This window comes from Hyla sarda, chromosome 4 (genome assembly GCF_029499605.1).
Source record: "Hyla sarda isolate aHylSar1 chromosome 4, aHylSar1.hap1, whole genome shotgun sequence".
NCBI lineage: Eukaryota > Metazoa > Chordata > Amphibia > Anura > Hylidae > Hyla > Hyla sarda.
In genome coordinates this window covers 297,969,090-298,041,178 of record NC_079192.1, presented here as the reverse complement: position 1 = coordinate 298,041,178, position 72,089 = coordinate 297,969,090, and the positions used below count along the sequence as shown (strand labels likewise).

Here is a 72,089-nt window from a genome sequence, read left to right as displayed (position 1 = left end):
CTAGCTCGGCACCCAGCTACTTAGTTCCAGCGTATTCACCTAGCTTGCCGGACTTCTCACAGCAGCTGACCTGTTTGGGACATAGACTTGGGTGAGACCGTTTCTTTTTAGTATGTCCGAGCCCAGACCTGTTCCTCCCTCTAAACCGATAACTGGAACCCTGGTCACTTATTACACCTGTAAGGGCTGTAACACTAAAATGTCTGGTTCCGCTGAACCCACTTGCTCTGCCTGCACCACTGCTCCCCCAGACCCCCCTGCCATTTCTGCTCAGGATGTCTCCCCAGACCCTGTGGGTTCGGCTGTCCCTCCAGTCTGGGTTTCCTTCCTCTCCCAGTCTATAGCCGACTTGGCTCAGGTCTCCCGCTCTGTGGTGACAGCCTTGGAGAGGTCCTCCCTATACCCGCCCTCCAGAGGGACCCGTTCTCCTTCCCCCTATACTGACCGCTCTCGCAAGCGTAATAGGGGTGTTTCATCAGAGTCATCCCCCGGGTCTTCTGACAGGCACGGGTGCTCCCCTCGCAGGTATTGCCCCGCTGCTCCAGCAGCTAGCAGGCATCCCTCTTTTAGAGGACGCTCCCATGGTCGCTGCTCTGGCTCCCCTGAACCGCGTACCACGTCAGCTTCTCCCTCATCCAGGGCCGCCTCAACACGTTCCCATTCTCCTGGAGAACTTGCGGATGAAGTTTCCGATTCTGCATCTGACTCGGAGGACCAATCGGATATGGCTGACACGGTGAACTCCTTGGTTTCAGCCATAAGAGACACCTTTCATCTAGAGGACCCAGGAACTTCGGACGTAGCTCCAGAAGTATCCTTTCATCGTGCCCGTCCGGCACCCAAGGTGTTCAGCTCTCATGCTGAATTCGACGCCCCTCTGGAATCCGCCTGGCGGCATCCTGACGAAATGTTTCAGGAAGCAAAGAAGGTTCAAGTGCGGTACCCTTTTGCCAAGGACTTCATGTCAAAGCGGTTCCCATCTCTTTGGCAAGCGCCTGGATGAGATCAGCTCAGGCGATGGGCGGCAAGAGTTCCTTATTACCTCAGAATAAGGCTCGCGCTACTTCCTGTAGGAATTCCTCTTCCTTCCGGTCCTTTCGGACTTTTGGTCCCAATAAAGGGTCTGGGCAGACGCCTTCGAGGGACAAAAAGGTTCCCTCCTTCCGGGCGCGACCCTCTTGGAAGACGGACAATCGTTCCGGCCGTTTTGCGGCCAAATCAGGCACCTGCAAACCTACTTCTGCATGAAGGGACGCCACCACCCGCAGATTTTTCTCGGATGGGAGGTCGTCTCTTATTCTTCCGGGACTCCTGGGTCAGGGACATGGTGTCCAATGGATACCGGATCGAATTTGCCTCTCTACCGAGGGATCGTTTTTTTTCTGTCTGGGGCCCCCCGATCCCCTTCGCTAGCAAGGGAGTTCCGGGGGGCACTTCAGTCCCTTCTTATCCAGGGAGCCATTGTCCCGGTCCCTTCCAGGGAGCGCTTTCGGGGCTTTTATTCCAACCTTTTCGTGGTTCCCAAGAAAGGCGGCTCTGTGCGGCCAATCTTGGATCTCAAGCGTCTCAACCAACATCTTCTAATCCGCAATTTCCGAATGGAATCTCTCCGTTCAGTGGTGGCGTCCATGGATTAAGGGGAGTTTCTTTCCTCGGTGGACATCAAGGATGCCTACCTCCACATCCCAATATTTCCCGGCCACCAGCGGTACCTCCGCGTTGCGGTTCCGCAAGGTAATTTTCAATTTGTGGCACTCCCCTTTGGTCTGGCCACTGCTCCATGGGTCTTTACCAAGATCCTGGCACCTGTGATAGCCCTGCTTCGGTCGAGGGGTGTCTCAGTAATCCCTTACTTGGAGGACCTCCTCATCAAGGCTCCTACCAGAATCTGGAGAATGCGACTCTCACTCTCCAGACCTTATCTCGTTTCGGGTGGATGATCAACCGATACAAGTCCGTCCTTTCCCCCACCCAGTCTCTGGTCTTCTTGGGGCTCCAGTTCGACGTGGCCTCTGCCCAGATTCGTCTTCCGCCAGACAAACGACTGACTCTCTTGTCAGGAGTCCGCTCCATTCGGACGTAGGCCCCAGTCTCCATCCGTCTTTGCATGGAAGTCCTGAGTCGGATGATGGCGGCCATGGAGGCTGTGCCTTTTGCCCAGTTCCATTACCGTCCTCTTCAACTGGTGATTCTCTCCCAGTGGGACAGGTCTCCTCTGTCCCTCGACCGCAAGATCGTTCTTCCTCGACTGTCTCGTCGGTCTCTTCTCTGGTGGCTCCGCTCCCCCCTCCTCTCTCAGGGGCGCTCATTTCTTCCCCTCCACTGGCAGGTTGTCACAACAGATGCCAGTCTGTCGGGATGGGGAGGTGTCTTCAGGGACTGGAGGCCTCTGGTCTCCCCAAGAAGGCCCTCTCCCCATAAACATCTTGGAACTGAGGGCAATCCATCTTTGTCTGCTTCATTGGGAATCCCTGCTTCAGGGCCGTCCTGTTCGTGTCCAGTCGGACAACGCCACGGCTGTGGCGTACATCAATCGGCAGGGCGGCACTAGCAGCTTAGCAGCCATGGCCGAGGTGACAAAGATAGAAACATAGCATGTGTCGGCAGATAAGAACCATATGGCCCATCTAGTCTGGCCAATAATCTGAATACTATGAATAGTCCCTGGCCCTATCTTATATGAAGGATAGCCTTATGCTTATCCCATGCATGTTTAAACTCCTTCACTGTATTTGCAGCGACCACTTCTGCAGGAAGGCTATTCCATGCCTCCACTACTCTCTCAGTAAAGTAATACTTCCTGATATTACTTTTAAACCTTTGCCTCTCTAATTTAAAACGATGTCCTCTTGTGGTAGTTTTTCTTCTTTTAAATATGCTCTCCTCCTTTACCATGTTGATTCCCTTTATGTATTTAAAGTCTCTATCATATGCCCTCTGTCTCTTCTTTCTTTCAAGCTATACATGTTAAGGTCCTTTAACCTTTCCTGGTAAGTTTTATCCTGCAATCCATGTACTAGTTTAGTAGCTCTTCTTTGAACTCTCTCTAGAGTATCTATATCCTTCTGGAGATATGGCCTCCAGTACTGCACACAATACTCCAATTGAGGTCTCACCAGTGTTCAGTACAGCGGCATGAGCACGTCTCTTTCTACTGCTTATACCTCTCCCTATACATCCAAGCATTCTGCTAGCGTTTCCTGCTGCTCTATTACATTGTCTTCCTACCTTTAAGTCTTCTGAAATAATTACTCCTAAATCCCTTTAATCAGATACGGAGGTCAGGGCTGTGTCAAATAATCTAATATTCTGCCTGATTTTTACGCCCCAGGTGCATTATCTTGCACTTATCCACATTAAATTTCAGTTGCCAGAGTTCTCTGGAAGATTCTTCCGTTTGTGTCGAAGTCCCGGGACCCCCTGCCCTAGCCGTGGATGCCCTAGTGATTCTGTGATCGGACTTTGCCCTGCCCTATCTGTTCCCTCCTCTGCCTCTCCTTCCCAGGGTCCTGAGGAAGCTCAAAGCTTAGGGTGTCCCAGCCATTCTCGTGTCTCCAGATTGGCCCCGAAGGGCGTGGTACGCCGACGTGGTCAGGTTCCTGGACGACGTTCCGTTGCGCTTTCCACTTCGTCCAGACCTACTGTCACAGGGTCCCCTTTGCCACCCCAGTTTACAGTCGCTGCATTTGATGGCATGGCGGTTGAGACTGCGGATTTTAGGGCCCACGGTTTCTCTTCCCAAGTGATTCGCACCATGCTTGAGGCTCGCAAGCCCTCCTCTGCGAAAATTTACCACCATACCTGGCGGTCTTATTTTCGATGGTGCGAAGCTCAGACTTTTTCTCCGGTTACTTTCTCTCTTCCCCATCTTCTCTCCTTTTTGCAGTCGGGGTTGGAACAGGAGCTGGCTCTCAGCTCCCTTAAGGGTCAGGTTTCGGCCCTTTCCATTTTTTTCCTTTTTCAGCATCCTCTGGCATCCAATTCGCATGTCCGGACCTTCCTCCATGGAGTTGCACGTGCGGCCCCTCCTTATCGGTCCCCTTCTCCCCCTTCGGACTTGAACCTAGTTCTTGGCCCCTTACAGGGCCCCCCTTTTGAACCTCTTAGGGAAGTTTCCCTTTGCCTCCTTTCCTGGAAGGTGGCGTTCCTTATAGCTATTACTTCCATTAGGAGGGTATCCGAACTGGCAGCTCTCTCCTGCCGTTCTCCTTTTCTGGTGATTCACCAGGACAAGGTTGTTTTCTGGCTAGATCCGTCCTTTTTCCCAAAGGTCGTTTCGGCATTTCATCTCAATGAGGACATCGTTCTTCCGTCCTTTTTGTCCCGCTCCTTCTCATCCCAGGGAGCGTTTACTCCACAAACTGGATGTGGTGCGGGCTGTTAGAGCCTACCTCTGTAACCTCTTCCTTTCATCAGTGCAATTCCTTTTTCATCCTTACCGAAGGTCATCGTAGGGGACAACCTGCTTCCAAGGCCACCATTTCTCGGTGGATCCGATCTGCTATTTCGGAAGCTTACCGCTGCAAGGGGAAAATCTCACCCTTAAGGGCTTTGGCTCATTCTACCCATTCTGTTGGGGCATCCTGGGCTCTCCGCAACAAGGCCTCGGCCTTGCAGATTTGTGAAGCGTCCACCTGGTCGTCCTTGGACACTTTCTCGAGGTTCTACCAGGTTCATACCTTCGCATCGGCTGATGCTAGTCTGGGGCGTAAAGTGCTGCAGGCGGCGGTGGTACAGTCATCTGCCTGACTGTTTCTCTGCCCACCCAAGGGGCGGCTTTGGTACGTCCCATGGTCTGTGTCCCCCAATGGAGCCGATGGAGAAAAGGAGATTTTTATGCTTACTGTAAAATCTCTTTCTCAAAGGATCCATTGGGGGACAAAGCTCCCACCCTTTTCTGGTGTTCCTTTTCGGTTATCTGTCCGAGGGTGTGTTCAGTTATTTTTTCTTCTGGTTCTCGGACAGTTCATGGTCTTTCTTTTGACCTGTCGGTCTTCTCCTATTGCTCTGGGACTAAAACTGATTAGCGCAGTGGCCTGGAGGTGGGTATATCCTGCTGGGAGGAGCTGACTTTTCTGTTGCCATAGTGTCAAGCCTCCTAGAGACAGCAGCATATACCCATGGTCTGTGTCCCCCAATCGATCCCTCGAGAAAGAGATTTTACGGTAAGCTTAATCGTATTTTTTTTTCTTTCACTGAAGATTTGGTAGCAAAATTAGTACCAATTGATGGCGCAAAAAATCAAGCCCTCATATGGGATTTGTAAGCCTTATAGCGGCAGTGGTCGTGACGTCACGGCCACGTCCCCCTCCATTCATGTCCCATAGACATGAATGGAGGGGGTATGGCTATGATGTTACGATCATGGCCTCCGGCTCTGAGCGTTCTGAACAAAATGTTCAGAATGCTGGAGTACTCCTTTAAGGGGTTAAAACAACTCCCCTTGATTCACCTAGGATCAAGTCTAAAAATTTCCCTATCCCTCTGGCAGCACGCTGAGTTAACCACACTTTTTCCTATTGGACAGGAGAACAAATTAACTAGTAAAGAGATTAATTAAACAAGTATCTTGGTAACTATCTCCAGACACACAAACAAATTTTTTTGTTCTATGGACATATGTATGGTGGACTGAGGGTGCCTCGGCTTAGCTTAGTATTGGCGTGTAAAAAGGTGCCTTGTGCCATCAAGGGGTGAATGCAGCTTCTCTGTCTAGCCGGCGATCATGAAGGCAGACGATGGCCCTGCAGCACTGAGGGGCCTTCACCACGAGCCTTCTGGTTTTTGCCTGGGTTCCTACTGCAAACGGCCATATCGCTGCCCGTACCTCCAGGGAGACCTCCCAGATAGATGGTAAGGTGAGGGGGAGTAAAATGAAGCTGTACACCCAGGATATTTGGTGGCTGCACAGTGGAGCTCCAGTCCGTGTGTCTGCTTAAATGCTTGCTCAGGCCATGCCCTCCAGATTAGTGCAATTTAGAGGGGCCCTTGTTCAATATTCTTCTCTTCAACAAAGACTACTTTCTCCCTCTCAGAGATGTGAAAACCTGTAGAACTTTTATCTTCACAAAGTAGATAGAAATATTGGCCCACATTTATCATTGTAGTGTAAGTGAAGCATTTTTTTTTTTACACTTTTTTTTTTTTGTGTGTGTGTGCAGGTAATGGGTAGGAACACCAAATTTATTAAATGGTCAAAGAGCATTTGATAAATTTCGTGCAGGTCACATCTTCTGAAATTTCACTCTTCACATACACCAAAAAGCTAAGCTAAGTCTGGGCTTGTGTAGTTTTAGAGACTTTTCAGTGGCTTTGTGCCTTTTTTGCTCCTTTCCACAAAAAGGCGCAGTTGATAAAACTCCTCCATATCATGTGTATTGCCAAAATCAGTGGATTGCAACTCAAAATAAGCAGAAATGTGTAAACCAAAAGACGCAAAAAAAACTGCTTGCTCCTTTTTGCCCCTTTTTTAGACACAAAAAACAGTCTAAAGACAATGATAAATGATTGACCTGATCATCAAAAGATTGTACCTGCTGTACTTATACACTCACTGCACACTTTATTAGGTACTTCTGTTTCTTAACACAAATAGTTAATCAGCCAATCACATGGCAGCAACTCAATGCATTTAGGCATGTGAACGTGGTCAAGACAACTTGCTGAAGTTCCTACTGAGCATCAGAATAGGGAAGAAAGAGTATCTAAGTGACCTTGAACATGACATGGCTGTTGATGTCAGACTGGCTAGTCTGAGTATTTCAGACTGCTGTTCTACTGGGATTTTCTTACACAACCATCTCTAGGGTTTACTGAGAATGGTCTGAAAAAGAGTAAATATCTCATGAGTGGGAGTTGTGTGGACGAAAAGGAGATTTTTTATGCTTACCGTAAAATCTCTTTCTTGAAGGATCCATTTGGGGACACAGACCATGGGTGTATGCTACTGTCACTAGGAGGTTCGACACTATGGCAACAAGAGAAGTCGGCTCCTCCCAGCAGGGTATACCCGCCCCCAGGCACCTGAGGTAATCAGTTTTAGTCCCAGAGCAATAGGAGAAGACCGACAGGTCAAGAGAAAATCACAAACTGTCCGAGCAATCAGAAGAAAAGGCAACTGAACACCCTTCGGACAGATAACTGAAATAGGAACCCCAGAAAAAAGGGTGGGAGCTGTGTCCCCCAATGGATCCTTCGAGAAAGAGATTTTACGGTAAGCATAAAAAAAAATCTCTTTTTCTCTATCGGCTCCATTGGGGGACACAGATCATGGGACGTACCAAAGCCGTCCCTTGGGTGGGTAAGGAATCAGACAGGTGGACGGTTGGGCCACCACTGTCTGCAACATCTTTCAGCCCAGAGTAGCATCAACCGATGCGAAGGCATGAATTTGGTAGCACCTTGAGAAAGTGCACAAAGACGACCACATGGACGCCTTACAGAACTGCAAGGCCGAAGCCACGTAGCGGAGGGCCCAGTATGCCTTGAAAAACAGGTGGATTGAGCCAAACCCCTGAAGGGTGGGATCTTCCCCTTGCAGTGGTAAGCTCCCAAAAAGAGCAGACCGGATCCACCGAAAAATGGTGGTCGTAGAAGCAGGTTGTCCTATACAACGACCTTCCGGAAAAACAAAAAAGGGGGTCACACTGCTGAAAGGAAAGAGTGACTGAGAGAGAAGTCCGAACAACCCTCACCACAACCAGGTTGTGGAACAAACGCTTCCAGGAATGAGAAGGGGCTGGACAAGAGGACGGTAGGACGATGTTCTCATTGAGATGAAAAAGTAAAAAAAACATCTCAGGTAAGAAGGACGGACCTGAACGGAAAACAATTTGTCCTGGTATACCACCAGGAAGGGAGAACGGCAGGAGAGAGCTACCAGCTCTGACACCCTCCTAACAGAGGTAAGAGCAATAAAGAACACCACCTTCCAGGGAAGGAGGCAAAAAGAAATGTCCCTGAGAGGGTCAAAAGGGGCGTACTGCAGAGCACCTAAGACCAAGTGTAAGTCCCAAGGGGAAAAAAGGGACTGATAAGGAGGGGCAACTTGTGCCACTCCCTGAGCTAGGTTCGGACATGATAATTGAACGCCAAAGAACGTTGAAAAAGAATGGAAATGGCCGAAAGCCAACCACGACCGGAGAAAAAGGCTGAGTTTCACACCAACAGAAATAAGACCGCCAGGTATGATGGTAATCCTTTGCAGAGGAAGGCTTGTGAGCCCTAAGCATGGTGTGAACCACTTAATAAGAGAAACCGTGGGTCCTCAGAACCACTGTCTAAAAGCAGAGATGGTAAATAGGAGTGGCACAGAAGACCTGATATAGGAGGTCTGGACGATAGGGAAGGTGCAGTGGTAAGTAGTACAGGAGCCTGACCACGACGACGTACCACGCCCGCCCGGGCCAGTCTGGGCAACGAGAATGGCGGGAAGGCCCTCTGCTGTGAGTTTCCTCAGGACCCCGAAAGGGGAGGAAACAGATAAGGTAGGGCAAAGCCCGACCAAGAAAGAGGAACGCTTGGTTGTGGCGGGACGTGCAGAGGTCCACGCCTGGAGCGCACCAAAGGTTGCAGATCACTGCAAACACCTCCGGATGTAGGGACCACTTGCCTTGGATGGCTGAGGACCGGCTGAGAAAGATCACATCCCAGAAACGCCCGGAATGAAAAGCGCTGAGATGGCCGGAAACCTGAGTTCTGCCCAGAAGGGAATTTCCCAAGAAGCAAGCAAAGAAAGGATTGCCCTAGGCCCCAACATGTTGAAGGGGAAAAGGGCTTCTCGAGGGACCAAGGCCCAAGACCGGCCAGTCCTTGAAAACACCTCCCCAGCTCGACAGACTGGCAGGGAGGGGCAGGAAGGAGCGCCCCCGAAAAAGCAGGGGGGAAACAAAGCCACCATAGAAGGGACCGACAAGACTGTCGAGTGACAATGGAGACCTGTCCCACCGGAAGAGAATCACCAATTGAAGAGGTCGGTGATGAAACTGGGCAAATGGCACGGCCTTCATGGCCGCCGCTAACCGACCCAGGACATCCATGCAAAAGCGAATGGAAACTGGAGCAGGGTGCCGAAGTCATCGGACTCTTGATAAGAGAGTCAGCTTTCTTGATAAGAAAGCGGTTGGACTTGCCCCGAATGACCATCCAACCGAAGAGAGACAAGGTCTGGAGGTTGAGACCAAGACTCTCCAGGATCTGGGCCCTGGCTGGAACTCTGATCAGAAGGTCATCCAAGTAAGGAATCATGGAAACAACTTTTGTCCATAAAAGGGGCTATCACAGGTGCCGGGACTTTGTTAAAGGTCCACGGAGAAGTGGCCAGACTGAAATGGAGAGCCACAATAGAAAATGACCGTCCGGAACTGCAAAGCGGAAGTACCGCTGATGACCGGAACAAAGAGATGTGGAGGCAGGCATCCTTGATATCCACCGAGGAACAAAAATTCCCCATGAACCAGGGACACCAGCACCGAATGGAGAGACTCTATTTGGGATGGGAAGCAGAAGATGCTGGCTGAGATACTCGATAACCAAGATTGGGCGAACAGAAACGCCTTTCTTGGGGACCACAAAGAGGTTGGTATAAACCTCGAAAACGTTCCCCTGAAGGAACCGGGACAATGAATGTGCGTAGTCCAGGCATCCCGGAATAGTAAGAGGCGGCCAACCACCCAAGAAAAGGTCGGCGGGTGGGGGCGACCCATCAGATCGAGGAAGGCCTACGGGTGCCAGATGGGGCCGCAAAACGGCCTGAACGGATAGCCGACCTCCGGTAGGGACAGGTCCGGAAGGAGGAAGCCCTCTTTCCTGGACCCCTTGTTGGTAACCTGTGTGGCACCAAAAGTCTGCAGAACGCGAAGGAGGACTTACGACGGAAAGCGGTTCTGTGAGCTGTATCCAGAGGTAATAAAGAACTGTTTTCCGCCCAACGCCTCACTTCCTAAAGCCGGCATCCACATTCCAGGCTTTAAGCCACATGGAGGGACGGTGGCTACCAGGTAGCTTGTGGCAAAGGCAGCACAGTGGCTGCGCATGGAACAGAAAATCTCCAGCTGCGGAGCATCGGGTTAGATACAGCTTTTACAGATGTAATGGGTGGTAAAGCAATGATGGGGCGAAGGTATGCGGGGAAAGATGGAAAGGAGGACAGTGCTAGGAGATCAGGTGTAGGAATTAAAACCAAGGAAAAAGAGAAGGGGGAGGGAGCGGTTGGAGGAAGTATGGAGAAATTTCTGTCTCCAGCAGGGAAAAAGAAGCAACAGGAGGATAAGGTAGAGCTAGAAGAGGAGGGAGATTATGTGAGCCCCAGGAGGGAATCCTCAGAAACATTGAATAAGATATGGGAAGGAGTACAAAGGTCTAATAAATCCCTAACCGAGGTGCAGGAGAACCTAGGAGAAGTAAAGGTGGATATATCTTTGATTAGAGAAGATATGAAAAAAATGAGAGCGAGTGGGAGAAGTAGAACAGAAGATAGGCAAAGTTGAGGGGGTGGTAAGGAAATCAGAAGAGGAGATTATAGTGCTTAAAAAAACCTGCCAACAGATGATAGATAAGGTGAGGGATTTAGAGGACAGGAGTAGACGGGCAAACATTAGAGTGGTTGGAATCCCAGAAAAAATGGAACGGGAGGACTGTGGGAAATTTATGGAGAAATGGTTAAGAGAAAGGTTTGGAGGAGAAGGGAGATTGGAGACAATGGTGATAATGAGAGCACATAGAGTTCCTTTTCATCGCCCCCCACTGTGGGCCAGGCCCCGGGCTATGCTTATAAAATTTTTGTCTTCTGCAGATAGGGACTATATAATAAGAATGGCGAGAAGAAATGTAGAGACAGTGATGGAAGGTAGTAAGGTGGGAATATTTCCCGATTTTTCAAAAGAAAGACAGATAGCAAGGATGAATTTCTTACAAGTAAAAAAAAAGATTAAGGGCGGCAGAAATAAAATATTCTTTGATATTTCCAGCCAAACTGAGAATAGAATATAAAAATCAGACTCTTTTTTTCATGACTCCAGTAGAAGCATCAGAATGGCTGGACAGTGAATCGATTAAATAAATGTTCCTCTATTGTAGTAAATTTTAAATGGTGTGGTTAGGCGGAAGTTAGGCTTAGTAGAGAGGAACGCAACCCGAAAGGGAAGAGTGTACCAAGAGGGGGGGAAGGGGAAATGGCACTGGTGGAGGGTTATGTTTATTTTTTATTTTTTTGTTTTAATTATTTTTAATTTTTTGTTTTGTTTATAGATGGTGAATATATTAGTTTGGAACGTTAGGGGACTATCCGAAAGAATAAAGAGAGCTGCAGTGTTCAAAGTAATAGTTAAACATCTACCTGGGGTGGTCTGCCTTCTGGAAACTCATTTAAACAAGGAAAAGATAGGGATGTTGAATCGTAAGTGGATATCTATGTCATATCACTCAATCTATTTGAATTATGCAAGAGGAGTAAGCGTAATGATACATAAGGGTGTACAACTGGAAATATTGGAGAATAGAATTGATAGAGAAGGAAGGTATATATTTTTGTTGGTAGAATGGGAAGGGAAAAAGATGATCTGGGCCTTCGTGGATATTCCGCCCCCCTTTAATTTTGAAGTTTTTGCTGAAATTGTGTAAATTTACGAATGATATGGGGAATGTCCCGTGTTAATCATGGGAGATTACAATGCAGTTATTCAGGATAAGTGTTACGATTCGGCAGGCTGGAGGTGGATCCTCTGTGTCAGAGAGGGATTAGCGTGGACCGTACCGGTGGACCGGTAATGGTTCAACCTCTCTGACTGCTGAGACAGACGCGGTACAAAAGGACAAGGCAAGAGCAAGGCGGACGTAGCAGAAGGGCAGGGCAGGCAGCAAGGGTCGTAGTCAGGATCAACAGCAGAAGGTCTGGAACACAGGCTTGGGACATACACTAAACGCTTTCTCTGGCACAAGGCAACAAGATCCGGCGAAGCAGTGAAGGGGAAGTGAGGTTATATGAGCAGGGAGCAGGTGGAGGCTAATTAGACTGATTGGGCCAGGCACCAATCATTGGTGCACTGGCCCTTTAAATCTTAGAGAGCTGGCGCGCACGCGCCCTAGAGAGCGGAGCCGTGCGTGCCAGAACGTGACAGCCGGGGACCGGGACAGGTAAGTGGCTTGGGATGCGATTCGCATCCCCGTCGTGAGTGTCAGTGCAGCGCTCGCGGTCAGCGGGTCTGACCGGGGAGCTGCAGAGAGGAGAACGCCGCGAGCGCTCCGGGGAGGAGCAGGGACCCAGAGCGCTCGGTGTAACAGTACCCCCCCCCCTTTATGTCTCCCCCTCTTTTTGTCTCCTTGTCCCTTCAAATGAGACGAGAACATAGGGGGCGACTCTTGAGTTTCCTTCCGGGAAAAAAAAGAAGTCCTGGGAAGCAACATCAGCGGCAGGCAATCCAGAAGAAGTGGGAATGGGGAGGGGGGGCAGAGGGTGAAGCTTGTCACGGGGCAGAGTGTTACCAGGAAGGGGGCTATGAGGAGCAGATGTGAGGCATCGTTTGTGACAAGCAGGACCCCAATTCTTGATCTCCCCGGTGGTCCAGTCAAGGGTGGGAGAATGACGTTGGAGCCATGGCAGACCGAGGAGGACTTCAGAGGTGCAGTTGGGCAAAACAAAAAATTCAATTTTTTCGTGATGCAGTCCAATGCTCATGAGCAGGGGTTCTGTGCGGTAACGCACAGTGCAGTCCAATTTTACTCTGTTGACCGAAGAAATGTAGAGCGGCTTGACGAGACGGGTCACCTGGATGCAGAACCTATTAACCAAAGAGGCCAGAATAAAATTTTCAGCAGAACCAGAGTCCAAGAAGGCCACAGCTGAGAAGGAGGAGTTGGCAGAAGGAGCAATCCGCACGGGCACAGTGAGACGTGGAGAAGCAGAATTCACACCAAGGGACGCCACTCCCATTTGAACGGGGTGCGTGCGTGCGTGCGTTTCCCAGATGCGGAGGACGAATAGGGCAGTCCACCAAGAAATGTTCGGTACTAGCGCAGTACAGACATAAATTTTTATCTCTGCGGCTTGTCCTCTCTTCATGGGTCAGGCGAGACCGATCCACTTGCATAGCCTCCTTGGCGGGAGGCACGGGGATAGATTGCAAAGGATACTGGGAGAGAGGTGCCCAGAGATCAAGGTCCTTTTCCTGGCGGAGCTCCTGGTGTCTTTCAGAAAAACGCTTGTCGATGCGGGTGGCCAAAGGGTAAGTTCAGACAGGTTAGCTGGAATTTCTCGTGCGGCCAGTACATCTTTGATGTTGCTGGATAAGCATTTCTTGAAGGTCGCGCAGAGGGCCTCATTGTTCCAGGCTAGCTCTGAGGCAAGGGTACGAAACTGGATGGCGTATTCGCCTACGAAAGAAGTTCCTTGGACTAGGTTCAGCAGAGCAGTCTCGGCAGAGGAGGCCCGGGCTGGCTCCTCGAAGACACTACGGACTTCTGCGAAGGACTGGACTGTGGCAGGATCATTGCGGTCCCAGAGCAGTGTGGCCCAAGACCAGGCCTTTCCAGACAGAAGACTAACTACGAAAGCCACCTTAGACCATTCTGTAGGAAATTGGTCCGACAACATCTCCAAATGTAGGGAACATTGAGACAGGAAACCACGGCAGAGATTAGAGTCCCCATCAAATTTGTCCGGCAGAGACAAGCGGAGGGTAGGAGCGGCCACTCGCTGCGAAGGAGGTGCAGGAGCTGGCAGAGGAGATGGTTGCTGCTGTAGCAGTGGCAGAAGTTGCTGTAGCATGGCAGTCAACTGCGACAGCTGCTGTCCTTGTTGGGCGATTTGTTGGGATTGCTGGGCGACCACCGTGGGTAGGTCAGCGAGACTTGGCAGCGGCACCTCAGCGGGATCCATGGCCGGATCTACTGTTACGATTCGGCAGGCTGGAGGTGGATCCTCTGTGTCAGAGAGAGATTGGCGTGGACCGTACCGGTGAACCGGTAAAGGCTCAACCTCTCTGACTGCTGAGACAGGCGCGGTACAAAAGGACAAGGCAAGAGCAAGGTCGGACGTAGCAGAAGGTCAGGGGAGGCAGCAAGGGTCGTAGTCAGGGGCAACAGCAGAAGGTCTGGAACACAGGCTTGGGACATACACTAAACGCTTTCTCTGGCACAAGGCAACAAGATCCGGCGAAGCAGTGAAGGGGAAGTGAGGTTATATGAGCAGGGAGCAGGTGGAGGCTAATTAGACTGATTGGGCCAGGCACCAATCATTGGTGCACTGGCCCTTTAAATTTTAGAGAGCTGGCGCGCGCGCGCGCGCCCAAGAGAGCGGAGCTGCGCGCGCCAGAACGTGACAGCCGGGGAACGGGACAGGTAAGTGGCTTGGGATGCGATTCGCGAGCGGGCGCGTCCTGCTATGCGAATCGCATCCCCGTCGTGAGTGTCAGTGAAGCGCTTGCGGTCAGCGAGTCTGACCGGGGCGCTGCAGAGAGGAGAACGCCGCGAGCGCTCCAGGGAGGTGCAGGGACCCAGAGCGCTCGGCGTAACAATAAGGTAGATAGATGGAGAAAGAATGAAAATAAGGGAAGAATATACAATTTGGGATTGGGGAAATTTTTGGATGAAATGGAGTGGAGGGATATATGGAGGGCCCAGAATCCAGACAAAAAGATTTATTCTTGTTTTAATAAATCTAAACAAACTTTTTCTAAAATAGATATGGTGATTGGATCACAAGAAATTATCAAGGAGGTGAAAGAAGTTAGGTATGAGCCTAGAAGCATCTCAGACCATTCACCAATGCTGATAAAGATATATGGTAATAGAAGAAAACAGCAAAGAAGGCTTTGTGTTATCCCATACTGGTTGGAGATATGGGGGGAGGAACCAGATATGGTGGGAAAGATTTCAGAATTTTTTTTTGGATAAATGAAGGAACGGCCTCAGTTAACATGGTCTGGGATGCGGCAAAGGCCTATATAAGGGGACTGATGATAGAAAGAATGGCAAGAGTAAGAAAGAAAGGAAAGGAAGAAGAGGAGGATATGAAAAGGCGGATAGAGCTAGCGCAAATCCAATATAGGAATAAAAGATCAGTGGGTAAAGGAGGTGAAGGAATATCAAAATAGGATTGAGAACCAGGCTATTAAAACAATGAATAGTGTATATAGACAGAGATATTTTGAAGGAGGTAGACCAGGAAAGTTTCTGGCTAAAATGGTCGAGGACAATGCATCAAAAACAGAAATAAAGGCAATAAGAGATAAGCAAGGGAGAATAAAGAACGAACAAAAGGAAATTATAGAGGTTTTTCTAGAGTATTATAGCGAATTATATAAAACACAAGGAGAAATAGATGGTTCAGAAGTGGGGGGATATATATATATCGGAGTGTGGTCTCCCAAAAATAACGAATACAATGAGGGAAGGATTAGGAGTAGAAATTAGTGAAGAAGAGATAAAAACAGTCATAAAACAAGCCCCAAAAGCCAAAGCAGTAGGCCCAGATGGGCTTCCATATGAGCTTTATAAAATATTTGGAAAGGTATTAATTCCGAAATTAGTGGTGCTATTTAATGAAATTTTTAGAAGTGGGCAATTGCCCGAGTCCATGAATAAAGCAATAATTATTCTGATCTTAAAACCAGGAAAAGACGCAGCGGATCCGGGGTCATACAGGCCAATTTCTTTGTTGAATGCAGATACAAAAATTTTGGACAAAGTGCTGGCTAATAGATTGGCCAGTGTGACCTCGGATATGATAGGAAAAGATCAGTGTGGATTCAGGCAAGGGTTTAGTACGGCAGATAATATAAGGAGGCTGTTTGCAAATATACAAGAGGTAGAGGAGGGCCACTCCATCCTGTCCCTTGATGCAGTCAAGGCTTTCGACAGAGTGGAGTGGCCCTATTTATGGAAGGTATTAGAAGGCTTTGTATTAGGAGAGAAATTTATAAGATGGATACAAATTTTATATAAAAATCCAATGGCGGGGGTGGTGGTAAATAAGGGGTACATTGAGAATTTACGCCCCACAGGTGTCTGACAGATTTTTGGAACAGTGGTCCGTAAAAATGAAAAATTTAATTTTTCATTTGCACAGCCCACTGTTCTAAAGATCTGTGGGGTGTAAATACTCACTGCACCCCTTATTAAATTCTGTGAGGGGTGTATTTCCAAAATGGGGTCACATGTGGGGGGGTCCACTGTTCTGGCACCATGGGGGCTTTGTAAACGCACATGGCCCCTGACTACCATTCCAAACGAATTCTCTTTCCAAAAGCTCAATGGCGCTCCTCCTCTTCTGAGCATTGTAGTTCGCCAGCAGAGCATTTTACGTCCTAACATGGGGTATTTCCATACTCAGAAGAAATGGGGTTACAAATTTTGGGGGTCATTTTCTCCTATTACCCCTTGTAAAAATTTAAAATTTAGGGGAAAAACTGCATTTTAGTTAAAAAAATTCATTTACACATACAACTTTAACAAAAAGTCGTCAAACACCTGTGGGGTGTTAAGGCTCAGCGGGCCCCTTGTTACGTTCCTTGAGGGGTGTAGTTTCCAAAATAGTATGCCATGTGGGTATTTTTTGCTGTTCTGGCACCACAGGGGCTTTCTAAATGTGACATGCCCCCCAAAAACCATTTCAGAAAAATTCACTCTCCAAATTCCCATTGTCACTCCTTACCTTCTGTGCCCTCTACTGCGCCCGCCGAACACTTGACATACACATATGAGGTATTTCCTTACTCGAGAGAAATTGGGTTACAAATTTTGGGGGCTTTTTCTCCTATTACCACTTGTAAAAATTCAAAAACTGGGTCTACAAGAACATGCGAGTGTAAAAAATGAAGATTTTGAATTTTCTCCTTCACTTTGCTGCTATTCCTGTGAAACACCTAAAGGGTTAACACACTTACTGAATGTCATTTTGAATACGTTGAGGGGTGCAGTTTTTATAATGGGGTCATTTGTGGGGTATTTCTAATATGAAGACCCTTCAAATCCACTTCAAACCTGAACTGGTCCCTGAAAAATTCCGATTTTGAAACATTTGTGAAAAATTTGAAAATTGCTGCTGAACTTTGAAGCCCTCTGATGTCTTCCAAAAGTAAAAACATGTAAACTATATGATGCAAACATAAAGTAGACATATTGTATATGTGAATCAATGTATAATTTATTTGGAATATCCATTTTCCTTATAAGCAGAGAGCTTCAAAGTTAAAAAAAAATGCAACATTTTAAATTTTTTTCATCAAATTTGGGAATTTTCCACCAAGAAATCATGCAAGTATCGCCAAAATTTTACCACTAACATAAAGTAGAATATGTCACGAAAAAACTATCTCAGAATCAGAATGAAAGGTAAAAGCATCCCAGAGTTATTAATGCTTGAAGTGACAGTGGTCAGATGTTCAAAAAAATGGCTGGGTCCTTAAGGTATATTTGGGCTGGATCCTTAAGGGGTTAACAAACCCAATATTGTGTCAATTCTGGACTTTTTTCAAAAGGGATTAGAAAAAGGTCTTAAGTTAGCCACCCTCAAGGTGCAAGTGTCAGCCCTAGGATCCTTGTTCTCTCAATCTATAGCCAGTCATCCGTGGATTGTGAGTTTTTTTAAGGCAATCAAAAGGCTCCAGATTCCAAAACTTCCTAAAACTCCTTCTTGGGATTTAACCTTAGTTCTCAATATGTTATGTGGTGAACCCTTTGAGCCAGTTTCCTCTATCTCCATCAGACACCTGACTCTGAAGACTGCTCTCCTGGTAGCTGTTACCTCTGCTTGTAGAGTGGGTGAAATAGCAAATTTTTCTTGCCTTGAGCCATATACTCGTATCCTAGATGATAGAATAGTTCTTAGGACTGACCCAGCATTTTTACCGAAGGTGGTATCTAATTTTCACTTGTCTCAGGAAATAGTCTTACCCTCATTTTGTAGCAACCAAGCAAATGAGAGAGAGAAATCTTTTCATATGCTGGATGTAAGGAGGTGCATTATTTCTTATTTGGAAAGAACTAAAGATTTTAGGAAATCAAATATACTATTTGTACAATTCTGTGGCCAGAATAAGGGTAATAGTGTTAGAAGTGACACCATAGCTAGATGGATTAGGGAGGCTATTTGTTTGTCTTATGTCTCCTCTGGCCTTTCTCCTCCTGTTGGTCTCAAGGCTCACTCTACACCTGCAGTTGCATCCTCCTGGGCCGAGAGGAGAGGGGCCTCGATAGACCAAATCTGTAAGGCGGCCACCTGGTCGTCTCCCCACACTTTTTTTCGCCACTATAGGTTGGATGTGGGGAGCTGTTCTGATTTATCCTTTGGTCGTAAGGTTCTCCAAACTGTTATCCCACCCTAATCTTGGTCTCTGGTATTCTCTCAGGTGGTGCTGTCATGGCGATGGGAAAAACCGGTAATTACTCACCGGTAATTCTGTTTTCACGAGCCATGACAGCACCGCTGCATTCCCACCCTTTTGTTTTTGCTAAATATTGTATCACGGGTGTTTAGGTCACTTGGGTGAAGAAAAAAAAAAGGAAATTTATGTTTGCTTGTTTAGTTATTGTTGTTTTCATGACTGTTATTACTAAGTAGGAGGGCTCTTCTAGGTCTCTATAACTCACTGAGGATAGAGAGCAGTGGACTTCCTTTTATTCTCCAAGGTTTCCTGTCCCTAGGGGCGGAGTCCCTCTCTCAGGTGGTGCTGTCATGGCTCGTGAAAACAGAATTACCGGTGAGTAATTACCGGCTTTTTTTTGTTATGTACAAAAGTAGTGTAACCCCCGATTACAGTTGTTGTACTTTACACTGCAAAGAGTCAGGAGCTGAAAGGAAAGCAGCCTCTGAGGTCAGCAGAGAAAACAGCCTGTCCCAAATCTTATCAAGAAGTGCTACAGCAGAAAGGGATCTGCTAGCCAACTGATCACAGTTAGCCTCTGTGAAGACAGAGCTTAAAGCTGGACTGACTCATTTGCATGTGGTGGAAGGTAAGCCTGAACTCCTTCTCTCCCTGTTCCACATTAGGGCACCCTGAATTTATATGCAAATTACCTTAATTTTCAATGACAATATGTTGAAAGTTTCCATCCTAACTTTAAGTACTACTGTGGAGCTGGACTTTATTATGTGCCCCATCTTTTTCATGCGCACCAACTGAAGGTACCCAATGGCCACTAGGGTAAACATTAGGGAGGGTGACAGGTGTTCTTTTGGGTGGGTGAGACTCATATACATATGGCATCTGATTTTTGTGCTATACCATACTTTACTGTTTGATATGTTATGCATGATTGTTTCTCTATGCAATGCAAAGTTAGTTCCAAGTTAGCTCTGTGTCAGTTTTATTAGTTATCTTAGAGATGTTCCCAACAGGACCCCACATCAATACTTCAGATGTTTCATTGGGTAGAGGCACTGCTGCAGATATGTACCCCATCTGCCAGCTAGTGGAGGTTCAGGACTGGACTGCAGAGCATGAAAAGGTAACTAGGGTAAGGGACCACAGGGATAAACATGTGCACCCCCAAACCCTTACAGTAGTAAATGAATAAATAAACTAAATAAATAAAATATGTATATTAATTCAGTATTGTCATACCTGTACTAAACTGTAGATAAAAGGTGATATGTACAGTAATTTATAGAGCATGGTGATCACCATTAAATGAGACCCTGAAAAACTATTGCAGAATTACTTTTTTTTTTCTACTATCCCCTAAAAATGTACTTAACTGGGTTATCCCCAAAAAGTTATTCCATATCCAAAGATAAGGGATATAGCTGATCAATGGGGTTGTGACCACTGGGACCTTCTCCGATCACAAGAACAGAGGTGAAATGTTCCCTGGAATGAACTGAACGCTCATCACTCTATTCATTCTCTATAATACTTCTGAATACCGCTGATCGCTGAGCCTCAATTGAATCTGGGCGTCATTTCCCCTCTGTTCTTGGATAAGGAATAACGTTTGATCGTTGGATAACCCCCTATAATTTTATTTTTTTATATGATACAGTAAAATCTCCCTTAGGGGACATCTCCCAATAGTAGACAGTGTTTAACCCCTTAAAGGGTACCTCTCATCAAATAAACTTTTGATATATTTTAGATTAATGAATGTTGAATAACTTTCCAATAGCATGTTAATGAAAAATATGCTTCTTTCTATTGTATTTTTCCCGGTCAGTCCTGTCAGCAAGCATTTCTGACTCGTGCTGGAGTCCTAAACACTCAGAGCTGCCAGCCTACTTTGTTCACAGCCAAACAGGCTGTGAACAAAGCAGGCTGGCAGCTCGGAGTGTTCTCCTTTGTGAACAAAGCAGACTGGCAGCTCGTAGTGTTTAGGACTCCAGCATGAGTCTGAAATGCTTGCTGCCAGGACTGGTAGGGAGACCCCTAGTGGTCATTTCTTCAAAGTGGAAAATTAAATAGAAAGAAGCATATTTTTTAATAACATGCAATTGTAAAGTTATTCTGCATACATTAATCTATAATATATCAAAAGTTTTTTTGATGAGAGGTACCCTTTAAGGACGCAGGGTTTTTCAGTTTTTGCACTTTCGTTTTTTCCTCCTTACCTTTTAAAAATCATAACCCTTTCAATTTTCCCCCTAAAAATCCATAATATGGCTTATTTTTTGCGTCACCAATTCTATTTTGCAGTGACATTAGTCATTTTACCCAAAAATTCACGGCGAAACGGATAAAAAAAAAATCATTGTGCCACAAAATCGAAGAAAAAACACCATTTTGTAACTTTAGGGGGCTTCCGTTTCTACGCAGTGCATATTTCAGTAAAAATGACACCTTATCATTATTCTGTAGGTCCATACGGTTAAAATGATACCCTACTTATACAGGTTTAATTTTGTTGTACTTCTGGAAAAAACCATAATGACATTCAGGAAAATGTATACGTTTAAAAATGTCCTCTTCTGACCCCTATAACTTTTTTATTTTTACACGTACAGGGCGGTATGAGGACTCTTTTTTGCGCGTTCATCTGATGTTTTTATCGGTACCATTTTTGTTTTGATCTGACTTTTTGATCACTTTTAATAAATTTTTTAATGGTATAAAAAGTGACCAAAAATATGCTTTTTTGGACTTTGGAATTTTTTTTATGTGTACGCCATTGACCGTGCGGTTTAATTAACGATATATTTTTATAGTTCGGACATTTATGCACGCGGCGATACCATATATGTTTATTTTTATTTACACGGTTTTATTTTTTTATGGGAAAAGGGGGGTGATTCAAACTTTTATTAGGGAAGGGGTTAAATGACACTTTTTAAAAAAAATTTTTTGCAGTGTTATAGCTCCCATAGGGACCTATAACACTGCACACACTGATCTCATGCTGATCACTGGCGTGTATTAACACGCCTGTGATCAGTGTTATCGGCGCTTGACTGCTCCTGCCTGGATCTCAGGCACGGAGCAATCATTCATCGATCGGACACCGAGGAGGCAGGTAAGGGCCCTCCCGGTGTCCTGTAAGCTGTTCGGGATGCCGCGATTTCACCGCGGCGGTCCCGAACAGCCCGACTGAGCAGCCGTGTTACCTACACTTTAAATTCAGACGCGGTGGTCAGCTTTGATCGCCGCGTCTGAAGGGTTAATACAGGGCATCACCGCGATCGAAGATGTCCTGTATTAGCCGCGGGTCCCGGCCCTTGATAGCCGCCAGGACCGACCCGATATGACGCAGGGACACCGCGTGACCCCGTGGCATATCGCAGGAGCCGGCGGAGGACGTAAATATACGTCATGTTTTATCATGTTTTATAGGTAATTACACTCTGGAGTGAGAACAGGACAGGATTCCTGAGCCTTTTTCCCAATAAGGGACATCTCTCAATAGTGGACACTTTATTATTCCCCGTAAGTGTCTGCTATTGGGAGATTCTACTGTATATGTATTTCACAAATGACACCTCTAAAAATGCAGCTCATCCAACAAAAGAGGACTCAGGGATTTTTTATTTTTGTACTTTCGTTATTTTCTCGTCGTCCTCTAATAGCCATGTCGCTTTCAATTTTCCACCTACAGACCCATATTAGGACTTTTTTTTTTTTAGCATCACCAATTGTACTTTGCAATGACATCACTCATCGTCTCAGCTATTTGGGACACCGTGATTTCACTATGGGTGTCCAATCAGCTCCGCTGAGCTGCTGGGATTAGTTTTCTTGTTTTTCACTTTAGATAACACTATCAATTTTGTTTGCGGCGTCCAGGGCTGCCATCAGAAATTTAGGGGCACCTTACACAGCTCAAGGCCTGGGACCCCCCACCACCCGACCGTCATGACAACTTCTTCCTTTCACAACTTGTCTCCACAGAACCTGCCAAACAAACATTTTAGGCTGCATACTTTTCCTGCACCTAGAACACTCCATCCAGTAATAATAGAGTGGCTAGATATGTGGGTTGGGGAAGAGTAGGTAGGTCCGTCCCCCACCCATTAGGTAGTTAGGTCGCTCCAGAAAGTAGACAGGTCCCTTAACATAGCTTCCCCCATTACACATGTTCCCATTGTAGGGAGGTACCACCTGTAAGTATGTCCCCATGTAGATAGCTGCCCCCTGTAGATAGTTACTCCCTGTATGCAGTAGCAGCCTCCTATAATTTGGGGTTACTCCCTGTAGGTAGGTCCCCCTATATATATATATATATATATATATATAGTTGCAGCCCCCCAAATATGGTAGTTTTATTCCCCCCCCCCCCTTAGGTAGGTATTAACTAATAGTAGTGGCAGCCCCTTTTAGGTAGTAATAGAAGCAGCCCCCTTAGGTAGTAATAGCAATACCCCCCCTAGGTAGTAATCAGTAGCCCTCTTAGGTAGTAATCAGTAGCCCCCTTAGGTAGTAATAGCGAGCACCCTCCTGAGGTAGTACTAGCTGTAGCCCCCTTAGGTAGTAATAGCAGTAGCCCCCTTAAGTAGTATTAGCAATACCCCACTTAGGTAGTAATCAGTAGCCCTCTTAGGTAGTAATCAGTAGCCCCCTTAGGTAGTAATAGCGAGCACCCTCCTGAGGTAGTATTAGCAGTAGCCCCCTTAGGTAGTAATCAGAAGCCCCCTTAGGAAGTAATCAGTAGCCCCCTTAGGTAGTAATCAGTTGCCCCATTAGGTAGTAAACAGCCAGCACCCCCCTTAGGTAGTATTAGGAATACCCCCCTTAGGTAGTAATCAGTAGCCCCCTTAGGTAGTAATAGCGAGCACCCTCCTGAGGTAGTATTAGCAGTAGCCCCCTTAGGTAGTAACCAGTAGCCCCCTTAGGTAGTAATCAGAAGCCCCCTTAGGAAGTAATCACTAGCTCCCTTAGGTAGTAATCAGCTGCCCCATTAGGTAGTAAACAGCCAGCACCCCCCTGAAGTAGTATTAGCAGTAGCCCCTTTAGGTATTAATAGCAGTAGCCCCCTTAGGTAGTAATAGAAATACCCCCCTTAGGTAGTAATCAGTAGCCCTCTTAGGTAGTAATCAGTAGCCCCCTTAGGTAGTAATAGCGAGCACTCTCCTGAGGTAGCATTAGCCCCCTTAGGTAGTAATCAGAAGCCCCCTCAGGAAGTAATCAGTTGCCCCTAATAGGTAGTTTTCAGTAGCCCCAATAGGTAGTAATAGTCAGCAGTCAGCAGTTATAGCAAAAGCTCCCTCAGGTACTAATAAGTAGCCTCCTTAGGTAGTAATAGCCAGCAGCCCCCTAAGGTATTAATAGTAGTAGTCCCCATAGGTGTCAATCAGTAGCCCTCTTAAGTAGCAACCAGTAGCCCCCTTAGGTAGGAATAAGTAGCCCCCTTAGGTGGTAATCGATTAAAAAAAATAAAAAACATTGCTAAAAAAAAATAAAGGATACACTTAAACAATACAATGTAACTCCAAGTCAATCACACTTCTGTGAAATCACACTGTCCACTCAGGAAGCAACAATGATTGACAATCAATCAATCAAATTTGTTGTGCAAATGGAACAGACAACAGGTGGAAATTATAGGCAATTAGCAAGACACCCCAATAAAGGAGTGGTTCTGCAGGTGGTGACCACAGACCACTTCTCAGTTCCTATGCTTCCTGACTGATGTTTTGGTCACTTTTGAATGCTGGCGGTGCTTCCACTCTAGTGGTAGCATGAGACGCAGTCTACAACCCACACAAGTGGCTCAGGTAGTGCAGCTCATCCAGGATGGCACATCAATGCGATCTGTGGCAAGAAGGTTTGCTGTGTCTGGCAGCGTAGTATTCAGAGCATGGAGGCGCTACCAGGAGACAGGCCAGTACATCAGGAGGCGTGGAGGAGGCCAATAGGAGGGCAACAACCCAGCAGCAGGACCACTACCTCTGCCTTTGTGCAAGAAGGAGCAGCAGGAGCACTGCCAGAGCCCTGCAAAATGACCTCCAGCAGGTCACAAATATGCATGTTTCCACTCAAATGGTCAGAAACAGACTCCATGAGGGCGGTATGAGGGCCTGACGTCCACAGGTGGGGGTTGTGCTTACAACCCAACACCGTGTAGGACATTTGACATTTGCTAGAGAACACCAAGATTGGCAAATTTGCCACTGGCTCCCTGTACTCTTCACAGATGAAAGCAGGTTCCCACTGAGCACATGTGACAGAGTCTGGAGACGCTGTGGAGAACGCTCTGCTGCCTGCAACATCTTCCAGCATGACCGGTTTGGCGGTGGGTCAGTAATGGTGTAGGTGGCATTTCTTTGGGGAGCCGCACAGCCCTCCATACGCTTGCCAGAGGTAGCCTGACTGTCATTAGGTACCAAGATGAGATCCTCAGACCCCTTGTGAGACCATATGCTGGTGCGGTTGGCCCTGGGTTCCTCCTAATGCAAGATAATGCTAGACCTCATGTGGCTGGAGTGTGCCAGCAGGCATTGATGTTATGGACTGGCCGGCCCGTTCCCCAGGCCTGATTTCGGTTGAGCACATCTGGGACATCATGTCTTGTTCCATCCACCAATGCCACGTTGCACCACAGACTGTCCAGGAGTTGGTGGATGCTTTAGTCCAGGTCTGGGAGGACATCCCTCAGGAGACCATCCACCACCATATCAGGAGCATGCCCAGGCATTGTAGGGAGGTCATACAGGCACGTGGAGGCCACACACACTACTGAGCCTCATTTTGACTTGTTTATGGACATTACATCAAAGTTGGATCAGCCTGTAGTGTGGTTTTCCACTGTGATTTTGAGTGTGACTCCATATCCAGACCTCCATGGGTTGATAAATTTGATTTCCATTGATAATTTTTGTGTGATTTTGTTGTCAGCACATTCAACTATGTAAAGACGAAAGTATTTCATACGATTAGTTCATCCATTCAGATCTAGGATGTGTTATCTTAGTGTTCCCTTTATTTTTTTGAGCAGTATATTTACCTGGCTCCAGCGCATTATTATGATGTCATTCATGTGCCGGAGCGCAGAGGACGGAAGCCTGGGACTCTTGTTAGCACCTGCATAATGTGGGCGGGCCACAAGTGTGATTGACAGGGCGAGGAGCCAATGGCTCTTCGTTCTGTCAATTAGCCGAGCCTGAGCGCCGCATTGAACTTATAGTTAAGTGCGTCCTGGACCGTCTGGACCTGGAAGCAGGAGACCGCTGTGTAAACAGCGTTCCCCTGCTTCTGTTCTGTTGGGACCGCAGAGGGGTGCAGCGGGGGCCCGGGGCCCTACTGGAGTAACGGCTGTACCCTTCTGACGGTGGCCCTGGCGGCGTCTAAAGAGTCAATACCGGGACTATCACTAATTGCCATGACACGCACTCAGCACCTGAGTGTGCTTCATAGAATTAGAGTGAGCGCAGGACGTACACGTAAGCCCTGTGTCCTTAAGGTAATAAGGTTTCCATCACACATGGAAGTTTCTGAGCCAAAACCATAATTTGCATTAAAAAGGAATAGGACATATAAAGGAAGGACTTATACTTCTCCTTTCTGCAGGATCCACTTCTAATTCAAAAGCTATGGTGGCAGTTTTACCTGTGAGACTGCTGCGTAAAGGGTTAATAATCACCATAGCTAAATAACCTAGGCCAGTGGTCTCCAAACTGTGAGCCTCCAGCTGTTTAAAAAAAAACTACAACTCCCAGCATGCCCGGACAGCCAAGTTATTGTTTCGCCACATCTTGAGGTCCTGTTTCTTGAGGACAGCTCTATAGTACTGTTCCCCAACCTATGGCACTTCAGTTGTATTATTGTGTTGTAAATAGCTGCTCTATATGTGAGTTTGTACCATATAAGTAGATCCCTTTAATCGATCTGCGATGGTTCTGGAAGAAATGGTTATGAGTCGTAGTTATACAGAGAAGAGCCATAAGTCCATTCCGGTGTAAGTGCAGCCCTCCGTGCCCGTCCTGTCGTCCTATCACAGACTGGTCCTGCTCTCAGCTGCCGGTCAGCAGCATCCCGCGTCTTTTTTGCCCTCCGACAATAAGTACCTCATCGCTCCGCCGCCTTTAACACTCGGCCACACCTCCCGGATTGCTGCAGAGACTTTGCCTTTACGGATTTAACCGGCTCCGGGATTGTAATCCCAGCATCCCCGAAAGGGAGACGTAGGTCCGGGGCATCCTGAGCTGTGGTCTGTGCCCGGGGCTGCCCCGCTAGGACTGGCAGGATGGTGTCCTGGATCATCTCCAGACTGGTGGTGTGAGTATTTACCTGTGAGGGGCATCACTGACAGATCACTTATAGCCATGGACTGTGCTGCCTGCATACATGTGCCTGCCATCCTGGCCTGATGCAGGGGCACCAGCAGGGCCACCTATCTATTCATCATGGATTTGTTTTGCTGCCTGCATACATGTGCCTGCCATCCTGGCCTGATGCTGGGGCACCAGCAGGGCCACCTATCTATTCATCATGGATATGTTTATTAATGTATGTGTTGATTCGTGTTATGTTTTATTTAATTATTTATTTATGTGTTTATTCATGGTATTTATTTACTTCTATATGGATGTCTACTGAGATCCACATCATTGCAGCCAGCATGTCACCCTGTCTCTGGACTTCTTCTGACCTCCTATTACTTTGTGACCCCCCAGCTATACATGTATTGCCTAGACCCCCAATATTCACTGTAAATATTTTATCATTGACTTGTTAATATGATGACTGAGAATGCAGCAACACAGGCGACAGATAGCGCATATCTCCCAGGACATTGCAGGCCCTGTTGTGTGGTCTTTGAACAGTGTTTTTCCAACCAGGGTGCCTCCAGCTGTTGCTAAACAACAACTCCAAGCATGCTCGGCTGTCCTGGTATGCTAGGAGTTTTAGATTTACAACAGCTGGAGGCACCCTGGTTGGGTAAACCTCATGTAGAAAGATAAAACAGGAATGTTGTCTGTAGCATTTATTGAAACGTCAGTCATGTAAATATACTTGTATATTTTCTGCCCATTTCTCATTGGTTTCTGTGGCGGCTGTACAAGATTAATCTCAGTGTTGTATGATAAATTGGTAAAGTGCCAGAAAGTTACTAAAGGTCAATAAATCCCTTTGCACATTTCTCCAGTAGACACTGCTCATGTGTTATTTCTTTACATTGTAGCATTATATCACAGCTGTCACCAACATAACACAAGTAACAAGTGAGATCACTGTTGCTTAGATTTAATACATTATCAAAATGTTTATTGCTTAAAAATATATTTTTATCAATAGACTCATTAGATGCATTTTGTCCCTAAAAAGTACCGTATATACTCGAGTATAAGCCGACCAGAATATAAGCCGAGGCCCCTAAACGTTATTGACTCGAATATAAGCCTAGGGTGGGAAATACATCATCCCCCCTGTCATCATCCAGACCCCCGTCATTAACACCCCCGTCATCATTACCCTGTCATCATAACCCCCCCCCTTCATCATCACTGCCTGTCAATCCCTTTATCAGTGGTTTTCAACCTGCGGACCTCCAGATGTTGCAAAACTACAACTCCCAGCATGCCCGGACAGCCATCGGCTGTCTGGGCATGCTGGGAGTTGTAGTTTTGAAACATCTGGAGGTCCGCAGGTTGAAGACCACTGCGGCCTTTGTCATCATCCAGACCCCCCTTTAATTTTCTACTCACCTCCCCTCAGTGGGAAGGAAGGGTGAGCTGCTCCGGGCCATCTATTCTGCAGGGACCGTCCGGTGGGGAGGGTTGGTCGTTCCGGGCTGTCCATCTTCACCGGGAGGCCCTCTTCTCCGCTCCGAGCCGGCCCCGGACTTGTGATGCACAGGGACGTTCATGCACAGGGACATCACGGACGTCTGTTGCGCACGGACGTCCCTGTGCGTCGTCGTCAAGGCAACGTCACTAGTCCGGGGCCGGCCCGGAGCGGAGAAGAGGGCCTCCCGGTGCAAATGGACAGCCCGGAACGACTAACCCTCCCCACTGGACGGTCCCTGAAGCATAGATGGCCCGGACCAGCTCACCCTTCCTTCCCACCGAGGGGAGGTGAGTACAAAACTAAAGGGGGGTCTGGATGATGACGAAGGCCGTCATTCGTAAGTAGCATCATTCCTAAGTAGCAATACCTTTTTAAGGGCAGGGTCACAGAGGGAGGATCCGCAGTGCATTTCACGCTGCGGATGCGCTGACAGCAGTCACAGAGGGACTGCAAAGCGAGCTCCCGGCGGCAGCCGGGAGCTCGCTCTGCAGTCCCTCTTTGACTGCCGCCGGCGCATCCGCAGCGTGAAATACGCTGCCGATGCGCCCTGTGTGACCCTGCCCTAAGTCATACTGATATGTGTACTTTTCATAACAATATATTTGTGTAGCTATAATACTTTTTTGTCTATGTGACTATTTTCCGTTGTGAACACATGTATTTCATTTTGTGCCTAGAAAAACATTGGGCACAATTGGTAGTTCGGTAGTTTAGCGGAGTTGCATGCACTATTTTTTTTCTCTGCTAAACTCCCATCTTTCTGACGGAATTGCCGAAGGAACTCCAAACAGCGGAGTCCAATGGCAATGTGAAGGAGGGCTTAGTAAATGTATTTGCAAAAATTGTTATCTTAACAAGCCTTGCAAGTGCAGGAATACATGGTGTATCACTGCTGGGTATGGGGCTATGCAGCTTCAGGCTGGTTAAAGTGCTCATGCTGATTCCTATCCACTACTAAATGTGCCTACACCGGTCCACGATGGTATCTATGGACAGTGTTCTGCTGGTAGCCTTTGGACCTTGTGTTCTGCTGGTAGCCTTTGGACCTTGTGTTCTGCTGGTAGCCTTTGGACCTTGTGTTCTGCTGGTAGCCTTTGGACCTTGTGTTCTGCTGGTAGCCTTTGGACCTTGTGTTCTGCTGGTAGCCTTTGGACCTGCCATCCATGTGTTACCTCAACATGTATCTCCTGCCTAAACATTAGCGTAGACCCAGTACACTCCTTTATGGCAATGGTATTCTTTAAAGGCGGTGGTCTCTTTCAGTAGGATAATGTACCCTGTCATACTGCAAAAATTGTACAGAAATGGTTTAAAGGGGTACTCCGCCCCTAGAACATGTCTGATCGTGAGGGTCCCGCCGCTGGGGACCCCCGCAATCTCGGCTGCGGCACCCCAGACATCTGGTGCATGGAACGAATTTCACTCCATGCCGGATGATTGGCGGTGCGGGGCAGAGGCTCGTGACGTCATTGTCCCGCCCCGCTCGTGGTGTCACGGCCAAGCCCTCTCAATGCAATTCTACGGGAGGGGGCATGATGGCATCACTCCCCCTCCCATAGACTTGCATTGAGGGGGCTTGGCCGTGACGTCATGAGCGGGGCATGACCGTGAAGTCACGAGCCTCCGGCGCTGCACCCAACGCTCTAAATAAATGCCGGGTGCAGCAGGGAGATGGCGGGGGGTCCTCAGTGGCGGGAACTCCGCAATCAGACATCTTATCCCCTATCTTTTGGATAGGGGATAAGATGTCTAGGGGCAGAGTACCCTTTTAAGAAACAGGACAAAGAATTTAAAGGGGTATTCCAGGAAGTGTTTTTAAATTAACTGGCTCCAGAAAGTTAAACAGATTTGTAAATTACTTCTTTTAAAGAATCGTAATCCTTCCAATAATTATCAGCTGCTCAAGTTGAGTTGTTCTTTTCTGTCTTACAACAGTGCTCTCTGCTGACATCTCTGCTTGTCTCGGGAACTGCACAGAGTATGAGAGGTTTGCTATGGGGATTTGCTTCTACTCTGGACAGTTCCTGAGACACGTGTCATCAGAGAGCACTTAGATAGAAAAGAACAACTCAAATTCAGCAGAAAGGATTAAGATTTTTTTAATAGAAGTAATTTACAAATCTGTTTAATTTTCTGGAGCCAGTTGATATATAAAAAAAAGTATTTTCCTGGATAACCCCTTTAAGGTGTTGGCTTATACCAGATCTATATCCAACCAAGTGTCTATGGGATTTGCTGAAACAACAAATCTGATTCATATCTGAGGCCCCACTTTACAACTGTAGAATTGTATGTGAAGTGTTTTGTTATTGTTCCCACATCTAAAGCATATTTATTTTGATGATTTAGTTGCACGCACATTCTAGGGTAGATGTTTCACTTTCAGTGCACGTGTATTACATAGAAAGGAGTTAATCTGATGTGTAAATAGTAAGTTCTCTGTAGCAATGCGTTTGTCTGGTCAGCAGAAATGTTTGCTCTATCCCAGAGACTAATCTATTTATTATTCCTGTAACAGAAGAAAGATTAAGCCGATACTTCTTGTCTATGATGGGCATTCTTTTTTTATTTACAGGTCTTTACTAAATATGATCTGCTAGGTTATATTACAGGTTTTTATGTGACCCCTGGGTTAGTAAATACCTTTGACATTCTGTACTGTACACAATGTAGAATTATGTAAAGCATATGTAATGTTCATAAAATATATCATTAAGAATCATCCTATTTTTTAATCAAGACCATTACAATAACATTTATATACTTTGGGGTACTGAGTTTTACTTACCCGAGGTCCAACCAACAGGAAAGGCGTTTTCTTGTCTTGTAGAGGTTTCACAAACTTTGTAGAACTATTTATAATTTGTGAGAAAACCAGACCAGATCCCAAAATTCACTAAGACCCCAGACATGTAAACTTATTCAGACTCTAGACCTGTAACATATCCAAATGCCTGAACTAATTCAGAGCCCTGACCAGACCCCTTAACTAATTCAGCCTCTAGATCAGACCCCTAAAGTTAATTCAAACCCCACACTAGACAGAACCGAACCGAACCATACTATACTGCACAGAGGCACCACTAGACAGTCATTGCATACTTTTCAGTAAAATAAAAGTTTTACCAATGAAATGTCCATACCGACTGGCTGGATCTTCCCCATGCAGTTCAGCTGTGTTATTGTCGTACATTGAATGTTGTTTTAAAATGCAATGACCCGGGAAAGGCCATTCATTGTATGTTGAAAATATTGCCACCCAAGGCCATTATAACTTGAGAGATCACTGTATATATATCCTAATCTGTTCATAATAAATATGTCTGTACACCAACCAAATGTTTAATACACTGCTCAAAAAAATAAAGGGAACACTAAGATAACACATCCTAGATCAGAATGAATTGACTAATCGAATGAAATACTTTAATCTTTACATAGTTGAATGTGCTGACAACAAAATCACACAAAAATTATCAATGGAAATCAAATTTAACAACCACGAAGGTCTGGATATGGAGTCAAAAGAATAGTTAGGGCGGCAATGTGGAATAAGGGCGGGTGCCAGGGACAGGGTGAATCCAATAGATGTAAAGAAGATCCCGGCACACCAACTTCTTGCTGAAGGTAAAGCTTTTATTCAAGCATGTATCACCAGGGGTCTGAGGATCTCATCTCAGTACCTAATGGCAGTCAGGCTACCTCTGGCAAGTACATGGAGGGCTGTGCGGCCCCACAAAGAAATGCCACCCCACACCATCACTGACCCACCAACAAATCCGTCATTCTGGAGGACGTTTCAAGCAGCAGAACGTTCACCACAGCGTCTCCAGACTCTTTTACGTCTGTCACATGTACTCAGTGTGAACCTGCTTTCATTTGTGAAGAGCACAGGGTGCCAGTGGCGAATTTGCCAATCTTGGTGCCAAACGTCCTGCACAGTGTTGGGCTGAAAGCACAACCTCACCTGTGGACGTCGGGCCCTCATACCACCCCCATAGAGTCTGTTTCTGACCGTTTGAGTGGACACATGCACATTTGTGGCCTGCTGGAGGTCATTTTGCAGGGCTCTGGCATTGTTCCTCCTGCTCCTCCTTGCACAGAGGTGGAGGTAGCGGTCCTGCTGCTGGGTTGTTGCCTTCCTACGGCCTCCTCCACGTCTCCTGATGTACTGGCCTTTCCCCTGGTAGTGCCTCCATGCTCTGGACACTACACTGACAGACACAGCAAACCTTCTTGCCACAGCTCGCATTGATGTGCCATCCTGGATGAGCTGCACTACCTGCCACGTGTGTGGGTTGTAGACTCCGCCTCATACTACCACTAGAGTGAAAGCAAAGCCACCATTCAAAAGTGACCAAGACATCTGCCAGGAAGCATAGGAACTGAGAAGTGGTCTGTGGTCACCACCTGCAAAATCACTCCTTTATTGGGGGGGTCTTGCTAATTGCCTATAATTTCCACTTGTTGTCTGTTCCATTTGCACAACAGCATGTGAAATTGATGTCAATCAGTGTTGCTTCCTGAGTCGACAGTGTGATTTCACAGAAGTATGATTGACTTGGAGTTACATTGTGTTGTTTAAGTGTTCCCTTTATTTTTTTGAGCAGTGTATATACAGTATTTGTTTCATTGGTTGCTGAAAAATTGATTTTCGATATCTGTTTAGAAATGTAAAATTTAGTTTTTAGTTATAAAATTTCTTTAAAGGGGTACTCCGGTGCTTACACATCTTATCCCCTATCCAAAGGATAGGGGATAAGATGCCTGATCGCGGGAGTCCCGCAGCTTGGGACACCCGGGATCATGCACGGGGCAGCCCGTTTGTAATCAGTCCCCAGAGCGTGTTCGCTCCGGGTCTGATTACGGTCGATCGCATGGCCGGCGGCGTGTGACGTCACGCCTCCGCCCCTGTGTGAAGTCACGCTCCGCCCCTCAATGCCAGCTTACAGGAGGGGGCGTGATAGCTATCACGTCCCCTTCCATAGGCTTGCATTGAGGGGCACAGCTGGGGACGCCCGGTATCATGCACACGGCACCCCGTTTGTAATCAGTCCCCGGAGCGTGTTCGCTCCGGACTGATTACCGGTGACTGCAGGGCCGGCGGCTTGTGACGTCACGCCTCCGCTCCCGTGTGAAGTAACGCTCTGCCCCTCAATGCAAGCCTACGGAAGGGGGCGTGATAGCTATCACGCCACCTCCCGTAAGCTTGCATTGAGGGGCGGAGCGTGACTTCACACGGGGGCGGAGGCGTGACGTCACACGCCGCCAGCCGTGCGGTCGACCGTAATCAGACCCGGAGCGAACACGCTCCGGGGACTGATTACAAACGGGGTGCCCTGTGCATGATCCCGGGCGTCCCCAGCCTTTGGATAGGGGATAAGATGTGTAAGCACCGGAGTACCCCTTTAAAAAAATGTATGTTTACTTTTGGTATACCCAAAAATGTTGTTGCTATATGTATGTATATGTTAAAGGGTTTGCCTAACAAAATAAAATAACTAAAACTTTAACTCACCTTCCTTGCTGTCTTGTAGCTTGCGGTATCAGGGCACCCTGTCTGCATCCGGTGACGCTACACCCCCTTGAGCTGCAGATCGTAGCATCTACAGCCAGGAGAACTGACAGTGCCCCTTGCCGATCACTGGCCTAGTTGGGACAGTGATGCGGCCAGTGATTGGCTAAGTGGTGCTGTGACTTCATGTCTACGACTCCAGTGAAACTGACAGCGAAGACAGGCTGCAGACAGAGCCCCCCTGATACCAAAGACTACAAGGGAGCAGAGGAAGGTGAGTAAAATTTAAAGGGGTACACCTGGGAAGTTAAGAAAAATAAAAATAAAAAATAAAAAAGCCACCACAATACATGTTCTGTGTCCCCCGTAGTTATCCATGTGGTTTTGGCAGCTACTTTGGCCCCTGATGTCTCCTAAATACGTTTCCCTTGTTTGCAGCACAGACTACAACTCCCAGAAGTCAGTGCAGCTCTGTGTCATGGCTGCCATCCAACTGCTTTCACTATCTGTGTGCAGACTTACACTGCAGCTCACACACACTGTATTTGTTTTTCCTTTCAGACTATCCTTCCTCCAGCAATAAATCATACTGTGCTCTGAATAGTAGCAGTCAGTGATTAGATTTTCAGCAGAAAAACAGCAGCTATGTGCTCAGTTGTGACTAAGAATCTTCACTGCTTTTCTCTCACAGCTCACAAGCTCCTCACACAGGGTGGGGAGGGAGAGGGGGAGGTGTGGCTGTACAACCAGAGCTCTAGACTAAACAGAAATCAGACAGAAATCAGGTGGTGTTGTCCTGAAGGGTGGGGGCTAGTTTCAGTGAGGAGTTTACACCAAGACAAGGTAGATTTGAGAATTTATATTTTATTTGGTGAGAGGGAAAGGATGGGATATGGGTTTAGTTCCCCGGAGTACCCCTTTAAAATAGTCACAGACTATTCTGATCCATTGTAACTGATCATATTTGTATACTTTTTATTTTGTAGATTGCTGTTTGGCACTTTATATCCAGCATACTCCTCATACAAAGCTGTCAAGACAAAAAATGTTAAGGAATATGTAAGTTTTGATTTGTTTCGTTACTTGTATGTGATACAATATAAATAAATGTCTACATTGCTGTTGTAGGATGTAGCTAATTTAGATTATCCATTTATTTAAGACTAGTGTTGAGCGGCATAGGCCATATTCGAATTCGCGAATATTCGCGAATATATGGACGAATATTCGTCATATATTCGCGAATATTCGCATATTCGTTATAATCTCGTTTTATTTTCGCATATGCGAAAATTCGCGTATGCGAAAATTAACATATGTGAATATTAGCATATACAAAATTAGTATACGCGAAAATTCGCATATGCGAAAATTAGCATGAGCTAATTTTCGCATGTGCGAATTTTCGCACGCCAGTCTCACACAGTAGTATTACAGCCTTCTTTACACCACACAAGCTGGAAGCAGAGAGGGATGATCACTGTGATGTGTACTGTGAAAAAAAAAAAAAAAAAAAAACGAATATTTGTAATTACGAATATATAGCGCTATATTCGCGAAATTCGCGAATTCGCGAATATGCGATATTCGCGAATAATATTCGAATTGCGAATATTCGTGAGCAACACTATTTAAGACTCTGAATTTGTCCTGTTTGCATTTCTATAGATGTGTTTTGTGTCATGCATTGTAGTAGATATGACTATAGTCAGAAGGCAAAAAAAAGGAGCAGTCGATGCTGCACAATTTAAAATCCCTGTCAAATTAAAGGGAGACGCTCATAGGTATACATATTTTTAGGGTGGTGCTTCCTTCCACAAGGAAGAAAACAAAAGTAATTCATACTTGGAAAATAGTAAAAAATATGGAAGCGCACTCACCAAGGTACTTTGTATGCAATTTTAAAGTGCAGTATGTGGGCAGTGGGTGATTTTTATAGGGAGACTGGTGGTTTATATGACCTATAGAATGGAGGAGTAGTGTGAAATACACAGTGCTGCAGTCAGGGGTGTGGAAATAAAAATAAAATAAAAAAATACTTGTCCAAGAGACTAAAACAGAGCACAAATCTACTTGTCCCTCATGAAAATCCACTTGTCCTGGTAGACAAAATAATTTTAATCAAGATAGTATGTAAATTTGGGGGTTTTCTTTCTTTTCGCCATTCACCTTGTGGTCAAACGTACACATTATTTTAATACTTTAGGTCGGCCTGATTATACCAATACCAAATATTATTTTTCTTCTTTAAAAAAAAATAAAAAAATAAAAAATTCACCCCGCTAGACCACCAGGGATGGCTATAAGAAACCTTTAGACTCCACTTTCAACCTTGACAGCGGCGATCTAGAAGGTTAATAGCCGGCCGCGGCGAGTGCCACATGCCGGGCTATTAGCGGCGGCACCCAGCATCTGAAATCAGCCGGGGGCCATCAGGTATGGAGCAGGCTCGAGTCAGGAGCCCGCTCCATACACCCTGAGCGCCGCTGTGAGGAACAGACTTGCGTCCCATGCAAGTCTGCGCCCGCTTCTCCCGTCAGTCTGCACCTCACACCGGAATTATAAAAATAAAGTCGGTCCGGCCCTGCTTGCCCGATACAGGGCTAAGTGTATGGAAAAATTCATCTGCCCGGCGCCCGGAACTACAAGTCCCGGGCATCGGGCGATAGTATGTCCACATATCTGTGCAGTACACCAATGACTAGTTCTATACCTGAGGCTAGGGATGTCCCGATACCATTTTTTAAAGACCGAGTACGAGTACCGATACTTTAATTCTAGTACCCGCCGATACCAAGTACGAGTACATTTATTTTAAAGGGAATCTGACACCAGGGTGACCCGGTTTCTGGCGCTGCTTACCGTATGATATGTGGGTTCCTTGTTGTGCGCAATGGAGGCGGCTGCTGTAGTATGAGCCAAGATTTCTCTCTTCTCCATCAGGCAGAACAGGGAATTTGCATAGGTGGCGAGACCAATGTCTCTGGAGCTATTGCGCTGATGTTCACATGGTGAGCAGAGGTAGAAACTGGGTCACTTGCACTGTCTACCTATAAATTCAAGTTAGTGCAGGTGACTCTGCTGTAAGATTGCCTTAAATAGTAGGTAGTATCCCTTTGTAGGTTGTATAGATAGCTGCAGACATTAGACAGCAGTACCCCCCCTTGTAGCCAGCAGGCCCCCCTTGTAGGTAGTATAGATCGTTGCAGACATTAGACAGCTGGACCCCCTTGTAGCCAGCAGCCCCCCCTTGTAGCCAGCAGGACCCCCACCTGTAGACAGAAGCTCCCTTTGTAGCCAGCAGGACCCCCCCCTGTAGACAGCAGCCCTACTTTGTTGCCAGCAGGACCCCCCCTGTAGACAGAAGCCCCCCTTTGTAGCTAGTAGGACCCCCCCTGTAGACAGCAGCCCCCTTTGCAGCTAGCAGGACCCCCCCCCCCCTGTAGACAGCAGCCCACCTTTGTAGCCAGCAGGACCCCACCTGTAGCAGCCCCCTTTGTAGTTGCTCACTGTCAGGTGTCGCCGCTCCGCAGCCCCATTCTCATCACTGCCGCTGCCCCGTTCTACCGTCCGCATTATGGCTTCTTAAGGAGGAGCATGTGACATACACGTCACTCTGCTTCCTCCGTAGCGTTACGCTGGGCGCAGTGGAGTGACGTGTATGTCACATGCTCCTCCACAAGACGCCATAATGCGGATGGCAGAACGGGGCAGCAGCAGTGATGCGAACCAGAGGATGGGGCAGCGAAGCACTATGCCAGGTATCGGATTTGGTATCGGGGACATTAGACGAGTCCCTGATACCATGCAGATACCTGGTATTGGCCCCGATACCGATACTAGTATCGGTATCGGAACATCCCTACCTGAGGCCCATGAACTAGAGATCTAGTCTACTCCAGCCTGGTGTCCCACATACTGTGTTTTTAACACACCATTTTTGTTTGGAGCACTAGGGATATATATTTTAATGGAATAATATAAAATAATTTTATTGGGGGAGGGGGATCCCTAAGTGATAAGCGAATTAGCCCCCTTTTGGGCTTTTATGAAGTGAATACTGAAGAAATTACACTCTGCTACAATGTAAAGTAGTAAGTGCTCCGCCTTTATAACAGTGTTTAATGTTCTGTCCCCTCAAAATAACTCAACATACCGCCAGTAATGTATAAGTTACTTATTAGTAATGTATACTTATAAGTAATGTATAAGTAACGGGTTTCAGCCTGTCAGTGCTTAGACCATATGCCACACCTTGCATTAAATTTAAAGTACAAAAAAGCTCTGGTAAACTCCATGCCCATGAGGCTTAAGGTGTGTTTTTGTAGCATTTGGAAAATAATATTACTTGTCGCACTATTTGCAAACTGCAGCTTTGTTCTCAGCAGAAATTGCAGTGTGAAAATGTTTTCCAAATGTTGGATGTTGGTCTCATCATTTTATTGAGAGGAGGAAAATAAAAACCTATTTACTGGTCAGCCTTAGGCTGGGTTCACATCACGTTTTTGCCATACTGTTTTCAATCTGTTTTTCTAAAGAAAACCGTATGGCAAAAAAAACGGATGGAACAGTATGGAAAAAAGTAAACCATATGCGTTTTTAAACAGTATACTGTTTTTAAAAGTGCATACAGTTCCGACAGTTTTTATAGAAAAAAAACCCATACGTTTTTGAAAATTTTGTCCATTTTTAACTGGAGGGGTCTTGGGTGGGGACTTTAGGATTCAAATGCGCATGTGCAAAGTAAAAACGTATACGTTTTTCCCGTATGGAACCGTATACATGTGCGTTTCCCATTGACGTCCATGTTAAAAAAACGGATGCGGTTGCAGTACGGTTTTTAAACCGGAGTCAAAACTGTGGTTGACCACGATTTTGTCTCCGGTTTAAAAACCGTACTGCAACCGCATAAGTTTTTTTTTAACATGGACGTCAATGGGAAACGCACATGTATACGGTTCCATACGGGAAAAACTTATACGTTTTTACTTTGCACATGCGCATTTGAATCCTAAAGTCCCCACCCAAGACCCCTCCCATAAAAAATGGACAAAATTTTCAAAAACGTATGGGTTTTTTTTCTACAAAAACGGACGGAACAGTATGCACTTTTAAAAACAGTATACTGTTTAAAAACCCATACGGTTTACTTTTTCCCATACTGTTCCATCCGTTTTTTCCCCATACGGTTTTTGATAGAAAACGTATGCGGGAACTGTAGTTGAAAAACGTAGTGTGAACCCAGCCTTACTCAGAAGAATAGGCAAACATTATCTGTTCCTGACATGGACAGAGGTGGCAGCAGAGATTAAGTACTGGAAGGCTTAAAGGGTACTCTGTCCCTAGACATCTTATCCCCTATCCAAAGAATAGGGGATAAGATGCCTGGTCCCAGCGACTGGACCCCCCACAATTTCCAACCTGGCACCCCAGTGTTCTGAATATTTATGTTGCTCTACCACAACCCTCACGCCCCCTCCAATAGACATGAATGGAGGGGGATGACGTCACGACCATGGCCGTCTGAAATCGACTTTCTCAACATAGACGTTCAGAGCACGGGGTACCAGGCCAGAGATGGTGGGGGGGGGGGGATGGTCCAGCGGCCGGACACACCGCAATCAGACATCTTATCCCCTGTCCTTTGGATAATGGATAAGATGTCTGATGGTGGAGTACCCCTTTACATTTTTAAAAGTAAGTACTTTACAAATATGTTTAACTTGTTTAAAAATTGCATTCTAAGTATTTGAATTGTATTCCGGGATTTGCTTGTCTTTACTTGATACTGGACAACTAGCAGAAATTCTCATGAATAGTTCAGATACCATAATATAAGTAGATTGTTTAACTATTTTATTTTATCAATATCTGCAGAAGAAAAACAAAACCAGCTTTAAAAAAAAAAAAAAAAAAAAGTGAATTTTTTTTTTCTTTCCGTTTTTCCCCCAAAGCCTTCTCATCTCTAGTTAATGCAAAGTAGATGTAAAAGTGGCGTGTCTTCCCAGATTTGTTGCTGAATTCTACACCACCCTAGTGTAAAAGAGCAGTCTTAGTAAATTCACCCCCATTGAGTTAATTTGTTTCCAGAAAACACAGTCTTGTGATATCATACACTCCTTTAATGTGTCCCATAGCCTGCAGGGCATTACATAATATGTGGCTTCTTGCAGGTAAAATGGATGATGTACTGGATCGTGTTTGCCTTTTTCACCACTGCAGAAACCTTAACTGACATCATCCTCTCCTGGTAAGTAGCATAAAATCTTACAACACCTTTAAAGGGGTAAACATTTTGTTCCGAGCACTTGGAGCAGGTGACGGGGGTTATGGCCACGCCCCTCGTGATGTCACTCCACACCCCCTCAATGCAAGTCTATGGGAGTGAGTGTGATAGCCGCCACACCCCCTCCCATAGGCTTGCATTGACATTACGACCCCCGCCGCCTGCACCCAGCATTCTAGATGAACGCCGGGTGCTGCAAAAAGATCACAGGACCCCTGCAATCAGACATCTTATCCCCTATCTTTTGGATAGAGGATAAGATGTCTAGGGGTGGAGTACCCCTTTAATAGAAATGTCAGCATTGCTATGATGGTATACAGTTCATACACTATCAGTCTATTTAATTGACATACATTATAACATTATGAGCCCTCTTTTATAAATCTATTACAGCATACGTCACAATTACAGAAATCGCTTTTTATATTCCAGGATCTGTGTAGAGTAGAATGCAAATTTTTTTTTATTGCAACTTTTTCAAAAAGTGTAATTTCATGAATGTGTCTATATCCTGGCCTAGGTGTCACCACACACACTTTTCACTCCACGTTTACAAACTGGCAAACATGGCGCACATGGTTGTGAATGTAGAGTACTTTCAATGATAAATATGGATCTCTGTTCTTCTCCTGGCTCTTTCACTGTATTGCTTGTCTTGCTGTTAGGCTAGAATTCCACTGAGGTTTTAACACTGCATTTTTTTGGGCTTAAAAATGCCAGAAAAACCGCCAGAAAAACTGCCACTGTTTTTCCCTGCATCTTGGCGTTTTTTTCTGGCGTTTTTACCTTTGTGTGGAATTTGCCTTATTTGGCCCCTTTGTTTTTTTTCCAAATTTGTTGGGTACCAAAAAAAAAGATGCAGTAGGGATGGAACAAAATGTATTTAACAAAATTTTTATTTTTTTATAACGAAGTTTTTTTTTTTTTTTTTTTACATTTTTTTTTGGGTAGTACTACTACTCCCAACATGGATCAAACTGTTCCATGATGGCAGTAGTAGTACCTGTACTAATAGACATATCGCCCCAGGTGTCAATCCTGACACCCGATGGGATCGTCCATAATATAGCAGAGATGTGGAGCGGCTCTATTCAGCGCTCACATCTCTGCTCTGTACTCCACGCCGGCCAGTGATTTGAATAGTACATCACTCATTCATATTTTCCGCCCAGAGTGGGGATTGTTGCAGCCAATCACAGCTCTTAGTGTGATTTTAGAGTGATGTTCTATTCATATCACTGGCCGATGTGAGGTGGAAACCTGCGCGATACACACTAATATAACTCAGCCCTTGTTGGGAAACACTAGCATACACACACATAACAGGGACTACAACTCCCAGCATGTGTCATTCAGGAGTCCCCCCCCCCCCCTTCACACATAGAAATCATCCCCAGTCCGAGATTTATTCCACTGCAGTCCATACAGCCCCAGTCCGTGCAGTCTATAAATCCCCTGCAGTCTATGCATCCCCAGTCTGTGCAGTCTATAAATCCCCAGCCCCTGCACTTTGTCATCCTGCTGTTCAGTGAACACAGGCAGAGCTCTGTGTTCTTTCTCCCGTGCAGACCTGCATCCTCCCAAGGGAGAGGGGAGATGAGGGCGGCATGTACATCCTCTCTCCCTCTGCTCTGCCTTCGCTCCCCCTAGCTCTAGCTTTGGAGATCTGAGAGGAGCAGCGGAGGCAAGTCTGCACGGGGTGCAAATTTCCATCTCACAAAGGCCGGAGTATAGTGCAGAGATGCGGAGGGCAGGAGAAAGCCACTCCGCATCTCTGCAATAGAAAGGATGATCACAGCGGATGTCAGGAGTGATACCCACTGTGATCTGTCCTTAACTGCAGGTACTACTGCTTCCAACATGGAGCACACTCTGCTCGATTCTGAGAGCTGTAGTACCTGCATTAATAGACAGATCGCAGCGAGTGTCACTCCTGACACCCGCTGTGATCCTCCTGTATAATGTATAGATGAGGCCGTCCGCTCTTCTATGGTCCCCTGCACTGACGTATATATACAACAATTCATATTTTCCACAGGTGAGCTGTGATTGGCTGGAACCATCTGGCCAATCACAGCTCTCTGTGGGAAATATGAATAGGTGTATATATACGTCAGTGCAGGGGACCATAGAAGAGCGGCCGCATCTATATATTATACAGAAGGATCGCAACAGACCCAAATGATCTGTCAATTAGTACATGTACTACTACTCCCATCATGGAACAGTGTGTTCTATGCTGGGAGTAGTAGTACTAACTAGAAAATATGTTAAAAAAAAAGGGAAAAAACACACACACACACATTTTAATTATTGTCGGCTACAGTTTTATTGCCCTGCACGCCCATATAAATTGATCCCTGTTTAAAAAGTTATTAAAATTTTGTTATAAAAAATACATATTTCGTTAAATAAAAAAATTTCCATCACTACTGTATCTTTTTTTTTATTATTTTTTTTTATGGTAAATTTTAATAAAAAAGGTATCTCACTTTTTTGGATCGCTAAAGTCCAAAAAAGAATAAAAACAGCCAGCAAAAACGCCAAAGTCAAAACCAACATGGTGTTTTTCTTGGCGTTTTTGCTCTCCCATAGACTTCTATGGGGGGGGGGGGGGGGGGGTGAAACGCCACGATTTCTTTGCAAAAATCGCCAAACTAGGTTTTGTTGGGCATTTTGAAAAACCAGCCTCTGAGCCCAAAATTGCTGAAAAACGCCAAAAGGATTATAAAAACGCCAAACTGAAAAACGCCAAGTGGATCTGGTATTTTGCAGTTTACTATTGACTTGCAGCTAACATCTGGAAGCGGCGTTGCAAAAAAATCCACAGTGGAGTTCCAGCCTTATAGTGAGTTTTGGGAAAGAGACAAATAGATGTGGTGCATTATCTTGACAGGAAAGTGCACTATTCCTGACTCCTTAAAAGAATGTAACACGCTGATATTTTCCAAGAGCAGGTGGAAAATGAATTCTCAAGGGTAAGATATGTACACAGGGTGGTGTTACTTCTTCATGGATCACTGGAGATGCTTTTATTAAGCACTGGAAAACAGAGGTAAACAGCTAAAGACGTCTCATAGAAAATTCCACAAGTATTAACCATGTCAGCGCTTCAGCCTTTGATACTTGAAAAATGTGTGCGTATTTGTAGGTTACTATGCTATAGCCCCTGCTCCAAGGTTGCACCATTTCCTTACTGCAGTGGTTGTAGTGGTATGACTTCATATTTGTAATATACCTGTATTTTCACCTGTAGATTTAATATGCCATGTTTAAGGGACTGCTTTTGTACATTGACATATGGGGGAGATTTATCAAAACCTGTCCAGAGGAAAAGTTGCCCAGTTGTCCATAGCAGCCAATCAGATCGCTTCTTTCATTTTGCAGAGGCCTTGTTAAAAATTAAAGAAGCTATTGACCGGCTGCTGCCTATGGTCTCGGGGACTGTGGTCCTGTGCGGGGACCTGAACATGACTCTGGATCCCACTCTAGATAATTCCCTGGGACGCTCTAGCCTGTCTTATAGCGCCATTAAGCGTGTGAAGCGTGCTTTTGGTCTCTTACAACTGCATGATATCTGGCGTTTGCACCACCCTACTGACAGGGACTATAGCTTTTTCTCCTCCCCGCACGGGTCCTATAGTCGCATTGACCATATCCTAGTACCGCATAGCGCACTGCCCTGGGCGAGCTCCTCCTCCTTTGGAAACATATTGTGGTCGGATCATGCTCCAGTGTTTTGCTCCTTACGCTTGCCCACCCTGACCCGGTCCACCTGGTCCTGGAAATTGAATGAGTCTCTAATGTTAGATCCCCTTTGCATGTCTGATCTGACCACAACTGTTTCCTCGTTCATGGACGATCATAGTGCTGGCTCCACCGCTCCTTTTTATCAATGGGAGGCGCTCAAATGCGTTTTGTGCGGTGTCCTCTTCAAACACGGCTCCCGGTTAAAACGAGGTAGGGCCCTCGCCCTTCAGAGAGCCCTTCACTTAGTCTCCTCCCTAGAACTTTCCCATAAGCGCTCGCTTTCCCCAACGGTCCTCAGAGAATTGCAGCTTGCTAGGCTAGAGGTTAAACGCCTCTTGGAGGCGTCTTGGGGTCGCTGGCTACAGGTGGGTTGCAGCAGATGAGTTTGGCAACAAAAGCGGTCGCATGCTGGCCAGGGCACTGCGCTCTAAAATAGCCCAAACTCATATCCCGACCATACGCTCTCCTACTGGTAATGTAGTACATACCACCCCTGACATTGCTTCCTCTTTTCTTGACTTCTTCTCGGACCTATACAACCTCCCTCACCCGCCCGACCCTCCCCCTCCACAGTCCTCGTCTTTCCCGCCCCTGCCCCTGGAGGAGTTGGAAGCCCTCGAGGCCCCCTTCACCTTGGAAGAGTTAGCCGCAGTAGTTCGTGACCTCCCTGGCGGGAAGAGTCCTGGCCTGGATGGCTTCACGGACAGATTCTTTAAGACCCTTCTAGACGCCCTCTTCTGCTCCGGGCTTTTAACTCTATTTCCACATCGCACCCTATTCCCCCCACCTCTTTGCTGGCACATATAGTAGTTATCCCCAAACCCGGAAAGGACCCCCAGGCCTGTGGTAGTTACCGCCCCATTTCCTTACTAAATGTAGACCTAAAGATTTACGCCAAATTGCTGGCGATTCGCCTGAATTTCGTTCACCCTTCCCTAATCCATCTTGACCAGGTCGGCTTTGTGTCGGGAAGGGAAGCCAGGGACAACACGATCAAGACTATCGACCTGATCCACTATGCTCAGTCTTCTAAACTGCCTGTGATGATACTCTCCCTTGATGCCGAGAAGGCTTTTGATCGTGTTTCCTGGTCCTCCCTGGCGCAGACCCTACGTCACATTGGCCTTGGCCCTGTCTTCACCTCTAAAGTACTGGCCCTTTACAGTTCCCCCGCGGCCCGCCTGAAGATTAACGGCTCTCTATCTGACTCCTTCCCCATACGCAACGGCACTCTTCAGGGTTGTCCTCTCTCCCCCCTACTGTATGTCCTGGCGATGGAGCACCTTCTTGCCGGCATCAGAGCCGATCCCAACATCCAGGGAATCTCGATCGGAAATCGGGAATATAAATGTTCGGCCTTTGCCGATGATCTCCTGGTCTATCTCTCGAACTCTGTTACCTCCTTACCTAATCTCATGTCTCGTATTCGAGATTTTGGTGCCTGGTCTAACTTCAAAATTAATCTTTCCAAATCAGAGGCCCTTAATGTTTCGTTACCAGGACATACAGTGGACTCTCTCCGTTCTGCTTTTCCTGGGTATGAAAGTGCCCTCTGACCTGTCCCTTCTGTTCTCCCTTAACTTTTCCCCTCTTCTCACGCAGTTCAAGCGGGACCTGACCGCCTGGGATAGACGAGAATTTTCCTGGTTTGGAAGAATTAGCATTTTAAAAATGAACCTCTTACCCAGGCTGTTATATCTGCTACAAACCGTACCCATTCATCTCCCCTCCTCCTATTTGCGTGCTCTCCAACGCTGCTTCGGTTTGTTCGTCTGGTCATTGGCTAGACCCTGCTTGAACCGTCTTCTCCTTTCCGGGCCTAAACTGTCTGGTGGAGCGGGCCTGCCAGACTGCCGTTTATATTTCTTAGCTTGTGTGCATGCACGGGTCCTTGACTGGACGCACAACACCGAATCCAAGCAATGGGTGCGCATGGCCCAGGACCTATGCACCAAGGCTTTATCCACCCTCCCCTGGACCTGGTCACCTGCTTATCTGACTGCCTTTCGTACATCCTACTCCACTCGCCTCACTCTGGCCTCCCTACACTCTGTTCGTGGGAACAGTAGCTTGGTTGACCGCATGGGCCCCCTCCTCCCCGTCATTGGCCACCCTGACTTCCCACCTGGAGCCTCCACTGCTGGCCCCTTTTTTGGGGCTACTCGGTCTGCCCCCTTGCGCTTTAGACATGTCCTGGCAGTGCGCCACCTGAAACCCTTGGAAGTTTTGTTGGAGGAGTACCCTTCCTCTACCAGGGCCCCCTTTGCCTATCTGCAATTACGCCATTTCTATTCCTCCATCCCCGCCCATTTTGACTTACATAGGGACCTGCAGCCCTTTGAGCGCCTGTGCCTGGCCTCGTCGTACCCCCGCCACTCCATCTCCGTTCTTTATGATCTTTTGCTGTCCCAGTGCTCGCATGCTGTGCCTGCTTACTGCACAGCTTGGGAGGCTGAACTGGGAATGACGTTCTCTCCTGAAGCCTGGGCCAAATGCTTCTTTTTGACCCATAAAGCGGTGGTGGCCACCAAAGCCCAGGAGACTTGCTACAAAATTCTCACTCGCTGGTACCGTGTCCCAGCGATGCTTCACCGCTGGTATCCCTCGGTCCCCAGCGTTTGTTGGAGATGCGGTGTGGCGGAGGGTACCATGACGCATATCTGGTGGAGCTGCTCCAAACTCACCTCCTTCTGGCAATCGGTCCTCCGGGTTGTTCAAGAGGTCACTGGGATTTGTGTCCCCCCCCACTCCTGCTGCAGCCCTACTCTTTATGTTTTCCATGGCGCAGGCTAAATACAAGAAGTCTCTAGAGAGGCACCTCCTTCAGGCCGCGAAAGCAGTGATACCTCGAAAGTGGCGGTCTGTTGACCCCCCTACGTTGGACGAATGGTTGGCGGAAGTTGCCAACTCACGTCAGATGGAGGAATTGATGTCGGTTCATCCTGATGACGCTGCGTGTTGAGGCCACTTGGCTCCCGTGGGTACAGTTTTGTTCCTCCCAGAGATGCAGATCCCTGTGATCTCCCTCTCATTGAGTTTCCGTATCAATCATACCTCCTACGTCCGTGCTGCGCGGTGACCCCCGCTGGTTCCTGGCTCCTTTCCCTTTTTTTCCCAGAGGAAAAGTTGCCCATAGCAACCAATCAGCCCGCTTCTTTCATTTTGCAGAGGCCTTGTTTAAAATGAAAGAAGCGAACTGATTGGTTGCTATGGGCAACTTTTCCTCTGGACAGGTTTTGATAAATCTCCCCCCATATCTTCTACATGCTGCCATTTGTGGAAAATGAGCCCTATGCATAAATAAACACCAAACAAAAGGGTAGCAATCATCATAAGCAAATACACCATGGCGTATCATACCTCCCTATTGACTCCCAGCTAACAATTGGCCATACAGCAAGAATGGTGTTTTTTAAAGGGGTACTCCGGCGCTAAGACATCTTATCCCCTATCCAAAGGATAGGGGATAAGATGCCTGGTCGTGGGGGTCCCACCGCTGGGGACCCCCGTGATCTTGCACGCAGCACCCCGTTATAATCAGTCTCCAGAGCATGTTCGCTCCGGGTCTAATTGCTGGCGATCACGGGGGCCGGAGCATTGTGACGTCACGGCCCCGCCCCCATGTGACGTCACACTCCTCCCCCTCAATGCAAGCCTATGGGAGGGGGAGTGACAGCTGTCACGCCTCCTCCCATAGGCTTGCATTGAGGGGGTGGGGCCGTGACATCACAAAGTGGTGGGACCCCTGCGATTAGGCATCTTATCCCCTATCCTTTGGATAGGGGATAAGATGTCTTAGCGCCGGAGTACATTCCTGTCTTAGCGCCGTTGCATTCCTGCTCTTTGTTGCCCATAGCAACCAATCAGCACAGCTTTCATTTCTCATATTGCTCTGGTAAAATAAAAGCTAAGCTGTGATTGGTTGCTGTGGGCAACAAAGAGCATCCTACTGAATTATAGCTTATAGTAAATCTATGGGTGGATTATTTGTTCCTGTCTGAAAAAGTCAGAGCTCTGGCTTGACCACTCATGGATATTCACTGAGTTGTCCCTAAGCCAATCCTCTGTTGTTTTGGTTGTGTGCTTAGGGTCATTGGGGGAGATTTATGAAAACCTGTGTAATGGAAGAGTGGATCAGTTGCCTATAGCAACCAATCAGATTGCTTCTTTAATTTTTCAGAGACAAAATGAAGAAAAAATAAATAAATGAAAGAAAGAAAGAAACAATTAGATTGGTTGCTATGGGTAACTGCACCACTTTTCCTCTACGCAGGTTTTGTCTTCTTGGAAGGGGAACCTTTAGCCCAGTCTGAGGTCCAGAGCATTTTGGATCAGGTATTAAGAATATCTCCATTCAGCTTTCTGTCAACCCTGACCAGTCTCCACCTGATGATTAAAGCGTACCTGTCATAGTGCAAAAAAAAAAAGTGATGTGTTACTCAAAACCTAATCCTGATCATGTACATATCATTTTTATTTGTCTAGGACCTATACATCCCTAACAAATAGCAATTATATGTTGCTCTCTTGCCTTGTGGGGGGGCATGTCTATCTCTCTCCTTCACAGTGATAACTCACATTTCTATCTGTTCCTAGTAAAGCTGGATGCTAATCAACATAGCTGTCACTATGTGTGTTATTTAGCTTTCACAGACTCCTGAATGTCTGATCAGCTTCTTTGTCATTCAGGAGTCAGAGAAAGCTTTGGCTGTTCAAGCATGCTGGGAGTTGTAATTTTGCATTGCAACAGCTGGAGCTGCAATGTTTATAAAGCACTGTGTTAGAGCAGCGTTGCCTTTAGCTCTTGCAAAACTACAACTGCCAGCATGCCCAGACATCCTTTGTCTGTAGTTTTGCAAGAGCTGGATGCACACAGCTGGAGAATACACAGCTCTAGCACAGGGTTTTACAAAGATTGTACCCCCAGCTGTTGTAAAAATACAACTCCCATCATGGGAGTTGTAGTTTAGGAACATCTGAAGACTGTAGTGGTGCAATGGTGATCTCCTATACTGGATACCAATAAGCTTTACGGCCGGTATCCAGTATGCTGCAAAATACAGAATATGCATAAAGACAGATGACCCCTAGTGGGGGCTATTTTCATTTTAGATTTTATAGTAAAATTTTCATTTTTTTAAATAAATGTATATTTTAAAAAGTCATCTTATCAGTAGTACTACAAAATATAAAAAGCTTTTCATGACAGTCCCTTCTTAAGTATGGTGGGGCAGCCAGCTCTAAGAAGAGTCACGATTGTTCCAAACTTCTTCCATTTAAGAATTATGGAGGCAACTGTGCTCTTGGGAACTTTCAGTATAGACAAAAACATTTTTTGTACCCTTCTTTAGATCTGTGGCTTCACACAACCCTGTCTCTGAGCTCTACATTCAGTAATTTCAACCTCATGGCTTGTTTTGTTTGCTCTGATATGTATTGTCAGCTTAAAGGGGTACTCCGGCGCTAAGACATCTTATCCCCTATCCAAAGCATAGGGGATAAGATGCCTGATTGCTGGGGTCCCGCTGCTGGGGACCCCTGTGATCTTGCACGCGGCACCCCGTTAGAATCAGTCCCCGGAGCGTGTTCGCTCCGGGTCTGATTACTGGCGATCACGGGGACGGAGCATTGTGACGTCAAGGCTCCGTCCCCGTGTGACATCATGCTCCGCACCCTCAATGCACGCCTATGGGAGGGGCCGTGACAGCTGACGGGGGAGGGGGCGTGATCGCCAGTAATCAGACCCGGAGCGAACACGCTCCGAGGACTGATCCTAACGGGGTGCTGCGTGCAAGATCACAGGGGTCCCCAGCGGCAGGACCCTCGCGATCAGGCATCTTATCCCTTATCCTTTGGATAGGGGATAAGATGTCTTAGTGCCGGAGTACCCCTTTAAATAGACAGGGCTGTGTTTTTCCAAATCCTGTCCACTCATTTGAATTTACCACAGGCGACTTTAATCAAGGTGTAGTAATGTCTCCCATAGCAACCAATCAGATTGCTTCTTTCATTTTTCCCAGGCCTCTTAAACTCCTTGAAGACTGGGCCATTTTTCATTTTTGCACTTTCATTATTTTCCTTCTTCCCTTCTAAAAATCATAATGCTTTCAATTTTCCACCTAGAGAGTCATATGAGGGCTTGTTTTACTTTGTAATACTGTCAATAATTTCACCACCAAATCTACAGTGAAACCAGAAAAAAAATATTTGTGAGGCAAAATTGAAAAAAAAAAACACCATTTTGAAACTTTTGGGGGCTTCCGATTCTACGCAGTGCACTTTTCAAAAAAATATTTGTGAGGCAAAATTGAAAAAAAAAAACACCATTTTGAAACTTTTGGGGGCTTCCGATTCTACGCAGTGCACTTTTCAGTAAAAATTACACCTTATATTTATTCTGTAGGTACATACAATAAAAATTATACCCTACTTATATAGGTTTGATTTTGTTTTACTTGCTTTAAAAAATTATAACTTTTTGTATGAAAAATAAAAAATTTTAAATTGTCCTATTCTGACCGCTATAACTTTTTTATTTATCCGTATATGGGGCTATATGAGGGCTAATTTTTTGCGCCGTGATCTTAAGTTTTTATCAGTATCTTTTTGTTTTTGGGACTTGTTTTTAAATACATTTTTAAGTGTATACAAAGTGACCAAAAATACGCAATTTTGGACTTTGGAATTTTTTCACGTATATGCTATTGACCGTGCGGTTAAAGTAACATTACATTTTTATAGTTTGGACATTTACGCACGCGGCGATACCACATATGTTTAACATGCATTCCTTGGGTTGCATACACTGATCAATGCTATGCCACAGCATATCATTTACCAGTGTTATCTGTGCTTGATTGCTCCAGGCTGCTGAGGCTTACTGAAGCATCAAGCCACAGATCGGACAGCGAGGAGGCAGGTAAGGGCCCTCCCGCCGTTCTCTCAGCTGATCGGGCCACCACGGTTTTACCGTGGTGGTCCCGATCAGCTCCGCTGAGCTGCCGGGACTGTATTTTCTATATTCTAGACGTCGCGATCAACTTTGATCGTGTCGTCTAATAGGTTAATGCCGGGCATCACCGCGATCAATTATGTCCGGCATTAGACATGGGTCCCGGTAGCTGATAGCTGCCAGGACCGACCTGCTGTGATGCGGGGTCAGCTTGTGTCCCCATGTCATAGAATGGGAGCGGGACAAGGGCGTACAGGTACGCCTTTCGTCCCCAAGAGGTTAAAAATTTAAGAAGCAATCTGAAACTGCACCTCTCTTCTTTTGCACAGGTTTTGATAAATCTACCCCGATGTGTCATAGGAAATTTTCTAATTACTTACGTCCATGTGAAGTTTTTGTTTTTCCTTTTGAATACATTTGCATATTCTCATTATGGGGAATTGACTGCAGTTTACGGTATATGAATAAATGACAAGTTATGCTGGAACATTTCCTACAAAACTATATATCAAGCTGCCCAGCCCATCCGGCATTTTTAATGTGACAGACAACCCTTAAAATGATTCTTGGTCTCATGCGAGGTGTAGAGATCTCTCCTAAGCTTAACAAAATAATCTTTCATGTATGTGATTTAAAGGTGCAGTATGTTTTTTTTTATTTTTTTATTAATAAAGCCAGTCCTTACAGTAAGTGGGATCCTTTAATAGTTTTTTTTTCCCTCCTGCTTCTTAACAAAGTGTTGTTTATACAATGGTAATGTTAGTGTTTTTCTCTTTTTAGGTTTCCTTTTTACTTTGAGCTAAAAATTGCATTTGTGATTTGGCTCCTATCACCTTACACTAAAGGCTCTAGTGTATTATATAGGAAATTTGTACATCCAACTCTCTCTAGTAAGGAAAAGGTAGGTTCCCCTACAATTATGCTTTATTTTAGAGGCGGTGGGTTAAGCACTCTCATAGTTTTTTGTTTGTACATTAGTTTAATGTTATATAGCTAGATAAATATATCATATATATAAAGGAGGCTCCTCATTGTGATATCCATAGCTTCTAAATGACACCTTACTGGCATGTAGGTTGTATTTCTGTAGCTCTTCAATGACAAATGTGTATTACATGCAAGAAGAGCTTCCCAACTCTCTTCATTTTTGGGTTTGAGAATGTTATTGGTTACAAAATCTAGTCATCATGACCATCATTTTATGGGTGCTGCAGTTTAATATGTAAGCTTTCAATAGTGAAAAGAGATGTAATGTACCATACGAAGTGAAGCCATATAGAGCCTCTGCAACCTTTCTTTTTATGTTTATGGAAATTTGCTTTCAAATGAATAAAGTTCTGAAATGTGTCCCTGCAGGAGATTGATGAGTACATTGCTCAGGCGAGAGACAAGAGCTATGAGACCATGATGCGTGTTGGCAAAAGGGGCTTAAATATTGCTGCGAATGCTGCTGTGACGGCAGCGACAAAGGTAAAGTAACAGTTTAGCCTAGCTTAAATTTTTTTTAATTCTTTTTTCCTTTTACGTAATAACACAGTTATCAGCATTCTAGAGTTCATGCTAAATTCTTCTCATGTTACTCGGGAGAACTGGAAGATTTGTAATAAAAATATCACAGCATATGGTTCGAAAATAAACTTGTTAAAGATGTTGTTCACCTTCTGGCATCACTATGCAGTTGATCTATAGTTGTGCAAAATTAAGCAAACTGTGAAAATAAGAGTTTATATAATAAAATATAATAATCATTATAAAATTATAGTTAAAGGGAAACTGACAGGTTGTTTGCCTGCAGTTAACTCAATACACTGGGTTATAGTGTGGTTAAACAGGTGTAAAATGAGGTATAACTTACTTAAATTGGTCCTGCCATTTTTTAAGATATGGCTCTTGTTACTAGAATGCTAATTCTCTTCGGTGGGTAATGGAGGCGGGAGCTGGCTTGCATAGCTTCCCTGCCTCCATCCTGTATGCCACGCTATGCCCATCTTATGCATATTCATATTCCTCACTCATACATCATAATGACTAGGGCATGAGAGGGAATTATTCATAGTATAGCCAATATATTCCCTTTAACCTTGATTTTTCAAATATTAATTGTATTTTAATGATTATAGAAAAATGTTTGTGCTAATTCTTTGTCTTTTTTCATGTTTCCAGATTACAATGGCAATAACCCTATAGCTATATGTTTTGCCTTTATGTAACGATGGGACATTGAAGTTGGTTGCTTGGTCCTGTGTGTTTCAGAACATGTTTATTTCTCAGGGTCAAGGCGTGTTGTCAGAAAAGTTGCGGAGTTTCAGCATGCAGGATTTAACTCTGATACAAGATGATGATGCTGTGCACCTGCAGAGTCCAGAGCCTCGGTTGCGCAGTGCTTCCAGCGGAGTAGAGGAAACCATTGTGGAGCAAGGTAAAAACGTAGTGGGTAAAATCAATGTAGAAGTGTAGTAGATTCGTTCCAGTATTCTGTCTAATTCACGTGAATGAGGATTGCAAAAAAAAACATGCTCATGCTGCAGAAACAATCCTATTTTGATGTAGAAATCTGGCCAGTGTAAACAGATTTTGCAGCCAAATATCTCATCTTCTTATTGATCTTGGAGAAATGGCAGATTTTTATTTTGCTGGGAAGAAAAAGGGAAATTCTTCTGGCCACTATGAAATAACAACGCGAATAGTTGTCACTTTCCTCATTCTCGCGAAAGAAGCTTCCAGATTATGCACTGAGAATATCACTTGATGTGGAGTGCTTAAAATATAGTGCAGTGTTGCTCCAAGAATAGTTATAAAGGAAGAAGGCTTGGAGTGTTACTGTACATTAAAGGGAAACTGCCACATGGAAAATGTTTATGAAACTGCATCAATGATATTAGCACAGAGAGTAAAGGTACCTTTTTAGGGTTGGTCGTGGCTATTTTACATTAAAAATCCTTAGTTAGGCAATTAAAGTACATGAGGCTGCCTTGCCTCTTCCTGCTCTCTCTCCTCCTCCATCTACAATTGACAGGCGAGGCTCCCCAAGCCCTCCTGAAATCCTGTGCAGGCGCTGTTCTTCCAGATTCCAGCGCAGCTCCAGCAGTGGCTTCACTGATTCACTACCCAACACTATGTGAATGAACGGCGCCTGCTCAACAATTTAGCAAGTCTCAAAAAGCATGGCTTGGCAATTATAGATAGAAGGTGGTGCAAGAGAGCTGGGAGAGGCAGTGCATTTTGTTCCCAAATGCACCATCTGTATTTAATAAAAAAAAATATAAAAAAAAAGACAAGCATAATTCAAGTAGTTTGTTAAAGCCCATGAACATAAAAAAAGGTGAAAAAAAGACAAAGGAATCGGGGCAGGTGAGTATGGGAATATTGTTTAGTATTTTGGTAACATTTCTAAAAAAAGAAAAAAGAAATTAAAGACAAAATGTTTGCCATTAGACAACCAATATAGACAAGATCACCAGCTAGTCCCCTTTACCACAGATGATTAGAGCCTGTATGATGGGCACCTACAAGGCACTCTATAGGAAGGTCACTAGGCCTCCAACAACATAAGTTCTTTAAATCATAGGTTCATATATGGAAAGCCAAAAGTGCACCTATAACTGTAAGAGGGTTGTGTTTAGAGTGATTGTCTCCTATTATTGTGGACTGTTAGTAGAATACAAGCTTTTGCATTCAGTGTAGCCTGCATTCTTCATATGACACACCACACAGCTCATGCGTGGCATCTGGCTGCAGGGAGGCTGCAGAGATTTCTGTGCTGTTATCAGAAGCTGTTACAGGCTTGAAAAGCAAGTCCTTCTGAAAGTAAAAGTATATTACAAGGGACAATAGTAATCTGTATGGGAAATATGACATATTTTAGGCTTGTTTTGGTGTCTTTGTACACTTAAATATTGATTGTGTATACAACTCCCATCATGGCCAAAGGCCGTAAGGGGATGATTGGAAACGTTTATTATGCAGCAACTGAAGAGCCACAGGCTGGGGAACACTGGCTTAACTTATGAAATGATTCTAAAAGTTCTCTAAGTATATTTAGATACCATGTACTACAATTTTAACATATTTATGGAGCATACATAACTCAACACTTTTTTCTTTGTCTCCTCTGCTTTCATGGACTCTATGTAAGTTTATAATATAGATCATACATTTCCCTTGTTAATCTGCACGATCATATCTGATTTATTTTACTTGAGTATGACTCTGGCTCTGAGCAAGTGAAGGTATTCCTTTATAAGAGATAACTAGTTGGCCATAGTTGGCCACTCACCACAGGTCATCTTCAAGCTTCTTTATTGTGCAAAGTAATACTCACAAAACTTGTCAGGAGAGGGATAAAGGGGGGGGGGGTACAGATAGGCAAAAAGCTCTGTTTCACACTAGCAAGGGCTTCCTCTGGCCATAAATGCTTCTCTGCATTGGTGTAACAAATATACAGGTAAGTGGGCCAGGTGACCAATGACAAACAGCAACACTGACACACATGCTATCTGACGTGAAGGATGGGCGTTCCTAAAAGTCAAAAACATACCGCTACATCAACGGTCCAAGATGAAATAAAAGCAAAAAAACTTGATAAATTAATTAGGGACAAAAGGTCTATGACACCAATCAAGTCTTCTTATGGCAGAATAAATCCTATACATCTGGATCTGGAATACAAAAAAGAAGAAACGGATGCCTAAAGAGAACAGGGCTAAATCGGAAGAAAAATGAGCTTCGCATAAAACTACATCTAAAGATGCAGAAGCCGACTCACAAGAGCAACAGGCGATGGTATACGAGAATGTTTCTCAAGCCCCTTTAGAGAAAGAAAAAGAAGTACGAAGAAGAATAAACAAAGAGCAGGAAATACCTTTGCGAGAGCAAAAGAATCGAAAAGCAACAGTTTGGAAACCTGTGAACTAGTGTCAAATGTCATCAACCTCACCAGTGACCTCCTTGATGATGCCACAATTTGACTTTTGTCAAAGGGCTTAATTTTGGACTTGTGGAGAAGTTCAGTGATGTCCAGTTCGAGATAGACTTTGCCAGAGCCAGTAGAGACATCAGTTTAATTTTTTTGCTAATAAACCACTGAATGTGCATGTTACATTAGAGGGTGAAACTCCATCAGAGATAAGCCCATTGGACTTTACTCCACGACTGGGTGTATAAGACGACCCCCCAACTTTTACAGTTAAAATATAGAGTTTGGGATCTACTCGCCGTATAAGACTACCCCTCTACTGCGATGTACGGTACCTTACCATTGTTCCCCCACTAGGTAGGCAGCATAGTTCCCTCACACTAGGTAGGCAGCATAGTTCTCCATACATTTGGTTGTCAGCATAGGTCCTCCACATTAGGTTGTATTTCCCCCACATTAGGTTGGCAGTATAGTTCCCCCACATTAGGTTGTAGTTCCCCCACATTAGGTTGGCAGTATAGTTCCCCCCACATCAGGTTGGCATTATAGTTCCCCCACTTTAGGTTGTAGTTCCCCCACATTAGGTAGGCAGTGCCCCCCCCCCCCAGTCATACAGCCTTCAACCATACACAGTGTATGGCTGGAGGCTGGATGCCTGTGTACTGCCTCACCTTAGGGCTCCGACCACCGCTCCTCCGGTCTGGGGTCACGATCTACTGCTATGGCCTATATGCCATAGCAGTAGGTCCCGGGACCAGAGGAGTGGTGGTCGGAGCACCGAAGATGATGTGCTGGTAACGTACCATACCTGCATGTCATCGCTGCTCTGCCGTTTCTATGGGTGCACGCATGGGACGTCAGTGACGTTGCTGCGTGCGCTACCTCCTGGTGGCCCCTTCATTTTTAAAGTTAACGCGGGGCCGCAGAAAGGTAACCGGGACATGCTTGTGTCCCGAAAAGATATTTCAGGACACAGGGATGTCCCAAATGTGACGGGGGAAATTAATCTTGGACGGGATGCCTGGGGTATGGATAATCCATACCCCGGGCATCCCGGCCGACTGCAACACGCGGGGTATAAGATGCCATTCGACTTTTGAGAATATTTTACCGGGTTTAAAAGTCGGCTTATACGCCGGAAAATACGGTAATTACATATAAACGCTAGGGGACATATTGAGAAAAAAAAAGAGAACAGAAAAAATCTAACAGGACCTGGTTCGGAGACCTTCTACCAAAAGAGAATCTGAAATGTAAAAATTGTAACTTCTGTAAATACAATATGACAGTTAAAAATCTAAGGATAGGATCTATCCATCATACAGTGAATGAATTAATCACATGTCGCTATATAGTGTACGCTATATTCTGTCCATGTGGCTTCTTTTACGTGGGGAAAGCGGGTCGGATTTTTATGCCATTCGCACAGGGAAGCATGGAGCACTCCGTTTATTATCCCACATGAAGGAAGCACATGATAATAACCCTGAGGTTCTGCTTTTTGCAGGCATGGAAAAAGTAGAAGCAAATGCGGGGGAACGCATCGATCGGAAACTCTTACAGAGAGAAACACATTGGGTCATTAAATCCAATGCTACAGTGTGTTTTTGACTTTCAGGAACGGAACGCCCATCCTTCACGTCAGATATCACATGTGTGGGTGTTGCTGTTTGTCATTGGTCACCTGGCCCATATACCTGTACATTTGTTACACCAATTCAGAGAAGCATTTATGCCTGGAGGAAGCACTTGCTAGTGCGAAACGGAGCTTGTTGCCTATCTGTACCCCCCCCCCCCCCGTCTGTCCTTTATCTCTCTCCTGACAAGTTATGTGAGAAGGTGACCTGTGGTGAGTGGCCTATGTTCTTTTCAAGTTCTGTCTGTTGATCTACTTTAACTGCAGTCAGAGAAACCGCTATACATCTTGTCAGCAATATCAGCCTGTATACCCCTACGCCTACTCCTAGATTACTGCAGTGCGGAATGTCTCTTGTTTGCTGGTATTCCTTTATGAGAATTGGCATTAAAAAAACATAAAAAATAGAAGGAAAACGCTGGCTCCCAAATAAAACTAAAAATGTGCTTGCAAAGCCCAGTAATGTTTTGTCGGTTAAATAGTGTAAGGTTCCATAAGAAAATGATAGCACTGCCAGCTCCTGTGGGGATACAGCTATGTCACAGCTAAAATGGTGGCACTACTGATGACCAGGAGCGGGAGAAGGCTAAAGGCTCTCTGCTACAGAAGGTAGGTTGTGGGAAATTGAATAGATTTATGGCCTCCTACCCATAGCCTACCCATAATATGAAGATTACATTTCACAGATTGCAGACAAAATATTCATATGATGCAACATCGTATGCATCTATGGGAGGAAACAGAGCCTTGTGGAGGTACCATACGGGTCGGTCCGCTATTAACCTTTAGCACAGCACAGATTTCTGCTTTATCACTAAAATGTTTTATAAAGTTTTGCATGACTTTTATTTGTGGTTGTTATAATTTGAACATATATTGAAACATATAGAAATGGTCATCAAACATAAAGAAGAGGGGGTGGGGGGTACATAATAAAAGAATTCCCTCTAAATGTTATTTACTATTAGCTGATGATAAGAGGAAGGAGGCAGTCGATAAGTGTTCAGGGAATCATAGGACCATCCATAGTACTTAGAGACATATGCGAGCGTTGTCCTAAATGGGGACCCACCCAAACCCTAATCTAATACTGCCATTGAAATACCTCAAAGGCAGGGTACTACTGTCAGACAATAGGAGCAGTTCTTTATTTTATTAGCTTATGGGACTCAAGATATTGTTCTTCAAGGAATACAGTTGTTTTTCTTTACTGACATGTTCATTTTTTCCATTGAAACTCTTGTTACACAGTTACAGTATGTTTTGGCACTTCACAGCTGTCTAGATATACTCCACAATAATGGTGTCACAGCCTGAACAGTGACGTAAGTTAGATAAAGCCTTTCTCGCTATCTATAGCATAACACTTAGTCATGTATAGTACATTGTGACTGTCACATATGGTCTGTAAACCTGGTTTAGAGACCAAAGATTTCCATTTACAGTTCTGTCATTCCCCTTTTGTTTCCTTTTAAAGGCTCAGCAGATGTGTTCCATGTAGTTCCACCCTTGAAGTCATTCATATCTCCAAAGTTGCTGTATTTCACACCGGAGGTAAACCATACCTGACTTTTCCTGTTTTTGTGCAGCCTCGTCCATTTGTTCAGCTGCAGAGGAACAACGACAAGTGAAGCCAGATGCAGACCAGTCAGATGTGAAATCGGAACCGTCAGATGAAGATGCTGTGGAGAAAGTACCCAAACGTTCAGCAAGTGTCAAAAGTGTCAAGAAAGTTACAAAAGTTGAGGTATGTTTTGTAATATTTGGGATCCATCATTGCTGTATATGTCTAGATAGCGTATCTATCCACTGCACAAAGCTGGGAAAATAGAGATTGGGGCAGATTAAAGGGGTATTCCACCCCTAGACATCTTATCCCCTATCCAAAGGGGACCCCTACGATCTTGGCTGAGGCACCTCAGACATCCAGTGCACAGAGCAAACTTTATGGAAGTCACTCCCCCTCGCATAGACTTGCACTGAGGGGAAGTGGCCGTGACATCACGAGCGGGCGTGGCCATGGCGTCACAAGCCTCTGGCGCTGAACCCAACGATCTAAATAAATGCCAGGTGCAGCACGGAGATCGCGGGGGTCCCCTGCAGCGGGACCCCTGCGATCAGACATCTTATCCCCTTATCCTTTGGATAGGGGGATAAGATGTCTAGGGGCAGAGTACGCCTTTAACAATCAAAGATGCGCCAGAAATCTGACACACATGCTGTATACCAAATTTATGACATTTTTAAGACCTCATAAAACATCAGACAAGGGTTGTGGCATTGCAAAAATATGAAATATGAAATAGCTAAAAGGGCATGTTTAACCCCTTAATGACCAGGGAAATGTTTGTCTGTGCTTTTTTTTTTTTTTTTTTTTTTTTCTTTTAAGGGATCTCTTGTTTTATGCAGTTTACTGTGCAGTAAAACCGATATGTCATCTTTATTCGTCAGGTCAGAACAGTAAGAGTTCTTTTATTATGTTAAAAAAGTAATATTATCTTTGCATCCGCTTATTTTAACCTTTATAACTGTTTAATTTTTGGTTAAGGCTCTTTTCTTTATAAATTTTTTTGCTATGCGATTTGCAGTTTTGATCAGTACCACGTATGTCTTTCTTTTTTTTTTTTTATTCCACTTTTTTTTCTGGGATTTTCTGGCATATGGTATATTTTTATTTTTCATTGATACTGTTGATCGCGCAAAATCATGAACACTGTAATTTAATTGTTCGGACAATTCTTTATTCGGTGATACCAAATATGATTATTTTTATTTAGAAAATGAGAAAAATCTGTAAATTTGAATTTTTTAAAACTTTTTTTTTACACTGTTTTAGTCCTCCTAAAGGACCATATGAGTAGATTAGTCACGGCAGGTATGCAAAAAACGTTAAAATCCTGTGATGGCTATTTATTGTCACATTAAAACAGTTAAATGACCCGCATGAGAGTGATCTGCAGATAGCAGACAGTAGCCTCCTACACCCACTCCATACTTGCTCAGTGCCCAGCCCCGATACATGGGTGTTAAAATGTACAATATTGGTTCAAAATTTTGGCAAAAAAATTAATCTGAAGTAAGTGAAGAGGTTGCATAAGGTTGGACAAAAGTGTCTAAAGATGTAACAAATTTACAGCACTCTAATAAATGTGATGCAACTAGTCTAGTTTTAAGTTGTCTACATTTTAAATAGTATTAAATAATCTGCCTTGTTATTTTATGCTATTTTTATTTGTTTCTGCTTACACTTTTTGCCTCCCTGCATTGTAAGACCCATAACTTTTTTATTGTTTATTGGCTGAGCCACGTGAGAGCTTATTTTTGAGGGAGGAGTCGTACATTTCAATAGCACCTTCATTTTAACATATAGGGGGCACATTATAATAATTTTTTTTTTTAAACTGTTTCAAATAAAAAATGTCTTTGTTGCTCATAGCAACCAGTGACAACACAACTTACATTTTACCAGGGCAGTTGGAGAAATAAAAGCTGAGATTTGTTGCTATGGGCTGTCTGAGGGTACGTTCACATGGACGGATCTTCTGCGAGTTTTCACAGTGGAGTGCATTGACTTCAGAGGGGTCTGCTGCAGAAATTCTGCTGTGGAAAATCGCAGAACATCTGGCTGTGGAAATAAGAGGTGTATTAATTCACCATGCAATAAAAAATACCCCAATATCTAAATGATATAGCTTTTTTTTCTTATACTTTGAAAAGAAAGTCTTTTTGTGCACGGGGAGCTGTAGTGTTTATTGGTATTTCTGTCCAGTAAATATTGATGGCCATACTGACTAAATACATATAAAATACGGTACACATGCTGATGTATCTGTATTTGAATCCCTCTTCATTGACTTCAATGGGTGTAGTTCTTCCACAAAACAAAAAAAAAAGCAGCACCTAAGGCGTTATTAAAATACACGTGTTTTATATGGCCATATAAATGGCCCCATAGAGTAACATTATCTCTATAATACAGTCCACAAAAATGGATGTAATATGGAAGCAAAATACCCTCTTGTGAAACCGGCACAGATTTATTTATTTACAAGATTGGAAAACGTTTTTTTTTTAAATCATTTGTATGGTACAATATTACCGTATTTCTGCGTACTTGGGTTTATGGTATCTCTTCTTTCTGCCTGCCTATGGCAGCCATGGAGGCCCTAAGAAGGCCCCTCACAGCCTTACCAACCAATCAGCACCCAATCAAAGGCATGACAAGTGTAGCACCTGTCATGTAACCTGGTACATACATCAAAAAAATAAATGACCAGTATCGAAGTGAACTCTGACTCCAGTCACTGATGGTGGGGGTTGGCGACTGCAGATAACAGCCAGCACTCATCAGGTGCTGAGTGGGCTCAGCTCCTAAGCTCACTCTACACTTCCCCACCCAATATTTAATGTGTATGTTTGTTTTAAAACAGAAAATAGTTAGCTGTCCAAGCTGGTTGAATTTTAGCCTTCCCAGGGATATAGGTAATGTCAGAAAGACTGGTAAGGCTGGGTTCACACTACGTTTTGTCCCATACGGGACCGCATACGGCAGGGGCAGCTGAAAACTTGCGCTCCCGTATGCCTTCGTATTCGGTCCCGTATGTAATTCATTTCAATGAGCCGACCGAAGTGAAACGCTGACTCCGGCTGGCTCATTTTTGCCAGGATGCGGTTTTCCACCGGACCTGAAATCGTAGTGGACCACGATTTTAGGTGCGGTGGGAAAACCGCATACGGGGCAAAAATGAGCCAACTGGAGTCAGCGTTTCACTCCGGTCGGCTCATTGAAATGAACTACATATGGGACCGCATACGGGAGCGCAAGTTTTCAGCTGCCCCTGCCGTATGCGGTCCTTTATGGGACAAAACGTAGTGTGAACCCAGCCTAACTGTGTATCTCCCTTTCCCTATGACAGTACAGAAGCATTTTTATGCAGGAGGCAGGGAATGTTCCGGTTTGCTTGCTGACCACTATTGAAAGTAAATAGGCATTTTAAGAATTTATGTCTGAAGTCCATTGACATAAGGATTAGGGTCCTTATATACACAGTAGTGAAATAAGCAATGTGTGAGAAAAGATAGGATGACAAGGTGATATACTGAAATTATGAACCTTAAATGGTCACTGTCATTTTGACAAGCTTTGCACAAATCAGAATTAGTACTATGTGTTATCAGAGAAACATGCCCTTTCTCCTCTTATCAAGTTTCTTTATGCCCCGGCCCCTATCTAAATTTATCATTCAGTTTAAAAAACTGCTCAAATCCATCTCATGACAGATCACCTCCCTGAAATATTAGGTTACAGCTGCCCATAGAAGTCTATAAAGAGAGGGGAGTTGGGGGAGTGGCTAGAGAAAGACAGAGGCACAGAGAAGCTTCTGAAAGCTCTAGTGAGTGTTATATTTCAGCCCAGTGCTTAAGTCAAAGCTTAGTCTGCGTTGTACTGCTTTAACCCCTTAAGGACTCAGCCCATTTTGGCCTTAAGGACTCAGACAATTTAATTTTTACGTTTTCATTTTTTCCTCCTCGCCTTCTAAAAATCATAACTCTTTTATATTTTCATCCACAGACTAGTATGAGGGCTTGTTTTTTGCGCGACCAGTTGTCCTTTGTAATGACATCACTCATTATATCATAAAATGTATGGCGCAACCAAAAAAACACTATTTTTGTGGGGAAATTAAAACGAAAAACGCAATTTTGCTAATTTTGGAAGGTTTTATTTTCACGCCGTACAATTTCTGGTAAAAATGACGTGTGTTCTTTATTCTGAGGGTCAATACGATTAAAATGATACCCATTATTATATACTTTTATATTATTGTTGCGCTTAAAAAAAATCACAAACTTTTTAACCAAATTAGTACGTTTATAATCCCTTTATTTTGATGACCTATAACTTTTTTATTTTTCCGTATAAGCGGCGGTATGGGGGCTCATTTTTTGCGCCATGATCTGTACTTTTTTTTGATACCACATTTGCATATAAAAAACTTTTAATACATTTTTTATAATTTTTTTTTTAATAAAATGTATTAAAAAAGTAGGAATTTTGGACTTTTTAAATTTTTTTTCGTTCACGCCGTTCACCGTACGGGATCATTAACATTTTATTTTAATAGTTTGGACATTTACGCACGCGGCGATACCAAATATGTCTATAAAAAATGTTTTTTACGCTTTTTGGGGGTAAAATAGGAAAAAACGGACGTTTTACTTTTTTATTGGGGGAGGGGATTTTTCACTTTTTTTTTACTTTTACTTTGACATTTTTTTACATTTTTTTTTACACTTGAATAGTCCCCATAGGGGACTATTCATAGCAATACCATGATTGCTAATACTGATCTGTTCTATGTATAGGACATCGAGCAGACCAGAGCAGGAGATGACCGATAATACTGATCTGTTCTATCACAGACCAGAGCAGGAGACGCCGGGAGCCGCACGGAGGAAGGTGAGGGGACCTCCGTGCGGCGTTATGAATGATCGGATCCCCGCAGCAGCGCTGCGGGCGATCCGATCGTTCATTTTAATCGCGAACTGCCGCAGATGCCGGGATCTGTATTGATCCCGGCACCTGAGGGGTTAATGGCGGACGCCCGCGAGATCGCGGGCGTCGGCCATTGCCGGCGGGTCCCTGGCTGCGATCAGCAGCCGGGATCAGCCGCGCATGACACGGGCATCGCTCCGATGCCCGCGGTTATGCTTAGGACGTAAATGTACGTCCTGGTGCGTTAAGTACCACCTCACCAGGACGTACATTTACGTCCTGCATCCTTAAGGGGTTAAAATATCCTCCATGTTGCTGCTGTTTGTGAGACATCATAGCAGCTAGACTCAACCCACTTCCTCAGGGACTAATTAAAGTTAGAGATGAAGCCCCCAAAGGGAAAAATTGGTGTAAAATGCCATGTGCAAATTATATAATGGCCGAAAATAGGTCTATTTACAGTCATGGCCGTAAATGTTGGCACCCCTGACAAAAACTATCTTGGTCTCATCTGTCCACAAGACGTTTTCCAGAAGGATTTTGGCTTACTCAAGTTCATTTTGACAAAATGTAGTCTTGCTTTTATACGTCTCTGTGTCAGTAGTGGGGTCCTCCTGGGTCTCTTGCAATAGCGTTTCATTTCATTTAAATGTTGACGGATAGTTCGCACAGACACTGATGCCCCCTGAGCCTGCAGGACAGCTTGTATATCTTTGGAACTTGTTTGGGGCTGTTTTTCCACCATCCTGACTATCCTGCGTTGACACCTTTAATAAATTTTTCTCTTCTGTCCACGCCCAGGGAGATTAGCTACAGTGCCATGGGTTGAAACTTCTTGATAATGTTGCGCACTGTGGACAAAGGCAAATCTAGATCTCTGGAGATGGACTTGTAACCTTGAGATTGTTGATATTTTTGCCACAATTTTGGTTCTCAAGTCCTCTGACAGTTCTCTTCTCCTCTTTCTGTTGTCCATGCTTAGTGTGGCACACACAGACACACAATGCAAAGACTAAGTGAACTTCTCTCCTTTTTATCTGCTTTCAGGTGTTATTTTTGTATTGCCCACACCTGTTACTTGCCCCAGGCGAGTTTAAAGGATCATCACATGCTTGAAACAATCTTATTTTTCCACAATTTTGAAAGGGTGCCAATAATTTTTTCCAGCCCATTTTTGGAGTTTGGTGTGACATTATGTCCAATTTGCTTTTTTCCTCCTTTTTTGGTTTAGTTCCAATACACACAAAGGGAATAAACATGTGTATAGCAAAACATGTGTTACTGCAATCCTTTTCTGTGAGAAATACTTAATTCTCTAGAAAAATGTCAGGGGTGCCAACATTTACAGCCATGACTGTATATACACACAAACAGCTTATACTGAAAAGTTAACTTAAACAACAGGTACGCTTAAAAGTTGTCTATTTTGGGACTCATTGTGTCATATATGGTTGAAAGTGAAATGATCTCTCATGTGTCCAACATTTGTATTTCTAACACAGCCACAAGCCAAGAATTTAAAGGCACGTCCCAAGAAGAAAACTACAGTAACCACTGTGCCTGGAGAGTCAGCATGAAAACATGTCTTTCTGTCCAGATTTTACCTTATACGCTGCTGATTTAAAACTCTGGAGGACTGTGTGCTTTAATAGCAACAACTACCACTTTTAGGATCACTCCACATCCGGGGTTAGTATTTGCGAGGAAACACGTATATTAAAATTGTATTATTCTATATTTGACAATGTGAGATACATTGGCTATTCAGATGGTGCTGAGATCCATGTCCAGTACTTGCTGTTCTCAAGCGACAAAAATCAGTTTGCAAAATATAGTAAAAACAAAAAAAGTGTAAACATAGTAAAAATGAATCCTAAAAGACAAACATACAGTTATGTCTGCTGTATCTCCCCAGGCTGCCTGCTGCAGATCTATTATCAATGAGACTTATGTGAACTAATACAATAGGTGCTCAGTATTGTGCTAACAGTTATAGTTTACACTTGCCTCAATAGTGCAAACAATATGTAGTTACATTTTTTTTTATAGTTTTTGTTTTCTAGAAATAACAGCCATTATTGTCTCTAAATCTTACGTATTTTTTAAGCTTTTAGCGTTCTCATACACAGAATATAGTATAGAGGAGGCTGAATTACACTGGCAGTCATTTATACAGTTTAGCAATGCACATAAATAGTTACATAATAGTTTTCAATGAACTGGAATGCTTGTATTCTGAATTATAGCAAATTAGAATTGGGGTCTATTTCCTGCCATGATGACAGGTACTACAGGATGAGAGATTTATGGGAGAGACTTGCCAGTGAGGTCGGAAAATGAAATAGTTAAAAATGGTCACAGTAATGACTAGAGGTCTGAAGATGGATCAATCGTAGGTTAACACTAAGGGTGGCGTTACAATCCAAGGTTCGTTAAACCACAGGTACATGTTTTATGCTGAGAAGTGTTAAGAAAATATGGAACTATAGGTCAACAGCCCTCGGCCATGTGTAATGGAAGGTCTGTGAGATGCCTTGGTTTTAGGTGAATGGAAACCTATGAATGTTGACTAAAGAAGTGTAAATATGTTTACTGGTCGTAGATTAGACTTTTCAGAACATCCTAAAATAACGTGATTTTTCAGGCTGTGAACAGGCCTTTTCTGGGTGGTTCTGTTCATAGGGTGCTGATGGTCATTCTTCAGATACTACATTTTTTAAAGAATTCACGGAGAACCGCACTTGAGATGTCAATCTGTAGTCCCTGACATTGTACAAGTGCTGGATTTCAGATCATACAGTTGAGGTAGTGTTTACATTCACTTTATACTGTGTATAAAATGGCCGGCACCGCTCTATTTTAAGCATTGCTTGTTCTAATGCTGCCACCAACAGTAAGATTGCCTTTGTGAAGCAGAACCAACACTGCTGTTCTTAAAATAGTTGCTAGATTATAGGTACGCGTGGTTAGAAATTACAGATTGCCACTGCTTTGATAGTCTTTCTGTTCAGCCTCTTTGCAAGTAAGCTTTATATTTCTCTATAAAAGGAAAGCAAAAATAAGCCTTGGTGTGCAGTGTGGATAAAGACACAGGATTGATAGTTATGAGCCACATTTTACTTTTAATCTCTTCTGGTAGAAGACACATATTGAGCAGTGGAAAACAGAACAGTTGATCTTTTGAGTCCATTGGAGAGAAGATTGTCTCCGAAGGGACCAACTTTAAAGGGACCTATCATGTTGAAAATCTAGTCCAATCTGTAGGCAGCATGGTATAGAACAGCAGATGTAGCAATAGTTTTGTAAAAAACTGAGTAGGACCACCCACTGTACTCAGGCCGCAATGAGGAGAGGTTAAAGGGGTACTCCAGAGAAAAAAATGCATTCAAATCAACAGGTGCCAGAAAGTTAAACAGATTTGAGTATTACTTCTATTTAAAAATCTTAATCTTTCCAGTACTTATCAGCTGCTGTATGCTCCAGAGAAAGTTGTGTAGTTCTTTCCAGTCTGACCACAGTGTGCTCTGCTGACACCTCTGTCCATGTCAGGAACTGTCCGGAGCAGAAGCAAATCACCATAGCGAACCTCTCTTGCTCCGGACAGTTCCTGACAGACAGAGGTGTCAGCAGAGAGCACTGTGGTCAGACTGGAAAGAACTACACAACTTTCTCTGGAGCATACAGCAGCTGATAAGTACTGGAAGGATTAAGATTTTTTTAAATAGATGTAACTTACATATCTGTATAACTTTCTGGCACCACTTCATTTGACATTTTTTCCCCCCTCTAGAGTGCCCCTTTAAGAAAAGTAAATTACGACTTATCCTTAAACTCCCATGAATAAATCTTCTCAGCTCCTCCTGCTCTATAACATGCTGCCTAAAGATTGTACTCGATGGGTTCCCTTTATATAAGTGTATAACTGTTCTAGGTACAGAAAGCTTTGTCACCTTAGAATTGTCTTGATTTCCAGAGGGGTAAAACCAGGGGTTAAGTCCTGGGGAAAAAAGTGTGGGAACTCACTCAAGATTTCAACTCAAGGGTGGTCCAGGACTCATGCTAATGAGAACGGTGTTCCTGTTGTGAAAAAAAGTGCAGGAACTCAGTTCCCGCGCATTCCTGCAGGACTTGAGCCCTGGGTAAAACCATTGGACAGAACCCCCCCCCCCCCCCCACTAAGAAAATCATGTTAAGCAGATGACTGGCAGACATTGAATGCAGGCGCACTAGTCATCCATAGCATGCTATTTATTTGACCACACCAGTGTTTTCCAACCAGGTTGCCTCCAGCTATTGCAAAATTACAACTCCCAGCATGCCCTGACAGCCTTTGGCTGTCCCCGCATGCTGGAAGTTGTAGTTTTGAAACAGCTGGAGGCACCCTGGTTGGGAAACACTGGACTACACTTTTTATCTGCAGAAAGAAAAGCCGCCATGCATATGTCAATGACTGCCTTAAGGTATTTTCACACACGGAATTTTCTTGCGGAATTACGCCAGATTATTCTGCGGACATTCCGCTGCAGCAGAGTTCCATATATTTGAATGGGATTCTGCTGCACTGTGCACACGGTGGAATTTTCACAGCAGATGTTTCTTCCATGGAAATCCCAATTCCAGTGTTCGCAGAAATAATAGATTTGCCTATTTTTTTTCAGCAGATTTCGCTTGGAAATGCATTGCCGTCTATGAAATGTCGCATTTCCGAGCGGTCCTAGCACCCACCAGAAATTGCAAATGTTCGGAATGTCCACGCGTATTTTTCAGGCGGACATTCTGCACATTTCACTACCGTGTGAACATACCCTTAATGAGAATGTTAATGCCCAGTTATCACCTACCTGTGCCCAGAGATAGAGTCGAAATGGCAGCCCTTACCGCACTGTGTGAAAATGTGAACATAGCCTGACACATAGTTGGGTGCGACTTAGTAGCTTCATTCCATAAGTTCATTTACAAAAAGCCTTAATACATTATACAGCCAGAGTTTTTTGAATCCTTAACGCTGACAGGATAGCTTACTTGCATTTCATTTGTTGCTGGTTCTTGTAGTTCAGTACATTGTACAATCGACCACAGAGATGCTGAGTACGGTGACTTTTCTTACGCAGGTTGTACAATCACACATCTATAGTCTTACAGTAAAGTAAGAAGGGCCGGTGCGCCCATTGATTGTTAAGCTTCATGAAGTGTATTCTGTGCCAGGCCTGCTGCTGGCCCCTCTGCTCTGCAGCTTTTCTGGTGCCATGTTTACTTGATTCAGGAGAGGAGCGGATGACGACATTTGGTCAGCGATGACTTTTAGTTGGACTTGCACTTTTTGATTGTATGAAATAATTTTCCACTGTATTTATTGTGATTTTTTTTGTTTTTTAATAACACATTTTTTTATTTTATTTTTTAACTTGGATTTGAATTATAAACATGTAGTCACTTTAACATTAGTGGAAGGGAATTCTCATAATTTGTATTTGTAGAATAGGTACATAAAGGATACTTATTCATTTTAACATTCCAGAGAGATTTCTTATTATTATTATTTAGAAATTATTTAATTTAAAAAAGAATCACACTTTGCTGCTAACATGCTAACAATTTGATGTTCTAATGTACACCCGGTAAAGACATTTTGCCACACATGTATAGGCATCTGAGAAGACTATAGTGATGGGGGGGGCCCTTGTAACCCCTGATAGTGTTATTCCTAGATAAGGAATTGCGTAACTCACAGCGAGTCTGGAATGAGAAACAGTGCCACTTTTGTTCATAGGCTATGTTTGGTATTACAACTTAGCCCCTTTTTAGTGTCTTTACAAACAATCTCTCATTGTAATTATATATAGGGGTCCCTCAGGCTCCCTATTCCATATATATATCTTTTTTATACTGTGCGACCCATATATGCTTAGCAACGTACACTGCAGCCATGTTGTAACTCCAGCAATGATAAGCAATGAATGTCATTTAGTAAAAGAGTTAGAAGTGCATATTGGTATTTATCCAAGCACTCCACTCCTAGCTTCTAAGAGAAAGATGGCTTCCAGTGCCCAGGGCTGCAGCATAAAGGGTTGGGGTATGCTGTTATTAACATAATGATTTACTTTGCAGGTGTTGTAGGGAATTGTACATTGCTTGTTTTTCTGGTTTAGGGTGCGTTCACCCGCTATTACTAGCAGCGGGTTGCCCGCTGCGGGAATCCTGCTGCGAGTTACGCTACCATTGATTTAAATGGGTCCACGGACTGTCCGCGGACCCATTCAAATTAATGGTTGCGTAACTCACAGCGAGTTTCCCGCAGCGGGCAACCCGTTGCTAGTTACTAGCGTGTGACCGCACCCTTAAAATGAATCCGCATATAGGCATAATAAAACTCATTTATGTAACTATTACATATGTAGATATGAAGACCTTTTACATTCACTATGTATGTATTATGCAACTGTTGCCTAAATATGTGATCACTACACACTGTGAATAGCTGAACTATACTGTAAAAATAGCAATGATGCAACCTATTCCTCTTTGTACAACTGTTACCACCATTCCTGTACCCTTGAAGCAAAGCATTAAATGCATGGCCCTTCTCTGTACGTGGTACACACTTCAATGCACCCATTAAACCTGGTAGCACTGACCACAAACTAGATCATCGGTTCACAATTTGCAGACATACAGTGAGTAGTATTCACCTCATTGAACTTCTACATGATACTATTAACCCCATACCCATGATTCTCGAACATAGAAATATGTTTTTGAAGCTAGAATTAAAGTGGTTTTCCACCATAAGGTGATTTTAGTACGTACCTGGCAGACAGTAATGGACATCCTTAGGAAGGATCTGCGCTTGTCTTGGGGCTAAATGGCTATGTTGTGAGATTACCATAATACTGTGGCTAGCTTTTTGAGAACTTGTATTTCCATTTTGAGTTTTCTTTTTTGCCTACAAATCCCACAATTCCATTTTCCTCCCTCCCACACATCAGCCACCCCACCCATTGAAACATAAATTAGATGCATCCATTCAAAAGCATTAGTTGTAGATTGATCTCTCCCACCAAACAATCCCTACACCCATTGAAGCAGACAGGCTCCCTGTCATCAGCTGACTAGTGAGTCAGGTCTCGGCCACATTGCAAGCTGGGGAAAATCTGAGACAACATTCATTTTGTATGCTGTTAAAAATAAATATTGGGGTGAAAATCACATTAGAATTGTGAGAAAACCGTCACACACAGATACAGACACTATATTATGAACTACACTAACTTTACAGCCCCTTTAGCATAGTCAAATAAAATAAAAAATCCTGGAATACCTCTTTAACTGAAGTGTTTCCCCAATAGAGTGTCAGGAACCAGAGTTCTATTCATATTACTTGAATATTGGCTGGGTTGGCCTTCTTCTAGTTTAAATATCATTGACATAACACTAAAAATGATATGACTGTGAGCCTCCATTAGACTGGAGCGTTCTTCCCTTTCTCCCAGTCATGCTAAGCTGGTCACACTGGTGTTGCTGGAAATCCTAAAGCAATGAATGTTACCACTACTGTAATACAAGGGGACTATTATGGCACATGGGTGCATTGTACAGCTCTTAAAGAAATTTAGACTTCATGTATTATATAAATAATTTAGTGCTATCACTGGTTCCAACCATAGGTGCAGTGAACACATTCCAGGATTTTAGATGGTCAGATCATCATGTAAAGTGAATCTGTCGGCTGACACTGTAAGATAACTGTTAGGACAAGGAGAGAGATGGCACCTTTTGTATATCTGTCTGTGCTTCTATAATGTTTTAGATTTTTTATTGTTACTTTTCTTATTATTCAAAAAAGAATCAGACTTTGCTGCTAACATTTTGATGTCCTAATGTAATCTCAGTAAAGACATTTTGCCAGACATGTATAGGCATCTGAAAAGACTACAGTGATGGGGGACCCTTGTAAGCCCAGATAGTGTTATTCATATCTAAAATTTTCTGGAATGAGAAACAGTGCCACTTTTGTCCATAGGCTATGATTGGTATTTCAACTTAGCCCCTTTTTAGTGACTTTACAAACAATCTCTCATTGTAATTATATATACGGGTCCCTCAAACTCCTTATTCCATGCATATATATTTTAGTTTTTACTGTGTGACCCAGATATGCTTCGCAACGTACACTGCAGCCATATTGTAACTCCACGCTTTTATTCTCCTGTTCTGGAAACAGTCAGCTGAAAACTAAGCCCTGTTTCCAAATCTCACACCTGTGCACAATTTGTATGCATAGTGCAGGAACAAGATTTAAAAACAGGGCTTGGCGCAGGAAGCTGAGCCCGTTCTGTCTTTTAAGCAGAAACAGAGATGGGAGGCGGAGCAAGAAAGCATTTCAGCCCTCAATCA

At 44.5% G+C, this 72,089-nt stretch overlaps 1 protein-coding gene across 2 annotated transcripts; it reads left to right on the top strand.

Moving 5' to 3' along the window:
* The first annotated feature begins 26,449 nt into the window (after positions 1–26,449).
* On the top strand, positions 26,450–67,144 carry REEP2 (receptor accessory protein 2). Of its 2 annotated transcripts, none has more exons than XM_056574640.1 (8): positions 26,450–26,633; positions 34,647–34,719; positions 39,834–39,910; positions 51,429–51,549; positions 52,005–52,118; positions 52,920–53,067; positions 58,789–58,946; positions 65,198–67,144. In XM_056574640.1, the coding sequence occupies exons 1-8, from the start codon at positions 26,602–26,604 to the stop codon at positions 65,270–65,272; spliced, it is 798 nt and encodes a 265-aa protein (XP_056430615.1). In that variant the 5' UTR covers positions 26,450–26,601; the 3' UTR covers positions 65,273–67,144. The 2 variants fall into 2 exon arrangements, with proteins under 2 accessions (XP_056430615.1, XP_056430616.1); XM_056574641.1 differs by having other exon boundaries at positions 26,452–26,633; positions 58,807–58,946.
* The last annotated feature ends 4,945 nt before the right edge of the window (positions 67,145–72,089 follow it).

Coding starts and splice junctions, on each gene's coding strand:
- REEP2 (XM_056574640.1), top strand. CDS start 26,602: ATGGTGTCCTGGATCATCTCCAGACTGGTGGT. Junction 51,550..52,004: donor CTCTCTCTAGTAAGGAAAAG/GTAGGTTCCCCT, acceptor GTGTCCCTGCAG/GAGATTGATGAGTACATTGC. Junction 58,947..65,197: donor AGAAAGTTACAAAAGTTGAG/GTATGTTTTGTA, acceptor TTTCTAACACAG/CCACAAGCCAAGAATTTAAA.